This window comes from Nymphaea colorata, chromosome 2, assembly GCF_008831285.2.
Source record: "Nymphaea colorata isolate Beijing-Zhang1983 chromosome 2, ASM883128v2, whole genome shotgun sequence".
In the NCBI taxonomy this organism is placed as follows: Eukaryota; Viridiplantae; Streptophyta; class Magnoliopsida; order Nymphaeales; family Nymphaeaceae; genus Nymphaea; species Nymphaea colorata.
In genome coordinates this window covers 15,460-87,373 of record NC_045139.1, presented here as the reverse complement: position 1 = coordinate 87,373, position 71,914 = coordinate 15,460, and the positions used below count along the sequence as shown (strand labels likewise).

Genomic DNA, 71,914 nt, shown 5'->3' with positions numbered 1-71,914 from the left:
TCTACATAGAGCAGAAAAAGGAAACAATTCCAGTTGCTAAATGTAGACTAAACTGATATTTGGCTGATGTTCCACAGGTATATCCATGGTCTCAGAACCTACCTAAAGATGGAAAAAGCTTATTGGAAAATAATGCTCTTAAAAATGGATGGTGCTCTAGTACACAAGCGAGATAAAGTTTGAATCACCCTCTGCTTGCCTTCTATGTCTGTAGTTCTATCACCATAAGAAGATCAATCAAGGAAAATGACTAATTACATGTAAAAATGAAACAACATAAAGGGATGGTCTATGGATGCAAGAAAAGGCGGTTAAGTTAAATAATCCATGAGTCAAGCTTAATGGCAACTTCAAATTTACTTTACACTTACATTCTGTTCAACTTTTTACCTTTGGGCGATAAGTACGTGTATCATTATCTTCCATAGGAGAATTGCTCAGTCAACAGAGAATTGTTCTTTCACTTACACTAGAACAGAATCTAAAGATCCATAATCAGATGACCTGTCAATGGAATGGCATGCATTTGACACAAAAGTGAGTTAAAGCACTCAAACTGCACGAAGAATACTTCACAAAAACATGAATTGAAATAAAAATATCAGGAATTTACTCACAACATTATGTAAAACAGATAAATGTTTAAAGCTAAACAATTTCATCAATGATGTTGAATGTGCCATCTTGTGTCACAGACGTTATGTATACAGCTGTTAGCATGCTAATCATGGATATTTTAAGGCATCACAGGAATTTATGACTGAAACAAGGCCTCTTACCAGACCCAAGACACGAACAGAAGAGTGAACCATGAAAACAACTAGTCCGTAGGAACAGCAAATCAATGGTTAAAACTATTTGTCTTCCTTTAACTGCCGTTCGAGTACAGGATTAGGTGGAGGAAGAGATTTATCCTTCATAAATGAGGCATTAACTGCCATTTGGTCTGAAGATTCGCAAGTGTAAAGAAGACTTATCTAGACTAGTGGACAAATAAAGTGAGATCCAGTTTCTATAATCTTTCAGTAACTTGCAGTCCGTCACAAGGATGTTTATGGAAGCAGCTAGGACCGTACTAACAAAAAATGTAACATGGAATAATTGCAGTCAATTACAAGGAAGCTAGGACAGTACTAACAACAAATAGAGGATTCCTTCAACGATAATTCAGAAAAAGATTGTTTGAAGTGAAGATGAGGTCGCCACCTGTTTCACCTTAAAGGGTTGCCTGGTCATGGGAGCCCCTCATCTGGGTTGTCATTTGCTTTCACAAAAAAATGGTGATTGAAAGGAAAAAAAGAACGATCAACCATTCTTCCGTAATTCTGTTAGTTACTGTTGGAATGGAATACCGGCTAAATGTGTCATCCAAGCCTGTGCAAAATATTTTCTGTTGGGGGCCCTGTTGGCTGTTATCGAATCTTCTGGCAGAAAAAAACGAAATTCAAATGGTTTCATGCCGTGGACACGAAGCACGTGGAATTACTGTTTCAGTGAGAGGCATACAGAACAAGGAAGGAGTTCTATTTACTGTTTCGCTGTGAAGCATAGAGAACAACGAGGGAGTTAAAAGTTCAGAAATATGCTTCGTGCAAAGACATCAACTACTACTTAATGTTCTTCGCACGCCACAGAAACACAAAGAAATGCACAAAGGTAGCGTCTGAGAGGTCCAACGCAATAGGTTACGGTAATAGGGTATTTGGTTTTATTGGTCTGTTGTTGCCATGAAGACAAGCAGGCAGCACGAAGAAAAGAAGCAAAGCAGCTTTACCTTGGAGGACGACGGGTGGGGAAGACAAGCAGCTGGAATTGCCGGAGCAGAATTGTTAGTGGCCGGTATCGTAGATGCTTATCATGCATCCTCCCCGCAAGGAAGATGGAGCTCCACGAAGGCAGGGTAAAAAAGGAATTACGGCCGATGGAGGCACTTCAATTGAGCAGTCATCACCGGAGCAGAAGCAAGCCAAAACTGGCAGGGAAATGGTGCCTGCAGCGTGCATGAGAAGGGTTGTCGCATCAGGACCGCAAACAGACCAACACCCGCCCCTTTTAAGAAAGTCAACGGCTTGCGCAGAAGGGGAGGGGAGAAGCCATGGGGACTGTCTGAAAGATACGGAGACGGAAAAAAGATGGCAGAGGATCGATGCGGGGGAAGCCAAAGATAAAGGAAAAACCGAGAACTAACTTCCCCTCACCAGCCACCAACAGCAGAAAGCCGCCTTGTTATACTGTCTTTCTCCCTCCGCCTCTTTTTTACATGAAGTTTCGCGATTGTGCTTGCGGACCCTCCACCAGGACGCATGCCCATCCCTCGTCGAACGGGTTGAGCAGACGGAGTCAACCGCCACCGGCGACCATGTATATTCTCCTATTTCTTTCTTTTTTTTAATCTTTTTGACTCGGTTGTTCGGTTTGCTTGACTTGTAGGCGGTAGGCCCCGCGCCTTCCTTCTCAACAGGCACGCACATAACATAAACATAAACATAAACAGAGGCCGGGATGCCCCTGTCCACTTCAGGCTTCAGAGTCCCTGTCTTCCCTTCCCGGCGACCACAGACATTCAATGTAACAAAGAAGCAATACTTAAACAAAGACAGAGATTTCATCAATGTCGAGACGCCAGCCTCGCTCAAGCAGATGAAGGCGTCATGATAGCTCCATGGCGCCGCTGACCGTCGTCTGTCAAAAATGACCCACTTTTCCGTTGGTTGTTCGTCGCTCCTCAGCTTGGTTCCTATGCCACTGTAAACGAATCCTGCCAACGTTCCCTTCTTCTCGTATAAGTTAAGATGCTGACGTCCGGGGTGGGTGGGAAAGTGGGACGACGAATTTCTCCATCCCCCATTCCCGTTCGCTTTTTACTTTTTCCTAACTTTGTCTTTCCCCCCCTTGGAAAGAGAGCTCGGGGAGGGTTTAAAATGTGTTCCGGTGACGTCCCTAATCAAATCAAATCAAATCAAATTAGGTCTATGAGAAACCCGAGCTTTAACGAAAACGACATTTTTAAAATGAGTTCCTTTGTTCAGAAAACATAGTTTCGATCTTATCGTCAATCTTTACACAAATCCGTGTTTCCAAAACTTGGTTCTGTTTTGAGCAAAACTATTATTATATTCATTGAGGGCGTCATTCAAACACAACACTTTCTCCACTAGAACGATGGTCCCAATGTTCAATTCCCAAGCCTACGCCTGGAACTGAATCTATTTAGTCGGGTGTGGTAAAGAAGAATGAATCTGAAGCTCAATTGGACTCGAACTTGGCACACAGTTTAAGTAAACAACTTTTGAATTTGAATACGATAATAATTCAACCCCCCAAATCTAAAGTTTGGATTTTACCCTCGTTCGATTTGAAATGTGGTTTCAAAAATCCAAGTTTGAATTCGAACGTAAGTCCGAATAAGAAGAGCACACCGTGTAGGATCCAGGAAATAGTATATCCATCTTGAACTCAAACTGTTTAAATCTCTATTAATTATTTCCCGGTTGGTATTCTCCGAGTGTACTTGCACTCAAAATTTGGTGAAAAAAGTCAGACCTTTCTCATCTGCTTTCAAATATACTTGAAAATGAAATACGGTGAATGAAACCCTGAACCTTTTCATCAAGCGCTTGAAGCCTTAAGTGTGCGTGGTGAAGATCGCCTTACCATGAAGTAAAAGCTATCTATACCATCAAACATATCCTACACTTTATCGCACTATTGGAGATTACGAACAAAAAAATGGCAGGTTGAGGACTTACATCCATGATATTAGGACAAGGTTTAAATCTATAAATTTGTTTAAAAAATTTACATAGGTACAGGCGACTTACCAGAACAACAGCTTTGTCATATTATGAAAGGGAGAATGAACCCCCTTTCATGTAATTAGAGATTGTGCGATCATCACATTACATTCTTTTAATCGTACAAATCCAATCTTGCCTCTTCATCTCAATTAGCATGTTGCGACGTGAAAATAAATTCCTTTTGGGAGCATTTGACGCCCACATAAAAAAAAAATTCATAAATTTTTTTACCTAGGATAAACTTCCTGGAGTAAGATGGAAGAGAAATTTTTCCCACCTATTTGAACTTCAAGTTGTGTTTGATTGGCACAGAAAATATAGCTAAAATTTTTTCAAGCCTTTGATGGGCAAAGAAAAAAAATCCTGAATAAAATTAAATTTTACTCACCCCTAAGACAAGCTTGAAAATTTTCAATATATATATATATATATAATTGCTTATAATTTTCAACTGTAATTTTTCCTGCCACGCTAATGGTTGATTTACGACGACAACGAGATAGAGTAACGGCCGCGCGTATATACGAAGAATACTTGTTTCGTTAAGTAAGCGACAGTTGAGAGAGTCTTGTTTTGGACTTCATGCGTTGGAAAGTCCATAAATTGGCAACTACTCCGTCTGCCAGTACAAACAGTCAGTGATGAGGACAAAGCAGCTAAAACACGGCAGATAGAATCAGTCAGGCGACACATCCTCAGCCGCTGGATATCCTTTTCCTCCCCATTCATTCCTTGCAACACAGGAAAGATAAACAAGGTGCCGTCTCTCATCGCAACTATTTGATCGGTTCTTGGATTCGTGTCTTCCCCCTACATGGGTGCGTTGGATGGACAACATTTCCTACATAAACTTTCTCCAAATTTGTGGAGGTCATCTCTTCTCTTCATCAATCACGGGCGGACGCTGATCGTCTGGAGGGCATGTTTCTATTGTTCTTTTCTTTAGCTCGATTGCTTGGATTGATCGTCTATGCATTGCACGAGAGTTAAACCAACGACATTGTCACAAAATTCTTCGATAGCTACTCCAAGTTTAATGCGTGCAATACGTACTAATTCTTTTTGGGATCTTTCATTTTCCTTAAAAGCATCAATTGAAAATCCAAAACTACTTCTTATGGATCATCCAACCAGAAACAAATATTCAGGCAGTCGAACTTGCTCCGTAAGGTAAAGACGTAGTTCCCTCGAGAAGAAATGTAGTTTTTACTTCAAAATGGAGACAAGTTATTCCAATGGACTTATCCTTAAAAAGGTAGAGCTTGAATTAAATCGCCATCAGCTGGCATGGGTGGATGTGAAAAATCTGGCTTTTTCTGAAAAATCATCTCATACGGTGAGCTATTTTTCCCTTCTTTCTTGGGCCGACGGTTTACTGTGTAAACTGCTGGTCTAAAAAGCCATCTGTACGTCCGGAATTTGGACGACAATATTTTTACTGCGCTCAACATTAGACAAGCCCATTTCGACTACATGATGATGCTTTTGATAGAACTCGGATTCCTAAACCAAAAGAGAGAGTCCCAACTTGAGAAATACATCTAATGATAATGATCCCTGATTCACCTTCCTTAACTTACGATATCTTGCGATACGCATGATGACAGTTCATATCTCCACTCGACATACTACCGACTCTGTCAAGCTAAAACGTACATAATGCTAAGCCCTTAATTATCTAAAGGTATCATCAACGTTTTGATGAAAAGAGATTGCTTTAGTTGAAGAAATTTCTTATGCCACTTGAAAAGATAATTATCATCGAGCATAGCTATTGTGACAATTAATTAATAATAGTTGGACTGTTCTCCTGTGTTTGGGAGTCTGTACAGTCCTTTGCTTTGTTTTGCATTGTGCTTTCTTTGCTTATGTTGAGTCATTTGTTTATGCATGTTTACTTATAAGGGAGTACCCTCCCACCGGTCTAAGTGTCAAGTATTGAGATTTCTTGTTTTGGGTGGTCGACATGAGAATCCTGTAAGCGGCCTCGGCCATCCTACATAAGTAAAGTTGAGATCATTCTCCTTACTTATCTTTCTCGTGATGTACTAATTTTCCAAGCGAATACATTGCGAGATTTCTTTATTAACAAGCATTCTTTATACACTTGTTTTCTCAAACTACTTTTGCGTCCCGTTCGGTGGTTTGAATGCTTGCGGCAATCAGGTTCTTGCCGCGCCGCACGGGCCGAAGTTGTCAACCCGTGACAACTGGTATCAGAGCCCAGGTTCGGCAATCTGGGGAAGCGGTTGGATAGTCGGTGTAGAACTACACGCCGATGATCGTTGATCGAAAGAGACCTCCAACGATCGTTGATCGAAGAGGAAAAAGCTCTGACAACTCAATACAATCTGCGAAGTGCCAAGGGCAAGGGGGTAGCCCATTCTGACGAGATGGGTACATCCCAGGGTCAGGAAGACCAGATCGAGATGGTGAACAAGCTGGCTACCGACGTAACTACTCATGAAGAAGCGTTGGGTAATGCAGCTGAGTCCTTCGGGGAAATGAAGGACGAGATGAAGGTACTACGGGAACAAATGGCTGACCTAGTGGCCATGAATCGGGAATGACTGACACAGTGATCGCGTTACAGGCTGAAGTCAAGGAACTTCAGGTAAAGAACCGCACACTACAGCGACAAATCTCTGTAGGTGGAGGTGACGATCGACCAGCGAGGGTCGACGTTCAGAGACCAACTAAATACAATGGAACTCGGGATCGTCGAGTGATCGACAACTTTTTATTCCAAGTGGAGAATTACCTGGACTTGCAAGGCGTTATGGGGGACGACCTTCAAGTCAAGACTGCGGCTATGTTGCTAGAGGGCGATGTTGTGGCATGGTGGAGAAGGAAAAGGCTCGACATTCAAAAGGGGATCTGTACAATAGGCACTCTCGATGATTTTCAGCGAGAGTTAAGAACTTATTTCATGCCCCCGAATGCGACACGTCATGCCTATCAGATGGTTGGTGAACTGAAACATACCAGATCCTTGCGAGATTACGTGAGGGCCTATCAAAGGCTGATGTTAGATGTGCCAGATATGCAAGAACAAGATAAATTGAACTGGTTTATTTTGGGACTTTAGTCGTGGGCACAATCTGAAGTGGAAAGGAGTAATCAAGAGACCTTGGAGGATGCTTACGTGGTAGCAGAACGTTTGGCTGATACTCAGCGCAAGAGCTACACTAACGCCTTCAAGCCGTCGAGGAAGCCTGACCATGGAGGAAAGAAAGATGATCGAAGGGAACGAAAAAATGAACCTTCAACTCAGCGCCAAGTCGAAAGAAGAACTTTCTTTCGCATAAACGACAACTCTCAGAATAGAGTGTTGAAATGTTGGTTTTGTGATGGTAATCACTTAGGAAGGCAATGTCCAAAGCGTGTAAACAGGGACAATCAAACAAGCTCTTCAAGGCAATCTGCTAATGCGGTACAATGTGAAGAAGGTGAAGGACCAAAGATGGGTGCACTTCAACTTCTGAACACCATAAAAAGGGAGGAAAAAGTGAAGGTGACAGCGACACCTTCTAACGAGCTCATGTACTTGGAAATCCTGGTAAATGGAATGTCTACCCTGGCTATGGTAGACACGGGAGCCACACATAACTTTGTCTCAGTTGAGGAGGCGAGGAGACTAGGCCTAACCCTTGAGAGGGGAGAGTTACGCATGAAGGCGGTGAACTCAGAGGCCAAACCCATCCATGGAGTGGCCCGGGATGCGATTGTGAAGATTGAGAGTTGGTCAGGAAGGGCCAACTTCTCGGTGGTCCCGATGGACGATTTCCGGATGATCCTAGGCATGGAGCTCATCAGTACTGCGAAAATGGTCTCAATGTCACACCTACGCAGTATCAGTATCATGGATGAGAAGTCCCCTTGTATAGTTCCAGTAACATCGATAAAGAGGGATAAGGGCAAAGCCGCAATGATATCTGCCCTTCAGTTGAATAAATGCCTCAAGCACGGCGAAGAGACGTACTTGGTGGCAATCAGGGAAGTGACTAATGACTCCCCTGGTTTGGTCCCAGAGGCGTTTGCGCCTGTCTTAGCGAAATTCACAGGAACAATGCCTGCGGAGCTCCCTAGACGGCTGCCACCTCGACGTGAGGTGGATCATGCCATCGAACTCCTTCCTGGTGCCAAACCCCCGGCAATGACACCATATCAAATGGTCCCTGCAGAATTAAGAGAACTTCGGCGACAGTTGGACGAGATGCTAGCTGGAGGTATAATCAGACCCTCCAAAGCTCCTTTTGGTGCACCAGTGTTATTCCAAGCGAAGCATGACGGCTCCAAAAAGCTATGTGTGGATTATCGAGCATTGAACAAGGTAACGGTGAAGAACAAGTACCCCTTACCTTTGATTGCAGATCTGTTTGATCAACTAGGCAAAACTCAAGTGTTTTTCAAGTTAGACCTTAGATCAGGATATTGGCAAGTTCGGATTGTTGATGGCGACGAGCCAAAGACCACTTGCGTCACTCGTTACGGTGCCTTTGAATTCTTGGTAATGTCGTTCGGGTTGACGAATGCCTCAGCCACTTTTTCGACTCTAATAAATAAGATATTCTATCTGTACTTAGATAAGTTCGTGGTAGTCTATTTTGATGACATTGTAGTGTACAACAGCTCCATGAGGGACCATGTAGAACACTTGTGAACAGTGTTCAAGGTATTGGAGGAAAACGAACTCTATGTGAAGCGCGAGATGTGCCTATTCGGTCAATCGGAAATCAGTTTTCTCGGTCACATTGTAGGAAAAAGTCAACTGCGAATGGACACAGAAAATGTGAGGGCAATTCAAGACTGGAAACCGCCAACCAATGTACCAGAACTACGTTCTTTTCTCGGTTTGACAAATTACTATCGACGATTCATTGATGGGTATTCTTTGATAACTGCGCCTCTCACTGATCTGTTAAAGAAAAACCAAACTTGGGCTTGGGAAGAGCTCGAAGAAGATGCATTCGACAAGTTGAAGAGGGCCCTGACGTAGGAGTCTGTGCTCAGGTTGCCCGACCACACAAGGAAATTTGAAGTCCACATAGATGCATCAAATTTTGCCATTGGCGGAGTTTTGATGCAGGAAGGTCATCCAGTTGCCTATGAGAGTCGGAAGCTGAAAGACGCAGAGCGACGGTACTCCGTGCACGAAAGGGAAATGACAGCCATTATTCATTATCTTCGCACATGGAGGCATTACTTATTGGGGTCTCAATTCGTGGTAAAGACTGATAATGTAACCACAAGCTACTTCCAGACTCAAAAGAAGTTGAGTCCGAAGCAAGCTCGATGGCAGGAATTCCTTGCAGAATTCGATTTTGCCTTGGAATACAAGGCAGGGAAGACAAACATCGTAGCCGATGCACTGAGTCGGAAGGCGGAGTTGGCAGCTACCCGGACAGCATCATCCGAAGCGCAACTCGAGGGTGCTTTTCTCGGGCGGATTCGAGAAGGCATGAAGCAGGACCCAGTGGCCAAGCACTTGGTCGAAACAACGGAGGCGGGAAAGACGCGACGATTCTGGCTACAAGATGGACTTTTGATGGCAAAGGGCGGACGAGTGTTCGTGCCTAGATGGGGCAATCTCCGACGAGAGTTGCTGAAGGAGTGTCATGACTCGTTGTGGGCTGGCCATCCTGGCCAGGAGCGGACACTGGCACTGCTTGAACGTGGCTACTACTGGCCATAGATGCGCGACGACGTTGAAGCATATGTGAAAACATGCTTGATCTGTAAGCAGGACAAGGGAACAAACCAGAAGCTTGCCGATCTCCTGGAGCCTCTTCCTATTCCAGAACGTCCGTGGGAATGTCTCTCCATGGACTTTATCGTCAGCTTGCCCAAAGTTGACGGCTTCAGCTCCATCCTTGTGGTTGTGGATAGATTTTCAAAGTATGTCACCTTTATCCCAGCATCTAAAGAATGTCCCGCGGAAAAGACGGCCGAGTTGTTCGTGAAGCATATTGTTGGGGCGTGCCGAAAAGCATTGTCAGTGATCGGGACGCTCGCTTCACAGGAAAATTTTGGCGCGAAGTATTTCGTTTGTTGGGTTTGGATTTATTATTCTCAACAAGTTTCCACCCTCAAACGACGGCCAAACTGAACGAATCAACGGATTGTTGGAACAATACCTTCGACACTATGTCGGTGCGAATCAAAAGGATTGAGTGAAATTGTTGGATGTAGCTCAATTTCGCTACAATTTGCAGAAGAGCGAGTCTTCTGGACATAGTCTATTCGAAATAGCCACTGGACAACAACCGTTGATGCCGCATACTTTTGCAGCCCAAAAAAAGGAAAGACTCACTTTTGCCTACTAGTTCGTTCGCGATTGACAGGAACAGACGGATATGGTTAAGACGTTCTTACACAAGGCCGCCAAAAAAATGAAAAAGTTTACAGATCGGAATCGAAGGCCAATGGAATTCCGAGTGGGTAATGAAGTCCTCATAAAGCTCTATCCTGATCGCACGGGCATTTTTCGTAGGCGACACAGGTCATTGATCAGCAAGTATGAGGGACCCTTCACAGTGCTGAAGAGAATCAGAAAGCTAGCCTACAAGCTAGACTTGCCGCAAGACTTTAAGGTGCATTCAGTGTTCCATGTTTGTAACCTGAAGCCCTTCTATGTCGATGAGGAAGACCCCGAGCGAAGCGTTCCAGAACGAGACCCGATCCTGCAGCGAGCCCGGCCGACCAAGCGAGCGGCGGACCGTCAGATGGAAGAGATTTTTTGGCACAAGACAAACTATTTGGGGGAGCCGAAGAAGTACCAAGTGAAGTGGATAGGCGAACACAACCCCACCTGGGAGTATGCATTCCGCATGAAGCAGCGCTACCCGCTGGAAGTCAAGGCCTATCATGAAACTGCTGGCGCCAAGGATGGCGCATAACTTGAAGGGGGGAGCCTGTTCCCCTGTGTCTGGGAGTCTGTACAGTCTTTTGCTTTGTTTTGCATTGTGCTTCATTTGCTTATGTTGAGTCATTTGCTTATGCATGTTTACTTGTAAGGGAGTACCCTCCCACCGGTTTAAGTGTCAAGTATTGAGATTTCTTGTTTTGGGTGGTCAGCATGAGAATCCTGTAAGCGGCTTCGGCCATCCTACATAAGTAAAGTCGAGATCATTCTCCTTACTTATCTTTCTCGTGATGTACTAATTTTTCAAGCGAATACATTGCGAGATTTCTTTATTCACAAACATTCTTTATACACTTGTTTTTTCAAACTACTTTTGCGTCCCGTTCAGTGGTTTGAAGGCTTGCGGCAATCAGGTTCTTGCCGCGTCGCACGGGCCGAAGTTGTCAGCCCGTGACATGGACAATGTAAAAGCAAATGCATGTTACTTTCTCAGGCATTTTTTACTCTCTATGCTGCAAATTCAAAATTCTGTACAATGTCGGACCACATGGACGAGACTAACAAAGGTTGAAACCGGTTCTCCCATGCAGATGCAGTTAGTTAGATTAAAAATGGTAGCAAAATTTGTTGGTCAGAGTGATTTTTAGAGTTTTTAAATATTTAGTTAAGGAAAATCGTTTTAGACGTAAAACCTTGATCTGGGGCCTGGGTAGACTTATCATTTGTCACTGAACACATCGTCTGATTCGAACCTGTTGAAGGTGGTTACTAGAATTGCTTTTAAACAATATTTACAGAATTGTTATGCTTTTTCTATTTACGTGTTAGTGGCCCCCCGACCGAAAAATTTTGTTACTCCGCCAATGGTGTGTGCTCATTGATTCTATGCCCAGCTAACTCACGGCCTGGCGGGAACGGGGCGGCGAGGGGGTCGCGTTTTCTCGCTGCTGTTTTTCCCCTCCCCCGCGCTCAACCCCACACCGTCGTTGGCTTGAGGAAGGAAATCTGGGTGGCAGCAGCCATGTCCAAGGCGTGGGCTGCGGGCGTCTGTACTGCTCTTGCTTGTGCCTGCTCTTCCTCTTGGGTGGATCACATTGCGTATGCAGACAGCTTCTTTCGTTTTCCTACCTTCACCTCTTTACCTTCTGATGCAACTAGCGGCGACGCTTCTCAGCCTCGTGCGGACGATGGTGCCACCGCCGCTAAGCAAATTAGTACCAGCGAGCAGGCCGGCAGTGGAAGTGGAACTTCCTCTGGCTTCGATCCTGAATCACTGGAGAGAGGTGCCAAAGCGCTGCGAGAGATCAACAGCTCTCCCTGTGCCAAGCAGGTCAGGCCCCTCTCTCTGTGCGTTCGCGTGTGCGTAGCCGTGTGCGTGTGTTGTGTATTATGGGTCCTGACTCGTGCCTGTCAGGTCTTCGACATCATGAGGCGGCAGGAGGATACTCGGCTTGCCGAATTGGCGGTGGAGAAAGCTCACTTCCAGGCCATGCAATTCCTGTCCGACATTGTGGGTATCTTTTTTACTCCTGATTATGCGAACATAGGCTAACTCACAACCTAAGGGGAGCGATTAGAATAGCAAAGAAAAAAGGGGAGGTCGGAGAGCGACAGAGCATGAGCACATGCATTATGAACAAAAGAAGTTTGTTTACCTTTGCAGTAGCAATCTGTTTACTTGCTCATATCTTATCGTTGTCGCTAAAAAAAGGAAAAAAGTAGTTTATTTACCTTCTCACATCTCATCATCGACGCTGAGAAGAAGAACACCACCCCCACCAAAAAAAAAAAAAAGAAAAGAAAAGAAAGGAAATGCATTCACCGGTTTTCTCTTGTTTGGGGTTCAGGATAAAGAAAAAAGAGTTGCTGAAGAGAAACGGAACCTAGTTCAACAGCAGGCACAAGCAAAGGCACAGACAGCACGCTACGAGGATGAGTTGGCTAGAAAAAGGATGCAGGTTCTTCGTTTTACAATCTTTCTGGAATTTCTTTCATACTCATATTGCGGCGGGCAATGTTTTGGTTCCACCTTCATCTGAACAAATGTCCCAAGGTTCCTGATTATACCCTGATTTTGTGACCTTGTTGCTTGGTGCACTTACTTTGGCTGCCCCCTAAATTTTTCTTACAGGCCGATCATGAGGTTCAGAGACGGCACAATGTTGAATTAGTCAAGATGCAGGAAGAATCCTCTCTGAGAAAAGAACAAGCCAGACGTGCCACCGAAGAACAGATGCAAGCACAGCAACTGCAAACTGAAAAGGAAAAAGCAGAGATAGAACGCGAGACGATTCGAGTAAAAGCCATGGCTGAGGCAGAAGCTAGGGCACATGAAGCGAAACTGACCGAGGGTCAAAATAGGAGGCTGCTAGTGGAACGGATCAATGGTGAACGCGAGAAGTGGATTGCAGCCTTAAACACTACTTTTGGCCATATTGAAGGTTCGAGGTTTACTTAGTTTTTCATCTTTCACTTCTCCACTTTTTCAATTTTCACTTATCCATAGGCTTGTTTAGTTTTGTTCGCCTGTTCCTCTTCAAAACCAAAAGTTCACCATGAATCTTGTGTTTGAAAGTCATATGAAGTTTATAAGGGCATCCTGATGACATCCTGTCATCGTTTTTAGAAAACTTTTATTTTATTTAATATTTTGAATTAGACAACAGTAACATTGATACAAGAATTTATTTACGAATGTGAACAAATAAAGCTATTAAACAATTAACTACAAAAGACACACCTGCATCCATTTTTTTTTTCTGAACATTGCTGCATCTGACACATGCACACAGCCTGCCACATAGGTCTTGAGTTGAGTATTATTGATCTCTAATTCAATCAAACATGAGACCACATTTTCCTAACCAGTGTGAAAATCCTATTAACTGAACAAATTAAGAAAGATATAGTCCCTTGAGAAAGAAAAATGACATTATATTTGGAAGCTATAACTAAGAAGCTCTAAGTATTTTAGTAGGGCAAATAAAATTAGTTTAAACTTGTGGAATAAGTGAGGCTTTTGATTTAAAATTGAGAAGTCTCCTAGCTTGGTAATTTTTTTTCTCACCGATATTCGTGGCTTATGTGACCTCGTAAAACTTAAGTCTGGTAAACATTAAATTAAAATAGTAAATTTTGAATCCTAATCCATGTATATATGAATGCACTTTTTATATCTAAACTTTAAAGGTACATGATTAAATAATGATCTTGTTTTATTTAAGACTTGTATGTGTGTTCTCTGTGGCTGTTTCTGGTCATGTGTACATAGAAAGTCCAAGAGAATAGAGGAGGATTAGCTGTCCCTTGTCAATTGGCCTTTGACAATTGATCGATAGATTTTTCAATGAATATTTTATGAGTATATTTATGACTGCTTCTGGAGTTCACATTTATTGAGAATTTTAATTATTACCTAAGGCATTGATTGATATGTTTCTCTATGACTAAAATAGTAAAATGTAAAACTTTGTAGGATATCATGACATTTTTTTTTTGTTATTATGCATGTTTTAAGTATTTTCTCTGCTCATGTTTTCTGTCATTCCCAGGTGGCTTCAAAATGTTGCTGACAGATAGAAATAAGCTAATGCTTGCTATTGGAGGAGCCACTGCTGTCGCTGCAGGAGTTTACACAACTAGGTAAATTTTTATACTTGTTTCACATTACAGAACTAGCATGTTGAATGTTTGCAGATATTTTTTGTACTCTTTCAATCTTTACCTTAATTCTACATATCTGCAATATGTTTGTAAGTCTGCAGATTGTAAAATTTTTATGTTGCTTGAGGGAGAAAAATTAGTTTCTGAACCCCTTCTGCCCTTAGATTTTTTCTGTCTGACAACATTAGTGTTGCATAAGAACTTCAATGTGAGTTTTGATCATGTATTTCATTCAATAGCTAGGGAAATATATTTGTGCACTGAGCTCTAGGTTATGAATCTACTTGACACATAATGGTGTTAGTCTGCTTGGCCTCATTCTAGCCAATGTCAATTTGCTAATTTTAGTTTTTCAAGATTGAGCCTGTTCATGTGATCCACATGCTTAGTTTAGTAGGAAATGGTCCATTAAGCCATTTTTAGGTTCTTCAGCTAAGGCTTTAGTAACCAATGGTGTGGAGAAAGAGCATGCATTTATTGTGATCGTACAACTTTGTTTGCAAGGGTATGATTACTCAGATCATGGTTGATCAAGTGCAATGAGTGTTTCAACCATATCACTTTAGGCTCATGGAACATTCTTGTGCTAATAGGTCCACCAATGAGTGTGTCCTTCAAGCATATGACCTATGTCACACGGGTGCGGATGCGATACGGGTGCGGATACGGGGATACGGGTGCGGATACGGCAATTTTCAATTTTTTTTTGGATACGAGGACACGACTACATTAAATATTCTAAAAAATGATAAAATTAAAAACAAAAAAAAAGTTCACTAATATAGTCTCAAACAAAACATTGTCCTTGTTCATCAACAAACATTGTCCTTGACACCTTGTCCACAAAACATTGTTATATTGTTTATCATCATTCTAGTCATTATCAATGCTCAAATCGTTCTCTTCTTCTTCTTCTAGTTCTTCTTCTTCTTCTTCTTCCACAGTAGAGGATGATGTTGCTGGAATAGAAGGTTCTTCGAATCTTGAATTAACAGCTTCAAGTTCATTGTCTTCTTCTAAGTTGAAGTTCTCAACATTCACGTCCCAATTTTTAGTTTCTCCTTCCCTACAAGACAAAACAAATTGTAATTATTATGATATTAGGGAATAAGAAGAGGAACATCTAAATCAATAAATCATATACTTATTTACCTATATTCTTCTTTCCTTCGTGATAGAAGTCGAAGGTTAGAATGCACATAAACTAGATCTTTTGCACGTTTGCTTGTGAGATTATTTCGTTTTATGGTGTGGATTTGTGAATATGTACTCCAATTTCTCTCACAGCATGAAGATGTAGCAGGTTGAACTAGCAATCTCAAAGCAAAGTATTGAAGAGTAGGATAAGCATGTCCATGTTTAATCCACCAAGCTATAGGTGGATATTCATTTTTATTTGCAGTTGCAGATGCATCTTCTCCAATCCCAGTAGAAAACCTTGCAAACTCTTCATTTGCTCTTTGATTTTGATGTACATCAATAAAAATCCTATTAACACATGCCACCCTGTTTTTTGATAATTTTGGATCCATATGTGGTGGGGTTCTTCCAACACCTCCTGCAAGCCACTTCTTTCCATAATATTTAGGATTCAATGAATGTGCCATGCATTGAAGAGGATTGCTACTTTTATCCCATCTTGCAATCAAAATTTTATGCACATGATCAAAAAATACTGAATCTTCAAGTGCAATATTTTTTTTCTCGTGCCTAAAAATGACCTCTTGAATTTTTTCATTCATAGTGTCCCACATCTCATAAACACAGTGCAACGTTGAATTATCACAATCAAGAACTCTCAACATCTCCCAAATAGGCTCTGTGAATGCAAGAAAATAAAAGATTTTATCCCACCACTTGTCTTCAAGAATCAGTCTTTTGATTGCTTGAGCTTTGTCATCATCATTAGCACGATAGAAATTCCATCCATCATCAGTCACCATACTGATCAATGCACTTTTAACCCTTTTTATCCTTTTGATCATAACAATTAAAGATGCAAAACGTGTCTCTGCAACTCCTAGCAATTTTAGATCAGAATGCTTGTTATAAATGTGAAGTGCATGTTGATGATTTACTATGAAATTTCTGATGTGCGTAACATCTTTTTCCAAGTCTTCAATCGATGAACATAATTCATAAGCATGAGGATCTTGCTCTTCACTTGGTGGATTGCATATACTCTTTAAAGCCAAATTTAAGCTATGGACTGCACAAGGAGTCCAAAAGATATGAGGGTAAGCTTGTTCTACCGCAATTCCAGCTGCTCTGCATACAGGTGCATTGTCTGTAATTATTTGAACAACATTTTCTTTCCCCACTTCTTCAATTATTTCTATAAACAATCCTTTCAAATATTCAACACTTTTGTATTCACCAGATGCATCTATTGCTTTTAAGAAAATTGGTCCATTTGCTGAAGTTGCAATGAAATTAATAAGAGGGCGCCTTTGCAAATCTGTCCAGCCATCAGAAACAATAGAAACTCCATGTTGCTCCCAAGTTACCAATTGATACTCACAATTTGTTCACTCGAGTCTTTTGTTGTTCTAGTAGTACAGTGCGAAGCCTTTCAGAACTAGGAGGAACATACCCAGACAAGTTACTATTTGCAATACATGTAACTAAATCTCTCCAATATGGACTTCTAGCTACATTACATGGTATGCAGTTAGCATAAAAAAATTGTGCCACTTTTAGATCTAATTCTCGCCGTCCTTGTAAACTAAATGACTCCTTAATTGATCATTCAAAGTAACGTCAACAACTTTTCTTTTCTTCAGACCATCCTTAACATCATCATTTATAATTGAAGCAATGTCAATATAACCGGATGATGTCGTGCCTTTCTTTTTTTCAAAGGCTTCTTGTTCTTTCTTCAACTGATTCAAACTCTTCTTACTGATTTTCTTACATCCTTGAATTCCTTGCCTACTGATTTTTAACAGATGCGCTTTCACTCTTGTATATGATCCAATGAACTCTACCCCACAGAAAGAACAAATAAAATTAACATTTCCACCACCTCCAGGAGGTTTTCCTTTCATTTTCACGTATGAACATAATGGTGGTCGGTCTTCCTGTGAAAGTGAAACAGATGCAGCTGATCCAGATGCATAACTTGAACTTGTAGTTGTAGGTATAGAGACTCCTTTTCCTTTGTTCCCTCTGTAATTGTTAAAGATAAAAAAAAAGATGCAAAAAACATATAATGAACATAATTTTAAAGGAATAAAACAATACAACCATACAACAAATTACAAAGATGCAGACAAACTGAGATCGGCAAAACCGTAGATCACATACAACAGTAGATCACACGAAAACATCCTCCATTTACACAAAAAGCACACTCAAATCGGCAAAAACAGTAGCACAACAAGAAACCCCCAAATCGGCAAAAACCCCCAAATTGATAAAAACCCCCAAATCGGCAAAAACCCCCAAATCAGAAAATGTCCATAGGGCATAGAAGAAGAGATTAGGATGAAGAACGACGGAAAAAAACCCCCCAAATCGACAAATCCAAAACCGTAATAAAAACCCCAACCCTAGACCTAAGTTCTACTATCGGAAAATAAAAACCACTTACCTCTCCATCTCCGGCGGCCGCCGGACACCACCGGACGTCGCCGTGGATCGCCGGATGCAGTCGCCGTCGCCTGCCATTGTCGCCGAAGTCCTCTGCTGCAGCACGCCGGTGAAGTGAAGTGGAGAGAAGTCGAGGGCGAGGGACGAGGGTTTTCGGCGTAAAGTTAATAAGTCAGGTCAATTTAACGGGTTTGGATCGGATATGAACCAAAACCGATCCAAGCGGTGTCCAGCCGAGTCCTGTGTCGGAATCGCCGTGTCGGTGAGTCGACACGGGTACGCGGCCTATTTAGCCGCGTCCGTGTGACATAGCATATGACATGCTTGGCTTGCTGAGCACTCATTAATGTCCCTCGATTGGTTGAGAATTTGCTCTCTCCAAGCATATAACTTGGTTAAGATTTAAAAACTACCTACACCTTGAAACCTATGGTACATGTGTGTGCCCGCACCATGTCAACATGATGTGGGTACAGTGCTGCATGTGTGCGGCTGAAAAGACAAAAGGAGGAATGAGGAAGAAGGAGGAAAAGGTTACCTGGCTGCAACTAGAGAGAGGGCTGGGTAACAATCATTAGGATTTTATGGAGTTTTTTTTTTTCCAAACCTCTCTTTTATTGTCATCTACAAAAGGAGACTCATTTTGTGAAGTTTCCTTTCAACATTTTCCTTTTTACTTCTAAGATTTTCTTTCCTCTTACTTTTTAAAACACATATATACATATATATTGTTGCAACCACACCCAGTTTTTTCTACAAAAGGCTGCACCTGTCACTGCAGACCCGCACCCTGCACCTGGGTGGCATAGCCTGAAACTATAATTGATTGTCATGTATACCTAATACAGTGCATCAAAGTTTCCATGAAGAACCTAAGGGGCATGCTCCTCTCACAATTGTTACATGGCATCACTAAAAATATTTTGCTTTTCCATGTTCTATGAAGAAAGGGTATGAAATATATGGATCATGTATGAGATTGTAAAAAGAAAAGGCAAACTAATATGAATTAAGAATTATGCAAGAAAAAGAAATCTTTGATTTGATCTTTGGGAAAATAGAAATAGATTTGTGTGGCGGTATAAGGCTTTTTCAATTATGATGTTCATGTAGAGAGTATCACAATAAATTCCGAGGAGATGCATGTTATATATGGTTGCAAACTGCTCTGATTTTCAGAACTGAACATGGCTATCATAACATCTGATACTTTTCTAGAAAAAAATTGTATCCCATGTTAATCTAGAACGACATACTAAGAAATGGATTCACGTTGGTTTGGGGGTGTTTCCAGTTTCAGACTGGACTTAGACTGGAGCGCCTGAGATCTGACCTATTGATCATGCTATAATATCACACTAGTCCAATACTACTATCATGTTTTCAAAATTCAGACCAGAACATGATAATAGTTTTATTTTTTTTCTATTTTTTCCATTAATTCCTGTTAAAATCTATTGGTTTTTCTGAACAGCTCATATGAAACAAGCATATAAATTTCTCCTAGGAAACAGGCATATAAATTTCTAAGTTGTATTCTGTTTTGGTTGCAGTATTTGTAACATTAATGGCTTGGACATAAGCAGTTGGTAACGCTTATAAGACCATTGGATTTCACTGTCTTATGTCTTCTTCATCCTTTGTTGCGTAGTTTACGTTCAAAATATTGTTTTTGTTATTTTACTTAGTTTATGCATGCTATCAACTGTGATTATCTTTTTCTTATTTTGACATGGTAATGAACTGTGACAATTATATCTATTTCTTCAAATGCTTTTTTTTTTCTGCTCTTTATTCATGCAGAGAGGGAGCTAGAGTCATTTGGGGCTACATCAATAGGATACTGGGCCAGCCTTCACTTATCCGTGAATCATCAATGTCAAGATTTCCATGGGTACCTAAGTTTCTTTTCCAAGGCACAAACACAATTTCTTTAACTGGAGTGATGGCGAAGCCAGGGGGAAATGGAAGCAACTTGGACAACATTATTTTGCATCCTTCATTAAAAAGGAGAATTGAGCAACTTGCTCGAGCTACTGCAAACACCAGGTCTCATCAAGCACCATTTAGGAACATGCTTTTCTATGGACCTCCTGGGACTGGCAAAACTATGGTTGCAAGGGAGATGGCTCGAAAATCGGTATGGTTTACATAATTTTCATTATATCTTAAGAATTAGAACATTTAGCTGATATGTTAACCATTCAATCATGAAGGCTTTGGTTTTTATCTCTACTTTCATGAAACTGTTGTCTATATGTAAATCAAGTGCAAGAAATTTGGACCTGATTAGTTTGCCTTAAAGAAATCTATGTAAAAGACATGACCGAAGATTGCAACATGATGACAAGAACGGAAGAGCTTAGCCTACTGTATGATGAAACTCTCTCTTTCTACAATTTAGTAGTTGGGGATTTAAAATCTTAACGTTTACTTCTAACCAATAAGTAAATAAAATCATCATTCACCAAACTTTTGGTTTGATTCTTAAGCTTTGGTATGTTTGCAGGTAGATCTTATTGACATTTTACATTTTATAGTTAAGTTCTTTAACTTTAGAGACAATCGGATCTGTGTTAAAATTAATACCTGTGTTGAGAAACTGCAGCTTAATGATAGATTGGCAAAGGCTTTGTGACCCTTACGTGTGCGGTCTTTGTGTTGAATCTGTTGATGTTATTGTTCCTTTATGTTGCCATTTTCTCCTGGTTTTCTTTGCACCGAATCCTTGGAGCTGAAAGTATAGGCAACAGAATTTGCTTTGAGATACAAGAGTAAGCAACACATGGATCCTCTAGTTTTAGCCGTTAGTTCCTTTCTTATTTTCTTGACTTTTGGTGTTCATCAAATTTTTCTTGGACGACACGGAAGCCCTAGATCTTTGCTGGATGCCAAGCTCTTCAAACCTGTGGTCCTTTTCTGATGACAATATAAACCAGTATTGTTAAGTGCAAAATGTAATGGGTATCGATTGGGCTATTAGTTAGATATGTATAAAAAACACAATTTATTTTTAAATTTTAAACCAAAAAATGTGAGAAACATACAAAAGGTTGGGAAAAATGTTCCCTATGAAAAAAATATGAGTTGTGTAGGCACAAGTCGTATGAAGAAGTAACAACTGACAAATATGATACAATTTATAAAAATTATAGTGAACGAACATTCACATTCTCTTAAACGAAGCACATCCATTAAATCAACATCCCTAATACATAAGGGTAAAAAATTCAAAAATTCAAACCCATAATAATGAAACATAAGTTAAGGGTAAAAGATGCAAAATTTCAAATCCCTGATAATGAAACCTTAGAGGCTTGCACAGTTTGCACTTATCAAAGAAGGAATGTCTGTCCGCAATAAGAACTTGATGATTTCACTATGTGCTTTGCATCTCAAATTCAAGGAGGCCACCCTTGAGATGTTTGCCCAAAAAAATGGCATAGTTCTTTTAAATATGCCGAGTCGACCATATCCTTGTGCAGGCTCGTCATCTTCCGACAAATCCAGCCATTTTCAAAGTTAAGTCTAATATTAATAAAAGAAAAATTATTTACAGTATTCTAAGTGAAAAGCCATTGGTACTGTTGAATTAGAAGAGTTTATGTTTCTAGGTGGCTCTTTGTCATATTAAAGAGTTACAAGATCTCTTTAATATTTTCCTTATTTCTGTTTAGTGTAATATGTAAATCTACTTTCTACCCTAACCTCTTTATAATAGAGATTAGGGTTAGTGAATGAAGCACGTTCCTTTCTCCTAGCCTTACGGTTACGGCTGCTACTCTCTATATCTCTCTCTCTCTCCACATCTCACGACAGGGCTCCAAACCTCACAGCTGCAACATGGTATTAGAGCAGGCGTGACTGGCGACGTGAAGACAGCAGTGGCTGGGGCGTGAATCAGGCTGGCGACGTGAAGAAAAAACTGTCGTCGACTTCTCCTGCTCAGGCTATCTCCTCCACCGTCTCCTTCTCTTCTCCCTCTTCCGTCTTCTTCTCCTGCTACACACGTTTAGTTTGAGTTGACTGTTTTCCAGCAACTGAACCGTGTGGAGGAGTCTATTCACGCTATGTAATCTGCGTGAATAGACTCCAGCCATGAGTGTCTACACATCTATGTTTTATCGCAGTTGAGTGGGAGTCTGCGATGGTTTATGTTGAAAGTTTTTTTTCTGTCGCTATTCATGATTAGTGGAAAATAATCAGTGGTACATCAGCGTTAGATGCATAAGTAGATAAGTTGTTGGTTGCTAAAGACATTGCAAGCAGTGTGGTATTGTTTTTGGTCGTTGGATTGCTGGATTTTCTCTGTCGTGGGGTTCTTGGACAGCAGTCTTCTATTTGTATTGCTGGTGCCGTTGGTCTTCTATTTGTATTGCTGGATTTTATCTGTCGTGGGAGTGTTGGACAGCAGTCTATTGTGGGATTTTTTCACTATCATTAGGTTGCTGTTTTCTGCCGTAGGGTTGCTGTCAACAGTTGGACAACAGTCTATTATCGTGGGGTGTTCAGAAGTTGTGTGGGGAAAGTGTTTTGCATCTAACGTTGCTGTGTGGTGTTGGACATATGTTATTGCTGATCAGTCGCGGTCTTTATTGATCTATATATACATATTCTCGCTTCCTGGTGGTGGGTGATCATTTGTGGGCAGACTTGCAATGGCTGAAATTCATAAAACTGATTTTTCTCATGAGGTTAAAAGTGGAGGAAATCCATTCTCTTATGGTTCTACTGTAAAGTTAGATGGATCTAACTATGAGATTTGGTCTCGTGTGTTTATGATGTCTGTGATTGGACATCAGAAGGAACATGTTATTGAAGAAAATGAGCCTGTTGAAAAGAGTGGAAAATATGGTTCATGGAAGGGGGATAATAATATTGTCATGTCGTGGATCATGAATAGTGTGTAACCACAGATTGCATCAACTATTGCATACTATACCTCGGCCAAACAAATGTGGGATTTCTTGAAACAAACTTACTCAAATGATAAGAGTGTGAGCAAGATATTGCAGGTAGAGGAAGAATTACTTAATTTGCAACAAGGTGATCAAAGTCTTGCTTAGTATTTTGCTTCCCTCAAGTCCATCTCTGAACGACTTAAAGCATTACGTCCCCCATGTCCAACATGCCATAAGACCCATGGTGAACAGTCTATAATTGCGAAGTTTCTACAGGGTCTCTCATCTGAATATGCAGTAGCAAAGGCTCAGATGTTGACTGGAGCAGAAATTCCTGACCTAGCTGAAGCCTACAACAGACTCAGTCGTCTTGCTGTGACCCTCTCTTCACCCTCTAGTGATATCCATGCCTCTGCCTTGGTAGCCTCAGGAGGTCGTGGACGCAGTTCATTTAGGGGGAAAGGCATAGGTCGTGGGTCAGGAGGAGGTCGGGGGAGATTTTGTTAGAATGTATGTATCCCAAATGTATACATATATATATTTATATATATCACATATATTAGTCATCTAATATATGCTTTATATGTATATATATATATATATATTATATCTTTTGGGTACTTAGGACACTTATGTAATTTTTACTTTCTTCATGTATCTTTTCTTTTAGTTCATTTTCTGTTTTTCCCCTTTTATCCCTCTCCTTTTTCTGTTTTACCTAGAGGGAGACTAGTCCCAACGGCTAGATTTCTAGCCATTGGGACTGCCTCCTCCTTCTTCTCTTTGGCCCTCTCCTCTATAAATAGGGCAGCTTCTCCTTTGTTTTGGTATGGCTTTTTAGCCTACTTTATGTATCTCTTATTGTGATTAATTTAAGTGCTTCTTCACCTCTTGTTTGAGGGCTTGTGAGTTTGACTTGTTGGTGGAAGCTTCAAAGCTGATTTTCTTGAAGTATTTGTCTTTTCGGGCTTGATTTACATGGTATCAGAGTCACGTTTTGGCTATTCATCGTGCTGTCCTTCAGTTTGAAGTTTCAGCTCTTATTCCTTTGGAGCCGTGAAGCACTCCAAGTGTTCGAGGTTATTACTGGTTGATTCTTGACACAAGAAGGTACTGTTTTGCTGGCCTCTATTGGTGGTGAAGATTGTGGTTGAGGTGTTGTTTTGCTGGCCTCTATTGGTGGTGAAGATTGTGGCTGTTTTATTCATTTGTTTGTCATCTAAAAAATACAAGTTTTACACAAGAACAAGGGTGACTGGTTTCTTCTCCTTTGCCATGGACTTCTTCTCACGTGGCTGCTAGCTTCTTCATTACTTGTAAGTGGATCTACCTTGTTGATTGTGCTCTATTCTCTACCATTTCCTAAACTCTCATCAACAAATTATATACAATGGGCTAGAACTATGGAACACTTTATATGTAGTAAGAGCCTTTGGGGACTAGTTGATGGGACAAAACTTGAACCACAACTAGTCCTTACTAAAGTTGTTGATGGAAGAACTATGGAATTAGATGAAACGGAAAAAGAGAAAGTTATGGCTGAATATAATAAGAAATGGAAAGAATGGAGTGTTGGTCATCATAAGATTATTACTTGGATCTTGACTTGTGTTGACAATGCTACTAGTGGGCAAATCTCTAAATTAAATTCTGCCTTAGAGGCTTGGGAGTATCTAAAGAAAACTCATACCATGAGAGATGTTGCCTATATGCATAATGTTCAACTCAAAATTCATAATCTCCAACAAGGAGATAGATCCATTAAAGAGTATGTGGCTGAAATGGATCAATTGTATGATGAATTAAGCATTTTTGAACCACATTGGACGCAAGATCTTTTTCTTAGAGAAAAGCAAATACAACGTGACAAGTTCTATAAGTTTATCATAGGTCTTAGACCCGAATTTGATGGTGTTAAAACCGCTTTACTTCATCGTTCTAAAACACCATCTATGAATGAAGCTATTGCGGAGCTTCAAATGGAAGAAAATTGACTTTGTCTTGATAAAGAAAAAGTCAACAATGTTCTTGCCACATCTAGGCTGGGGGCTCATTTGAGACCTTATAGACCTCCTCACTTTAATCGTACAAATGAAGGAGCAAGAAGAAAGATTATTTGCTATCATTGTCAAGAAGAAGGACATACCAAGCCTAGATGTCCAAAACTTAGATTTTTTGACAAAAGAAGCAATGTTGCGGCTCCAATTCAAGAAGAAAGGAAAGATGCAAGCTCATTCCAACTAGATCAACTCATGAGTGCTCTTCAACCCAAGATCATTGAAGTTATTCAACCTTTACTAAAGGGAGGAGGCACACCTTCAACATTGGGTGCCACCATGGCATCTACTTCTTCAAGTAAGTACTCTTGGATTATTGATTCGGGAGCATCTTTTTATGTGACTCCTTGTGGATCCATTCTCTCCGAATGCACAAAAAATGATTCTTATTCTTTTGTGAAAACGACTGATGGTACTTCTCTTGAAATCGATTTTATTGGAAATCTTGACCAAACTCTTGGATCCAAAACTCTAAAAGTACCTCATGTTAGATATATTCCTAAATTAAACTTAAATTTATTATTCGTTTCTTAAATAGCTGACCTTGGTTTTGATATAATCTTCTCATAATACAAATGTTTGATACAGGACCGTGTATCCAAGAAGACGATTGGGGAAGGTTTTAGAACAAATGATCTCTACTACATAGAGTTTTTGGATCTTTCAAGACCATCTTGCAATATCTCCAAAGGACGTGACATTCAAACTTGGCATCAAAGACTTGGACACTCAAATCTAGAAAAAATGTCTCATCTTCCCTTTATGGAGAATTTTTGTCAAAAGAATTTTCATTGTAATGATTGTATTAAGGCAAAAATGAAAGCCTTACCTTTTGATAATAGAAATTTCATTGCCCAAAAATCATTTGATTTGGTGCATTCGGATGTGTGGGGACCCACTCCTATTATGTCAAAAGGAGGATTATTGTACTATGTGATCTTTATTGATGATTATTCTAGACATACTTGGGTTTACTTTCTCAAACACAAATCGGAGGTTTTACAAACTTTAAGAATTTTTACAACATGATCTATACCCAATTTGGCTCAAATATCAAAGTCTTTAGAAGTGATTCGGGAGGAGAATTTATGTCAAATGAGTTTCAACAATTTCTAAAAGAGAAAGGTATTGTTCATCAAAGATCTTGTCCTAACACTCCACAACAAAATGGAGGGCCAAGCGTAAGCATAGGTACATTATTGAAACAACAAGAACTCTTCTTTTATCAAAAAATGTTCCCAAAAACTTTTGGGCTGAGGCTGTTTTAATTTCAACCTATTTAATTAATAGAATGCCTTCCAAACTTTTGAAACATATTTCTCCTTTTGAAAAACTTCACCATGTTAAACCTAATTACAATAGACTTAAAGTCTTTGGTTGCAAATGTTTTGTGTTAAGTGACAAAGACGATAAGCTTTCCTCCAAAGCTATTTCTTGTGTTTTTATTGAGTATTCTGAAACTCAAAAGGGTTATAGATGTTATGATATTGTAAGAGATAAAGTGTATGTTTCTAGAAATGTGATTTTCTTAGAAAATGAAGATGGTTTTAAAGATGAACCCAAGAAACTAGAAGATTATACTTTTCTTTGGACTAATGATATTGATGATGATGAATCCGATAAAGTTGAAGAAGTACAAATTGAAGAAGTCAACAATGATAATCCTACTCATGAGATTTTAGTTTATAGAAGAAGAGATCCCCAAAGTCAAGAAACTAATCAATCTCTTCCTATGAGATCCCAACGGCACATTAGGCCTCCTCAAAGATTTGTTTCTTATGAGTCTTTTTCTCCAAAATTTCGAGCTTGTCTTATGACACACCATTCTTTTTATGAGTCTTCTTCTTACCTTGAAGCTAAGGAAGATCCCAATTGGATTGAGGCCATGAATCTTGAGCTTAAGGCTCTTGAAAGCAATGAGACTTGGGATATTGTGCCTCTACCAACAGGAAAGAAGACTATTGGTTGTAGATGGATTTATAAGGTCAAAACTAGAAGTGATGAAACTTTAGAAAGACATAAGGCCAGACTTGTTGCCAAGAGATATGCCCAAGAATATGGGATTGATTATGAAGAAACCTTTGCTCCTGTTGCTCGCATGATTTCTGTTAGAACCCTTATTGCCATTGCTTTTATTAAACATTGGACTATTTTTCAAATGGATGTTAAAAATGCCTTCTTAAATGGTCACCTACAGGAAGAAGTTTTCATGAGTGTTCCTCCTGGTTTTGATCTACCTAAAAACAAAGTTTTACGACTTAAGAAAGCCCTTTATAGTTTAAAACAAGCTCCCAAGGCCTGGTTCGACAAGTTTAGTAGTATCATGTTTAATCAAAGTTTTCAATCTTGCTACTCTGATACTGCTATGTTTGTAAAAACCACTTCCATAGGTGTAATTGTTTTATTATTGTATGTTGATGATATGGTTATTACTGAGAGTGATGATGAAGGGATTATTGAGGTAAAACATTTTCTTAAGAAATGTTTTCAAATGATTGATTTGGGAAGACTAACATATTTTCTTGGAATTGAAGTTGCTTGTAGCAAGCAGGGTTATCTTCTTTCTCAAATGAAGTTTGCCAGTGAGTTAGTTGATAGAACATGTATCTCAGATGATAAGTTGTGGATACTCCAGAAGCACTGGGAGTTAAAATGAAAATTGATGATGGAGAGATATTAGAGAATCCCACTCCTTTTCGGCAAATAGTTGGTGCTCTCTCTTACCTCTCCATCACCAGACCTAACATTGCTCATGCCGTGCATGTGATAAGCCAATTTCAACAAAGACCCACCTCAGTACACATGGGAGCGGCAATGCGGATCGTTCGTTATGTGAAAAACACGATCAACAAAGGACTATTTCTGTCTGCCTCTTCTATATTAGAATTAGTTGCTTATACAGATGCTGATTGGGGTGGAGATCCCAATAATAGGCACTCCACCACTGGTTTTTGTGTGTTTTTAGGTGATTCCTTAATTTCCTGGCGATGCAAGAAATAGAATAAGGTGTCGCTATCATCAACAGAAGCTGAGTATCGTGCAATGACAACTACAACAATAGAGATAGTGTGGTTCAAAAGCTTACTGAAAGATATGGGAATTCGTATCACAAATCCTGTCAAGCTTTGTTGTGACAACAAAAGTGCAATATATATTGCTAGCAATCACACATTTCACAAAAGAACAAAGCATATAGAGATGGATTGTCATTATGTTCGTGAAAAATTCTTACAAAAAAACATTGATCTCTCCTATGTTCCATCAGAGTATCAGCTTGGCGACTTCTTCACTAAAGCTCTTGCTGCTGCCAGATTCAAATTTCTCCTTGGCAAACTTTCGGTTATCACCGTAAGTTTGAGGGGGGTGTTAGAATGTATGTATCCCAAATGTATACATATATATATTTATATATATCACATATATTAGTCATCTAATATATGCTTTATATGTATATATATATATATTTTATATCTTTTGGGTACTTAGGACACTTATGTAATTTTTACTTTCTTCATGTATCTTTTCTTTTAGTTCATTTTCCGTTTTCCCCCTTTTATCCCTCTCCTTTTTCTGTTTTACCTAGAGGGAGACTAGTCCCAACGGCTAGATTTCTAGCCGTTGGGACTGCCTCCTCCTTCTTCTCTTTGGCCCTCTCCTCTATAAATAGGGCAGCTTCTCCTTTGTTTTGGTATGGCTTTTTAGCCTACTTTATGTATCTCTTATTGTGATTAATTTAAGTGCTTCTTCACCTCTTGTTTGAGGGCTTGTGAGTTTGACTTGTTGGTGGAAGCTTCAAGGCTGATTTGCTTAAAGTATTTGTCTTTTCGGGCCTGATTTACAGATTTCAGTACACCTATTGTGGGAAAATAGGGCATTTGGAAGACAGATGTTGGGATAAACATGGTTGTCCTATCGCGGCGCCGCCCTTAGGAAGAAATGTTAAATCTATGTTGGGAAAGAACTCTTTACAGTCTTCTATTGGATCTGCCCAAGCAGCGTCATCAGTGGTAGATGGGTCTTCATCTTCTTCTCAGCCTGAGACAGTGACTGTGAGCATCAACAAGTCAGAGTATGAGGACTTCTTGGCACACAGATCTATCCAGCCATCGGCTTCTACAGTCATGATAGACAGTGCTATGTCCGTTGATACTGTCTCACATGATACAAGTACTACTTGGATTATTGATTCAGGAGCATCGAGACACTTTTGTAATAGACCTTCTATGTACTCATTACCTCAGACACGTCATGTAAGACTTGCAAATGGTCGATGGTCACCTATTATGGGTTATGGAGATATCAAGATCTCTCAGTCTATGACTAATCCTAATGTGTTATATGCTCCTAAGTTTCCCACAAATCTGTTATCGGTTGGACAATTGATTAATGATTTATATTGTCGTGTTACATTTGACTCTGGTGTATGTTCATTTCAGGACTTGCAAACTGGGAAGATGATTGGTGGAGGCTATGAGAAAGGGGGCATCTACTTTCTGTCGGATCCAGTGGGTATTGCAACATCATCGATCACCTCATTGTCCTCCTCCTTCCAGTGGCATCTCAGACTTGGTCATCCATCTGTCTCCAAGCTCCGTTACCTTCTTCCTCATCTTTCAATACCAGAGTCATTTCAGTGTGAAGCTTGTCAACTAGGCAAACACACCCATAGCAGTTACTCATCGAGTCTGAGTCAGTCAAGTTGTGGACTATTTGATCTTCTTCATGTTGATGTGTGGGGTCCTAGCAAAGTTGCTAGTAGGTCAAGATTTCGTTATTTGCTTGTCATTGTTGATGATTATTCTCGAGTCACTTGGATCTTCCTTTTGAAAGAAAGGACTGAAGTCGTATGTATTCTCAAAAACCTTATTATTGAAATAAAGACCCAATTTGGTATTCTTGTTAAAAGCATTCGCACTGATAACGCTCTTGAGTTCAAGGCATCTACCTTAATGAAGTTTTACTCTGATAATAGCATTTCTCCGCAGTTTACCTGTCGTCATACCTCCCAACAAAATGGAGTAGCTGAGCGAAAACATCGCCAACTTTTAAATGTGGCTCGTTCCCTAATGCTTCATAATAATTTACCTGCATACTTTTGGGGAGATGCCATCCTCACTGCCTGTTACTTGACCAATCGTTTACCATCCTCCTCCATTGACAACAAGGTTCCCATTAAACTTGTGCATCCATAACGACCCTTGTTTCCCGTGGCTCCCAAAGTATTTGGTTGCACATGCTTTGTTCACATACTTGGACCCACACGTGATAAATTGGGTGCTCAAGTCATTAAGTGTATTTTTATAGGCTACTCCAAAAACCATAAAGGCTACAAATGCTTTGACCCCTTGACTTAAAAGGAGTATATCAGTGCGGATGTCACATTCTTTGAGTCTAAACCTTATTATAGCACCTCTCCTATCTCCACTGAGATGCCACCGTCGCCACACCCACTACCTATTCCTCCTATTCCTTTGGAGTCATTTCCTTTTGAATCTCCTTCTAAAGAATCTTCGATTGTAGTGCCCAAGTTCCGTGATCCTCCGCTGATGTACATACGTCGATAGGACCCCTCTCATGATCCTTCACCAAGCGCTTCTCAGGAGGTAAGTTCATCTGAAGTGAGTAGCCTTAGTTCGTCTGATCCCTGTTAAGACTTACCTATTGCTGTTCGCAAAGGCAAACGACAATGTACTCTGCATCCTATATCTCATTTTGTGTCTACTCACGGTGTTGGTAAAAGTATGCAACAGTTTATTCAAGCTCTTACTGCTCATACAGTTCCTACATGTCACCAGCAGACTTTATTAGATACCCAATGGAGACAGGCTATGCAAGATGAGATGGATGCATTAGTTCAACGAGGCACCTGAGAACTTGTTGATCCTCCTCCTGATTGTGACATTGTTGGCTCTAAGTGGGTATTCACAGTGAAATATAATTCTGATGGGTCTGTCGAACGATACAAAGCTCGGTTGGTTGCTAAGGGCTACACGCAGACCTACGGAGTGGATTTCTTTGAGACATTCTCTCCGGTTGCTCGGTTGGGAACCATTCGTCTTATTATTTCTGTGGCTGTACACCATGACTGTCACATGTATCAGCTTGATGTCAAAAACGCCTTTTTGTACGGTGATCTCGATGAGACTGTCTATATGCAACAACCACCAGGGTTTGAACGATTGGGGGAGTGTGGAAAAGTGTGCAAACTGAAGAAAGCTATTTATGGACTCAAGCAGAGTCCTCGTGCGTGGTTTCATAAGTTCTCCGAGGTAGACTCAGAGTGTGGCTTTGCGAGATCTCCTCTTGATCATTCTCTGTTTATCAAAAAGACTTCTCGGGGTATCATCGTTCTAGTGGTCTATGTTGATGATATTATCCTGACAGGTGACTCCGATCAAGAAATTTTTGATACAAAGTTTTTTCTTCAAAAACACTTTGTGACAAAAGATCTTGGTCCACTACGGTATTTCTTGGGAATAGAGGTTGCTCGAAATAGAGATGGTGTCATTCTCTCTCAACAGAAGTATGTTCTTGATTTATTGCAGGACACTGGGATGCTGGGAGCTAAACCGGCTAATCTACCTATGAATCCACACATACATCTTCGTGATGTCCAAGGAGAATTACTGGATTCTCGATCATATAGATCCCTTATTGGAAAACTTCTCTATGTTACTGTGACAAGGCCAGACATTAGCTTTGTAGTGGGGAAGCTAAGTCAATTTATGGAAAAACCCAGGAAAGTTCACTGGGATGCTGCCTTGATGGTGGTTAAATATATGAAATCGTCTCCTGGCAAAGGCCTTTTGTTCACAAAAGGCAAGACCTTGGAAGTGGAAGCCTATAGTGATGCTGACTATGCTGGCTCAGTCGAAGACATGAAATCTACCACAGGATTCTGTGTATTTGTGGGAGGCAACCTTATATCGTGGAGAAACAAAAAACAAGGTGTGGTGTCAAGATCTAGTGCAGAATCAGAATACAGAGCTATGGCTCAAACTCAGAATACAGAGCTATGGCTCAAACTGCTGCAGAACTGACTTGGGCAAGATCCATGCTATCTAGCCTAAGTGTGTTGATTCCGCTTCCCATGAAAATGTATTGTGACAATCGAGCAGCCACATACATTGCAAACAATTCGGTTTTCCATGAGAGAACGAAACATATTGAAGTGGACTGCCATTACATTCGGGATCTCGTTCAAGATGGAACCATTGTCACTATTCATATTCCTTCACAAGATCAAGTTGCAGATATCTTCACCAAAGCTCTCCCTATTGGTGATTTTTCTAGATGTTGTGACAAACTGAGCATGTTTAATATGTATCCTTCAGCTTGAGGGGGAGTGTTGAATTAGAAGAGTTTATGTTTCTAGGTGGCTCTTTGTAATATTAAAGAGTTACAAGATCTCTTTAATATTTTCCTTATTTCTGTTTAGTGTGATATGTAAATCTCCTTTCTACCCTAATCTCTTTATAATAGAGATTAGGGTTAGTGAATGAAGCATGTTCCTTTCTCCTAGCCTTACGGCTGCTACTCTCTCTATCTCTCTCTCTCTCCACATCTCACGACAGGGCTCCAAACCTCACAGCTGCAACAGGTACGAATCAAAATATTTTTGGAAAACAATAAAAGTGCTTTTACCTTTCATTGTGCAAATAAGCTCCCACAGACAAGTTCAGAAAATCTCTTTCTTCCATTCAAAATCAAACTCTCATGCATAATTCTGGCCTTGTATCAACATTTTCCACCACAAAGCAGCAGAAGCTCATTCCTGTACCGCCTAAAAATGTCTAGGAGCGATGCCAAAGAGTTTTACCCAAAACAGAAAAGGAGCTTGGGTCCCTTTAAATTTTGCACGCACTGTATCATACGGTGCAAGTTATGTTGCATCATATCTTATAACTCTGTGATACAGATGTATTGCACTTCTATAATTAGTTATAAGGGTGTGCACTAATCCATTTTCCAAAAGTTTTGCTACATATAGTAACACATCATACAGTACAGTACAATCTCTATGGCACCCATACAAACTAACCACCTAGCTCTCATTTGACCCCCTTTTGCTGCATTGCAATTAACAACAAAGTGATATGTAATCATGATTTTTCTTTTTTACTACTACCATGTGGGGATTCAACCTTTCCAAAAGGACATTTCTTATAAATTAATTAGAGGGCATTTATGCAGATTTGACTGTTAAAAAGTGTTTACAGTACTCAAGCTGACAAGGGAAAGAACTATAGTATGAGCAATTGTAGCCTACAGTCAAGTATCATTCCAATCCCTTTCAGATACTTACTTACATTAGCATTTTGTTAGATGAAGAGGCTTTACAAGGATCCAAATCTATAGACCTGATTGGCTCTCATTTCATGCAGGGTTTGGATTATGCCATGATGACTGGTGGAGATGTTGTACCATTGGGTTCTCAAGCTGTCACAAAAATCCACCAGTTGTTTGACTGGGCAAAGAAATCAAAAAAAGGTCTACTGTTGTTTATTGATGAGGCAGATGCATTTTTATGCGAGTGAGCATCTTCCTTTTCTATGCAAATGGATGCTAATCATTTTCTTTTCCAAAAAAAAAATCTTTTGGTTAATCAGTATGTTGTGTGACAAGAAAAAAATCATGAATAGCAGGATTTTTCTCTTGAAACAAGAAAAAAATGATTTAGAGCCTTCTGAACAGGACTGATGCAATTGAAAAACTATAGAGCAAGACTGATTTGCAGATAATTTATTGCAGGCGTAATAGCACACACATGAGTGAAGCACAGCGAAGTGCGCTGAACGCTTTGCTATTCAGAACTGGAGATCAATCAAAGGATATTGTGCTTGTTCTTGCAACCAATAGGCCAGGAGACCTGGATGCTGCAATCTCGGACAGAATTGATGAAGTTATAGAATTTCCTCTTCCTGGTGAACAGGAGCGTTTCAAGTTGCTGAAACTGTATTTGGATAAGTACATTGTGAGTGGCGGCAGGACCGTATCCAGATGGTCTTCGTTCTTTGGGTCTAATCAGCAACAGATATTATTGAAGGATATCTCTGAAGATGTGATTCGTGAAGCATCAAATAAGACGGGAGGTTTTTCTGGTCGTGAAATCGCAAAGCTCATGGCGAGCATCCAAGCATCTGTATATGGGCGAAGAGACTGTACGCTTGACACTGATCTATTCCTTCAGGTCGTGGACTACAAAGCGAAGGAACATGAACAGCGGATAAAGCTTTCGCATGATGGAACTCACGAGTGTCCTACCTAGAGATACCTGAGTGTGTAAAAGCAGGAACACTAAAACTGTCACTTCAGAATTTTCCACCATGGTGAATGGTCAATTGAGTCTTCCAAATGGAGTTTCTAGGGGCTAGTTAGTCTTCACATGGACAATTGAAGTCTTGTCACCGAGGTTGGAAAACCAAGTTAAGGTAATGCGTACGGGTGCATCATCCTTGTATGTATACATACAACAGCTTGATCCTGATCTTCAGATTGTTAATGTTATTTTTGGAAAACAATTTAGGAACACATACCGTTGAACTTTTGCGAGTTTAGGGTGCCAAAGCAATATATCGAGGTGCTTTTTAAGATTAATTGGAAGTGATTTGCAGCGTAAGCCGTTCATGAGTTCCAACTCACAGAAGTGGGCCTTACCATGGGAAATGCACAGGGAATTCTCCAAACAATACTAGCGGTCCAATTTGGAAGCACGCTCTCCAACTTAAACTGCATATCACGGCTGCTGGCATGTTGTAAATAGCTGCACTGATGCTGTATCGGGTTGCTGACTGATACATTGCATCAGCCAGTAGGTACTGACTTTTATTATCTCTTTTCTCAATTTTTGATCTTAAAATAAAACTAAAGAATAAAAAAATTGCCACGCGATGGGTATCGACAGATGCTGAAATTAGATACAACACCAGAAGTCCATTGGTAGAAAAACGTTTCTGGGAAATGATTAGCAATTAGATACAATTCTTATAATAATAAGAAACAGAAAGATAGTGTTACATGGTGAAGCAGCCAAGTTTTTAAACTGGGTCAGAAAACCCACACGTAGAGTTCGTGTCGAGTAGAGACAAGGTCATTTCCCCAGCGCATTATACATTTGAATATCACGGGCTCCACCCACGAACATGATTAAAGAAAACGGAAAAGAGAAGCCCAAGATCAAAATGGTTTCTTCTGTCCCTTCAGTAGAAAGATGGGCAATTGGACGTCAAAGCTTGAAGACACTAGCAGTAGCATCAAAGATTGCCTCAAAAGGGTCACATAAAAATTTCAGAGCCGTCAGGTTCCCACATGAGAAAGGAAGACACTGATCAAGCATTTCTGAAATACTGACAAGGAATAACATTGATGGCCACGTAAATACTAGATGTTCACACCCATCTTAGCTCCTTGTCAACATACTGGTTTACATTAGATTTCTTTAGGCAAAAAGGTTTATACTTTCACTGTAATGAGGGCATAGCAAAACATAAGCAGGTTTTTTCTGCATGTAAGCATATGTCCACACGGGCGAACAAACACCCGTCGCACCAGAAAGAAAAAGAGGATGAAAAGGTATGTAAAAAGGTTGCAAGCACTTGAGCATGTACAGATACATGCTCAGAAAAGGACGAACCAATTGGGGAAAAGCCAAAATCCATCTCAACAGTATCATACATTACCACAAGGGCAGCGTGTAATAATTTCAGACCCTTAGATGACGGATGAGCAAAGAAAGTCACTGATCTAGCACTTCTGAACACACAATAAGGAACAATGTTGATGGTTACATAAAATAGATACCCTTCCATCTCAGCTCCTTTTTCATACATACTGGTTTACATGCAATTCTTTAAGCTGACAGAGTTGAAGCATATCAAGCAGAAACCAATGCCTTTAGTTGAAATTTCTGTACATTGAAAAAAAAAAAAGATTAGAGACAAAATGCTTACATGAAGTGGCAAGTAAGAACATTCAAATTGGCATTGGTTGCATGATGCAACACATCGACAGCATGAGACCAGCATAGGACTGAAGTGGAACTGCAAATGTGACATGGCTGCTTAACCTTTGCAAGCATGTGTAGGCAGGTGAACTCACAAACAGATATAATGCTTTAATTCAAAAATTATCCTTGATGGGCATGCATGCCGCTATGCTAGAGTGGAGCTAGCTATGTTATATGGACACTTGCAAAAACTTGAAGGCACTCATGTGACAAAGCAAAAACACACCATTTTTAAAGCATAACGTGTCTAGGAAACAAAGCTGGACACACATGTTTACCTTCACAGCCCACAGGCACATCCCAAAGACACGCACCATGGTGTCTAAATGACATGACACAATACACCTCCATCCAAATGCAGGTTTATTAAACAACTTTTAAAGAGGCAGAGCTACACTTGAAGATGCTCCACGGCTTGAAGAGGCAGACAAATGCCCTGTGTAGATTTGCCGATGATGGTGCACAAAGGGCCCTATGTTTTAAAAGTTCGATCTTTTTAAGATTAGCTTTTGACAGAAAAAATAAGGGTTTTCAAAAGAACGCTTATCTGTTCTTTTGCTTCTGTTGCTGTTTCGTTTGATTTTGGTGCCACTATGTCATCTTTTTCTTTCTTTTTTGCATAGCGACTCTCTCTCTATATATCTCCTAACATGGCCATAAGGAGTTCACTGCCATGATGTTACCTTTAGAATATATGTAAATATGTTATATATTTATCAATATATATACATATTTCAATTATATGGATTTGCATTATTGAGTACACACAGACACACATATATGACTCTGTATTTTTATTTTCTTTGTTCTTGTAATGTTTATTTTCTTGTAAGATTTGTTTTTTGCTGCTGCATTGCACCAATTTAATAGCCATTGGCTAGCTCCAACAGCCAGACTAGCTCATTCCTGCCCTCTTTATATAATGAGGGCAGCTTCTCTTTGTGAATACATGTTTTTGTATTTGAATGTTTTTTTGTCTATTCACCGAATCTATATTTCTGTTTGTACCTTGGTTTGCAGTTTGCACCAACCATATGAGCTTTTGGTTCCTTGAACCTTTTTGGGCCTTGAGCCTTGGTGCTCATTATTTATTATTTTCAGCTCTTGATGATCTTCCTACCAGCAGTCTTGTTTATTTACATCATATTAGAACCAGGCTGACTTGATCACCTCTCTTGATGTTCTGGTTTTTGCACATTGAAGCTTGTGCTTGTTTTTTAAAGTGTGGCATCTTGGTAGTTGCTTTTTCAAGAAATTTTTGAAGCTACTTTCTCCTTCGATAGAGTCTTTGTTCCCACCCAAACTTTTAAAACTCACTGAGTCAACTTGGTTGAGTCAGCCTCCTACTGGGTCAACTTAGTACAGGGACTTGTTTATGATTGAAACTCGGCTTGGCTCAGCTGCATCTTGGTTTGGCTCAGCCAAAACTCGTTCCATGCAATCCGACAATACACTTTGTATTTCGTAATCGATGAGGTGATTGGTTGTTAACTACTTAATTATTTTAATTTTTGATGTGAATCTTCTAACTTAATGGAAGATAATAATTTATAATTATTGTTCATTTATTATTTTTTGGTATTGCAAAGGAAGAGTTGAAGCTGATTAGGCTTAGCTTCAGGTATGATTATTTATTTCAACTTTTAGAGCGTTGCGCTCTTTACTTTTGGAACTTTAGTTTTACAGAATATATACATATGTTTTGAGTTTGTAAACAATTTGGTAGTTGTAAATGTCGAATATATAGATGTTAATACTTATTTTTGTTGACTTGTTTTTCATTGATATATTGATTCTTGATACTCAGTTTTGTTGAAATATGCAACTATAGGATAATACCAGCAGCTTAATTGTCTGATTTCTTGTTATCACATAAGTAAATATAACTTTTTACTTGATGTTTGGTTGACTTATTTTTTAGTAATACATGTAATCAAGTCATTTTACAATATTCTTATGTTTAAATGACAAATTATAATATTGTTTTTCTTTCAAAAATAATAGTTAACAAAACCTAGTCGAAGTCATCGAGTTGACCCGCCAAGCCACGAGCTAACAACGGACGAGTCAAGTAAAAAATCACTGGGATTTAAAACATTGTCCTCACTTTCAAACTTCATGGTAACAATTATATTGTTTGCGTGGGACACTTGGAGACTCACACTAAAGGTCAAGGATTGTAGGGATACAAGGAACGTACTAGTACACAACCCACTCCTAAACTTGTCAAGTATGATGATGGTGTTGAGAAGACTCTTAAAAGGAATGAGAGACCAAAGGCTATACCTGAATTATAACAAGTTAGATGAAAGGAGATGAAAAATTCCAAGATATTACCTTTACTAGTACACAACCCACTCCTAAACTTGTTAAGTATGATGATGGTGTTGAGAAGACTCTTAAAAGGAATGAGAGACCAAAGGCTATACCTGAATTATAATAAGTTAGATGAAAGGAGATGAAAAATTCCAAGATATTACCTTTAGAGATGCTTAGTTTAGTGGTGTAGAAACAAAAATTATCTCAAATCTACTTAAATGTAAAAAGGGTAGTAATAATTGGATATTTCTCAAGGGAATGTTGACCTCACAAATATATGGCCTATAAATATTATCTCTTAAGGAAAGGCTAGACAAAATAAGGAGTAAGTGTTAGAGATTACTATATAGATTTGTAATCTGTTTGGAATGACCGTCTTAAGCAAGAAAATGGTCAATGAAATGAAATAAAAAGGAGTCCAAAATTTTTGCTTACAAGGATTAACGGCTAATTTGAATAAGTAGGGCCTCCCTTCTATCCCTTCCTTTTTTTCCACCAATCCATGAAATTTTTACTAGACTTAAGGAGAGTGAACAAGACTCAGCTTGAACAGGAATGCTAGATTTCTCACTATAAAGTAAAACAAAACAAAGCACAGGGCAGGAGCATCCACAGAGCCGGGGTTCACTATGCACAAGCGCATATAGAGTGTTTAGCAACTGAAATGTGAATGAGGGGATAACTAGACCAAACTGGCATTCATTCGTGTCACCTGTTTTGCTGGTAAAAAACAAAGGGCAAAAGTTAGTGCTTTTGTGTTACGACTGCCGTAGAAGAGCTCCAAGATGAGCTACACAAAGCTGCTTATTATTCAAAATTGGATCTACAGTTGGGCTACCATCAAATATGGATGCCCAAGGGAGACATGCATAAACAACTATCCAAATCCATGAAGGGCATTACAAGTTCCTCGTAACGTTGTGGGGTTAACCAACAACATTTTAAGATCTTATGAATCAGGTTTCAAACCATACTTGAGAAAGATTATTTTAGTTTTCTTTGACGACATTCTTGTTACAACCAGACTAAGAAGACACACTTACTGGAGCTAAGAACAATGCTGGAGGTGCTGCATCGGCACAAGCTTTATGAAAATATGTCAAAATGCAAATTCGGTAGAAGTATCACTTATTTGGACACGTAATATCCCAAGGCAAGGTAGCAATGGATCCTGACAAGACACTTGCAGTGAAGAAATGGCCTCACCTTGACAACCCCAAGGCATTAAGGGGGTTTCTAGGACTAACAAGGTATTATCGAAGGTTTATTTGGCATTATGGTCAAATTGCAGCACCCCTAACAATGCTGCTGAAAACAGATATTTCGATAGGGACCAGTGGCAGATGAGGCACTTGAGAGATTGAAGGAAGCAATCACCAACATGCCAATTATGAGACTGCCTGACCTTTCGCAGACCTTTGAAGTAGCATAGACACATTCAACAACACAGTAGGAGTTCTCTCACAGCAAGGACACCCACAGTCTTATTTTAGTAAAGCCATGCCTGGTTATTTCAGCTCTCCATCGATTCATGAACAAGAGCTTACATTGGTTTTAGCCATTCAAAAGTCGCAACCTTATTTGTTGGGCCACCAGTTTATAGTCCTGACCAATCTGTACAGTTTACAATATTAGTGAATCAGAAGATGTCGACATCAATGCAATAAAGGTAGGTAACTAAGCTCCTCGGGTATGATTTTGAAGGAGTATCACAGCGTGAGAGGGCTCGCACTTGACAGTGGTATGCATTGAGTATGCTGAAGGAGATCTGAGAATGATTAGCCAAGGAGTATGAAGAATCTATTCCACTTCAGAGAACGAGACAGCAGGTCAAAGAACAACCGTTTGCACGGCCTTGTTGGCAAGAGAAAGACCAGCAATTATAGTATGACAGTTGTGTCTACCTTCCACCCGACTCATCGTTGATCCCACTATTATTGGAGCACTTCCATAGTTCACCTGAAGCTCGACATGCAAAGTAGAATGACCTGTTTGCCGCCTAGGTTCTAACTTTCACCAGCAGTTGCTGCGGCGTAGTATGGGCAGTCTATAGAAACAGGCCCTACATGCCAAGTCAACAAATATGAAGCTATTAGATCACCAGGACTGCAGTAACCTTGCTTGTTATGCTTCTTGGAAGCACTTTTCAAGGGTTGTTTGTACTTTATTTGTGTCTTAGTGCACAGTTTTTCTCCTTGAATTCTAAAAGTGCTCTTTTCTGTAGTTTGGTATGAGAAATATAGATTCTTATCCATGTCTTTACAATAAGTGCTACAATATAAAAAAAAAAATAGAACCAAAGTGGACTTCATGATCCTAAAATAAATAGTGATGTTTATTACTTCTTTCTAGTTAAGAAAATAATAGTAGCTCTATCTTAGATGAAATCAATGAACACAAAACAAATAAAAATCAATCTCAACCTGAAGCTTCTAACAATCCTCAAAGTCAAACAAATGTCCCTAGAGAATTTCAAATATCACATGTGAAACACATGAACAAAGGAATGAAACTATTGAAACTAAAAAGACACATCCACTTCTTGGAAGATTAGAAAGAACATCTAAGGTTCCAAATAGATTTATCCCAGGAATTACCTAATTTGAAAACACCATTGGTTGTGCATGAGTTTATAAAGTAAACACTAAAAGTGATGGGTCTCTAGAAAGATACACAGCTAGATTGTCCTAAAAGATATAACCAAGGATATGGAATAGATTCCGAAAAAGTATTTTTTCATATTGCAAGAATGACAATTATAGGATTCCTGACTAATATTGCATTGTTTAAAAAATTTATTGAATGGAGAACTAGATAAGGAAGTATATAAGAAATGTCCCCCTTATATGAATGTCTCAAGGAAAAGTTTTATTATTAAGGTATGAGCAAAGACAAGCTCCAAAGGCTTAGTTTGATAGATTTCGCGATATAGTGTTAGAATGTGACTTCAAATCATATTCTACTGACATTGATCTACTTGTTAAAAAAAATCTGATGCAGGGACTGTGATACTTTTATTACATGTGAATGACATGTTAATAACAAGTGGTGATAAAAAGTGAACTGAGGAAATTAAATGTCTTCCAAAAACGTTTGAAATGATAAACCTTGGGTTTTTAGCTTATTTTCCTGTATGACGTTCCTTATTCCATAAAAGGATATACACGATCTCAAACTAAACTTGCTTCAAAATTACTGTCGGGTGTACATTATCATATTACAAAAGTGTAAAAGCTCTTGAGAGTGTTGGAACAAAAATGAAAGTTGAAGATAGTGTTTCTAAGGAAAATCCACCTTCATACAAACAACTTATTTGATCTATTATGCATCTCAAGTCTCAATATTATAAGACCTGACATGGTCATGTGATTCATTAACAAGCCAATTCCAAAATCCTCCTTAATTCAAATGATTGTGGTGTATTTCTTTACTCAGCTTCTTCACTTGGATTAATTGCTTTATAATGGTGTAAAATAGGAGGAAGAACTTAATAATAGATATTCAACTATTGGCTTTTGTGTTTTTTTTTAGGAGAATCTCTCACATCTTGGAAATGCAAGATATAGCAAAATGTTTCTTATGCAACATTGACACACCAAAACAGGCAATGCACGCGTGTCATGACAAAGATGCGGATTAGAGCCTGGGTGCACCACCCAACATAGTCAACATGAGTAAGGTAGGAACTGATTGCACTGCTCTTCTTTATAGTTAGAGAAAAAAACGTGTCGATTGTGAACCAGCATTTTCTCCCTCTTCCTACCATCAGTGTGGTGGCAATGACAAAGATGAGTACTCTTTGATGACCGGCAATCTATGTCAAATGATTCATATACACCCTCACCGCCACCCGCACCTAAAGTTTTTTCAAAAATTGCCGCATCCGCACCCGGCACTTAGGTGACATATCCGGCAATTGACGAACAAAGACTAGCAATAGAGAGTCAGTAACACCTCTACAAGACTTGCATCTCTTTCTCTCTCTCAGTCTTTTGTCTCATTTTTAAAAAGGTTTATGCATTGTTGTCATTTACGCTTTTCATTTAGCATAAAATTTTGAACTAGAATACCCTAAAATAAAAGTTTATCTACAACAATGATAATGATTAATGACTAAGAAGTCAACCAAAAAAACGAAAAATATGGACAAGGCTATGAAAATTTTAACAAGACTACACACACACATTATATATATATATATATATATATGAAATTTTAATCCGACGCTAAAAGCACCATAAATCATTGTTAATGCCCTTATAGCTAAAGACTTTTAGCGACAGTTGCAAAATTTTTAGTCATCTAGCAGCCAGCTGATTTTAATGCTTATACATACATACATACCTACATATATATATATATATATATATACATATATATATATATATACACACACACACCCAAATTCCTTTTCAAATTTGTCACACCTGCTCCGCATTTGTGTGACATAAGTTTCCTTATCTTCTACTAAAGCAAAATATAGAGCAATGTCTGCTGCAAAAGTGGAAATTGTATGGCTTAGGCAACTAATAGAAGAGATGGGGGTTATTCTGGCCAACCTACAAAACTAGGTTTTTGATAATAAGAGTCTAATCTACATTGCTCAAGACAATACGTTTCATAAGCGAACAAAGCATATAAAGATTGACTATCATTTTGTCATAGAGGAATATAAGGAAGACAATTGATTTCCCTATGCGGCCAAATTTCAGATTGCAAACTGCTCTACCAAAGCATTATGTCCTCCTCAATTTAATTTTCTCCTTAACAAACTTTCCGATATAGCTGGTAGCACTATAAGTGTGAGGGGGTGTTAGAACATTTGTAAAGATATTATACGTTTATCAATACATGCATATTTCAAATATATCTGTGTGTATATCATTGATTGTTGTTCATGCTGTTGGACAGAGTTTTCTAGCCATTGGAACAAACCCAACGGCCAGCTCATTGCTGTGCTCTCTATATAACAAGGGAGTTTCTCATTATCCCTCATCTACTAAGTAAATCTATATTTTTCTGTTTGTGCTTTGGTGCACGCCAGCTCTTTGAGCTTTTGGTTCTTTTAACCATTTTGTGCTTGGAAAGCCTTGGTGCTCATTATTGATTATTTTAGAGTTTAGACCTAGGAGATATTTTAACAGCAGGTTTGTTCAATATATATATATATATATATATATATATATCTATATATATATATATATATATATATATATATATAGGAGAAAAAGAGATGAGACAATAAAAGAAACCAGTAAAATTCAAATGGCCACAGTGATCCAGTAAGGTGGGCCAGGCCATGAATAGTTATTGGGCAGCTAGCAGACAAGGAAGTGCTCCTTGTGGTCTGCTCCCACTTAGCCCAGCATTTAATAAAGGAGAAAGAATAAAGTGAGAAGGGGCAATAAAAGAATCAAATCCACAACCAATGTTGTCCAAGTTGCCTATTTTTGCGGCTCCTCAGTCCTCAATTCTTTGTGTCCATGTCCAAGCAGCACAGGATGCTAGCAACAGTCATCATATAAATGTCCACTGAAATTTTGTTAGGTATTCTCATTGAAGATTTATCAAGATTACAAACTCAACAAAGCCAAAATCTGTCAGATTCTTTCAGCAATGATCCTTCTGAGGACTTCCAGCAAACTGTTTCATGTGGCTTGGCAAGGAAATTTTGAGTCGGGTACAGGACCTCTTACATGTAAAACTTATTGCTCATACTATTTGGGATCTTCATTTTGGTCAACCGGATGTAGAAGCTTTTACTTGAGTGGGTGCTCTTGGCCCCAGTGAATATTGCATATTTTACTGTTTATCAATGATAGTATACATATCGGCTTGCACATGAACATAGATCTTTATACAGGAGCTCTTTTTCTGTATTTATTTCTGCCATATCTTTAGTAGCGGGTTGGTTACATATACAACCCAAATGGAAGCCAAGCGTTTTATGGTTCAGAAATGCTGAATCTCGTCTCAATCTTAGTTGTCAAGCCTCTGGGCACGGCTAGCCAACAGGGGCAACCAAATCGAAAAATCAAATTTCTTTAGTTATTTTAATTGTAACATGTTGGTGTGGTGTTTTATGTGTTAAGTTAGCATGTTAGCAAGTTAGTGTCAGTCAAAATCAACTTATACAGCCAATTTTAACTCCAACCAGCCAGCGATGGATACAAACAAGCGGCTCCCCTAAGCTACCAGTTTTATATGAACATTTGATTGTGGAAACTTCCTTTTCGGTTTCCATAATCAGAATTTTATCCTTTCAACAGTTTCCTTAACTGTATTATTAGTAATTATCTGTTAAATTTAGTAATTATCTGTTAAATAAATCAATTTTACCACAAAAGGTAAATGCCTTTCTGGTTTCCATGGGTGGGCACCTAGGCCTAGGCACCAGCCCATATTCCATTGCCTAAGTGATGGACTTAGGCGATGGAGGTCGCCTGGCACCTAGGCATTCAACGAAGGTCTCAATCATCATTTGTCAAAGCTCTTCGGCATAAGCTCCTTGGCTTGGGCATGACATTTAGTTCATGTTGCTATTCCCAAATCAAGGGGTGAATATGTCAGATGGAATAATTTCTTAGATGTATTATCATATCCCAAGGATTGGGGCCACTTTTTACAGGTCAATGGAATCTTTACACCCAAAACCCTGATTCCGGTAGTCATTTATTTGATACCTTTGAAAGAGGGGGAACTGCCATTCTAACCCCTCACAAGGGATTCCATCTACAAATTCAAAGTTTTTGGCTGACCAACAATGTCACATTGGTACGTCTGCAAAGCCCACGTACCCGTTGCAGTATGGCAGTGGTACGGTTCTTCCTCCTTCTTCCTTACCTTCATGCAAGTGGTTTACGGCAAAAATGGCATCTGTTTCTTATATTTATGTTACTTTTTTTTGCTGATTTCATGTATACAATTAATTAAAAATATACAACTATCGCCGTACTGCCGTACCAAGATTGGCAAAAACGTTGTACCCGTACCTGTACCAGCACCCCGTACCTGTACCTATGTGACATAGCTGACCGATATTAATTTGAATGGCCTGCCCACAATGTACCACACCACTCCTTCAGCAGTTCCTAATTGAGATTACCCTACCATGGCATGAAAATGCACCCTGTTTTGGTGAGTCTTCTTTGCTTCGGCCAGTGAAGCATTGTTTTTCAGTCTTGCTTCATTCCCTCATAAATGTGATTAAGGAGTGCACCTCTGAATGACCGTGTGCACTGAAGCTAGACCTGCATGCCATCTCAAGGCATTAATGTTAACATTAGCCTTCCCCACCTTATATACTCCAAGGTGAAGTCGGACTTCACAAAAAAAATTTAACAATGAATTCTCTTGAGAGCAAGGTTATTTTGAGTTAAGAAGTAACTTGTGATAATATTTTGTCTTGACAACGAATGAGTGCTAAACAAATAGCACATCCATATGCAAAGATTCAAAGACATTGCAAGATGGCTTCCATCTCCTGCTTGTGTGACAAGATGCTCCTCTTGCATAAGCACTCTATTGATCGTGACATGTAATACAAAGTGGCATTACAATTTTCTTATGTTGTTAGATTAAATCAGTTCTTCACTCATGCAATGAATGATAAACAGCAATGAGTGAAGGAGCGCACAGTTTAGAACTTTAAACAATGCAAGATCTAATATTTCAAAATTTGTATTGGAAATAATTTGGAAGGTAGACTAGGCATAATTTTTCACTCTAAACAAATTTAAAACCATTATGCAATGAAACAATCATTAGTTGTCAAACATGGCAAATGCGATCCAATACACAAAGCGGTTAGTAAAAGCATGGAAAAAAAAATATTGTGTTGCTTCAGTTATAGAGGAACTCTTCAATTCAAGAACTTAGATTGGGCAATCACAACACTGGCTGCATCAACAAGGCCTTCTTCAAATGGTCAAAGGCATCTTAAGAACCCTCTATCTATAACCACAGGCAATGAGTAAGTAGCCTTCTACAAATTGCAGAGGAGTCTAATTTCACATTTATCCAATATTATAAGTTTATATTTCATAACTGTACAAACATACAACATACATTATATATAATATGTACAAGAGTAATCAATAGAATTCGTAACCCATATGTAGAACTTATAAACAGCATAACAGGTGGCTAACAGACCCTAATATACCAGGCCTGATGGGATTCATCTAGGCCGTCGAATTCAATGAGATCAGAGAGTGGAGATTAAGTTGTGAATATAGAAGTCAAATTATTTCTTCAATAGTCTGAAATAGCCTTCAAAAGAGACAAAGGATTTCATTTAAGGAAACTCATTCATTTCCTTCTTTCCCTCTCTTTTCCCTCCTTTGAAGGGCATTTCAGACTCTTACAAAAGCAGTTTGGTTTTTATATGTGCATCTTGATCTCCACCATTTGATTTTCTTAAAACCGATGGTCCAGATGATTTTCCATCAAACTATATATATATACACATATATATAGATCTTGGACTCTTCAAAAAACAGTTTGACTTTCAATTATACATTTCAATCTCCACTATTTGATGCCTTAAAAGTCAACGGCCTGAATGATTCACATGAAAATCTGGTATACGAGGGTCTAGTAGCAGATGTCTAGTATAAGAGCTACCAAACCCTCATATACTGAACTTTGATGGGAACCATCTGGGACATGTCCATGGACCATAATAGTCTTCCTGTTCAATGTGATGAGTAAGTATATCAACTTATTGTTAATTGTTGTGCCTTTTTGCCGAACTTTGATGGGAACCATCCGAGACATGTCCATGGACCATAATAGGCTTCCCGTTCAATGTGATGAGTAAGTGTATCAACTTATTGTTAATTGATGTGCCTTTTGGCATCTGCAATGCATCTTCTCCACACTATGTTGGACACTTGCATGACACTCATTCTCGATTGCACACCTTGTGTTCACCCATTGTCGCAGATATCGTTCTTGGAAAAATATCGGCATGGTTATTCTCATTTATTTTCAAAATTGTTTTTCTCATTAAACTTTTGGGAAAAATGTCGACAATTTTTTAAAAATTAAAAATACAAAAAACCAAAAAAATAAAATAAAACGAGAAAATAATAAAAGAGTGAAAAAATAATTAAAAATTGCAAAAAAAATCACGAGAAAATCATGATATATTCATTTTTGTGAAGAGTTTTAAAATCTCACGAGATTTTTTTGACATTTTCATTTTACTTGTACTTCTCATAAATATCATGAATTTTAAAAAATCTCACGATATTTGTGACAATGCTTTCACCATCTTCTATCTAATGCAGGGCATAGCAATGCCAAATGTCTTCATACAGCCAACAAGAAGCCAGATGAGTTGCCTCTTTGGTTGGTCCTTTTGAAGAATGCCACTTGTTCGAGCACAACTAGGTCGATGACTTACCATTACTATCTCAAGGATCTCCCTTTTTGCCTATGTGGTCCAGCCTATTCAGAGTCTCGAATGAAAGACTTGCATTGAGTATTTATTAAAGTGCTTGGATGTCACATATGCATCATTCTAAGTTGTCAGCGTAGCTCCATTTCATTTTGAATAGCAGAAGCAGTTAAGGTCCCACAAGGAACCAGTTGAAATTGTCTTTATCTGGCCTACTGGCTTCCTCTAACATAAGCTTTCGAAAAGACCCAGATAATCTTGAAGAGCCCCAGCATGCTTGAGTTTCACCACTATCAGATAGTCGTGTATTGGAAACAAAGTAGTTCTTCTTTGATTCTAAATTTCTTTTTTCCAGGTTGCAATGTTCCCTTCACAACCATGCTACCATATAACCTAGAGTAATACGGCTGCAACTTTCATATTGATAATGTTAGCCAAAACATTTTGAATTCCAAAACAGTCCCCCACCTAGAAGAAGAAGGTCTAGGTTGCCCTATTGTCCTGATTGTTGACAGGTATAGGCGTGTTCATCCTTGATGTTTGATCTTTCATCCAACAAATATTGCTTGTGAAAGGGTGGTATTCTTCAACGAAGCTTTCATTTTCTAGGGTGATCGGGTTGTCAAATGAAATAACCTGTCCCATGAGTTCTTTCACTTGCTCCTACAAGTGACAGGCCAGGCCACATAATCTAGCACCTTGAAGTACTCCTTAGTCCTCTATTTCTTCAAACACTTCTTTTTCTTTCCTCTGAAAGCTCCTTAAATGATAGTCAATGTGGTATGTTTGGTACTCCTTCAGCCATAGCACATCATTGGGTGCCTCTATCCCCACTTAAGAGTCCCTTCCCCAGCTTTGAATACGGCTTTAATGTCAATTGCCATGGGTCAACCTCTTAAAAGCCTACAAACCCCTCAAAATGTCACAATAGTATGCTCTCTCATCTTGAGTGTTTGCAACAAAAAAACAACAAAAAAAAAAGAAAAAGAAAACAAAAGAGTATAGAAGACTAAGAAGAGAGCACGAGCAAAGAAGAGACCCAAACAAAAACTACATGTAGCTTGTCTTGAAAGCAACAAAAAAATACAAGAAGGGTGCCTGAAGCTCTCGACACTGGGTTAAGGCATGACCAAAAAAATACATCAACTTGACCCCTATTAGGAATCTTACATCAATCTTACAGAATGCATAAAACTACATTAGGACTCAATGAGAGCAAACAAATAGTACAAAAATACAAGAGGATCACATAGGCACAAGGGAAAACCAAAATGAGAAGAAATAAGAAATTAGAATTGTGAAGCAGTCATTTTGTCACTTTGGACAGTGATGAAGCACACAAGTAGGAAGTGGTATGGAAGTATTTAAGGAGTCATATGTTCGACATGCAATAAGTTGGCATAAATATCCAAGACTTAAGAAAAAAAGGAATACAATGTCAAAGCCAATGGAAAGTAAAATGAGATGGAAATATGGTTGCGCATGACTGGGAGTCACTTTCATGTTGGGGGAATCAGGATTGGGTTCCAGTTCTTATTCCAAGTGATTCTAGTAACTAAGGATTAACCAAAGTGTTAGAAAAGTACCTTACACTAGCCTTGGAAGTTGGTCTGCTGGCACTGTTGGTCCTTTAGCTTCTACCAGTCTCCACATATACCAAGAGCCAACGGACCTATATGGTCTCCATCTGTCGCAGAACTTATCCATCTGTGAAGGTTGCGGTAGCTGGTTGAGGCCATAAAGAAGTTGTACACCTTTGCGTACACCAACATCACCCACAGGCAATACATCAGGACGGTGTAGAGCAAAGATCATGAACATATGAACGGACCACACACCAATTCCCTTAACCATGGTGAGCATAGACACAAGGGACTGGTCATCCATTTCAAGAATTGCTGCATCTGACAGAAGTCCGTCAGAGAACTTCGCAGCAAGGTCATGAAGGTAACCAGCTTTCCTGGCAGACACACCAATCTGCCGAAGTTGCAGCGGACTCAACCTCAACACTGTCTCAGGGACCACACCACTCTCACCCTGCAAGCAAAAGGTAAACATTCAAAATCTTTTTGCCCAATACTATTTTCCTCAATGCATGCAAGAAGTAAGGAAACATAAATAAAACAGAAAATGACAAGCAAACGGACATTGACTTTTAGGATGCCAAGACTTTAATCTGGATTTGAACAAGGAACCAGCAAATCAGCCAGATATATGACATTCACACGTATACAACAGCTTCTGTATGAGTTGAGATGTGCAGAACGCTAATCCACCAAAAGAAAACATCCACATCCAAATACAAATTGGTTAGGAATCCTGGATCTGGGACAGTAAAAAGCACAGCACCCACGAAGTGATGAGAGAAACCTCCATTCTTCCGAGCAAGGATCAAGGAACGCAATGATAAATCATAACAGCAATGAAAGTAAAGATACCCCAATCAGAAAGATTTGAGGAAAAAACATAAGCACAGACAAGCACCAAAGTCGGGTAAATGCACCGACACGCAACTAGAGTTTTGTCAAGAAAAGGTTTTCACGTCCCCCCAGATGGACGCATCTGAGAAGTGGCAGACGTATATATGTTATTAACGAATAAAAGGTAGCAGGAGGTGGGAAAAAGGACTGGGAGGGATATACTCACACCGCACAGAGCGATGAACCGTGAGTAAATAGAAGCAGCGGCTTTAATGGCGAGTTGCTGATAAAGGATGCTCCGAGCAAGGGAGTGAAAGGGCGTATGCTGCTTGTGGAAAATGGGCGGGTGGTGGATGTCGATCAGCCGCCCCAGGAGAGGATCGCATGCCTTGAGATGCTGTATGGCGAGGGCGATTGCACCTTCTTCTGAGAGAGTCCTCAACGGAGGAACAATAATAGCGTCGGCCTTAGCCTTCCTGTTCTCCCTCTTCTCCCCAGAGTTCAGCACTTTCCTCGTTTTACGCTCCCGGAAGGCGATGGTCGACGAGGAGGGCGACGGCAATGCTTCATCAACCCCGCTGCTGACACATCCGCCTCCACTTCCACCTTCAACTCCAACTAAAACTCCGGCCTCTGCGTCCCTTCCCACAACGGTCCCTTCAGTTACACCGTCGCTCCTTTGCTTCTGCTTCCCCATAGATCCCCGTGGGTGCTTGGCATCTTTCTTAGCGGCCGACTCCGCTTATGATATATATATATATATATATATATACACAGACGAGACCATCTATTTATCCACCCATATTATGGGTCTCTGAACTGATAATCCGAGACAGCAAATGCTTCATAAAAGCCAGTATAACAGTTCTATTATTAGTCGATCCAATGGAATAAGTGGCAAACCGATTTGACTGGGTGGCTGATTCAAAATGTGACATGAACTAATATGGTAAATTTTTATCTTTTAATTTACTATCCGTTTTTAATTTGAAAACATCAAAACCACTGCCCCTTCATCCCTTCCCTCCTTTGTTACCCTTTCCTCCAAGTGGTGGCTTATAAGGACCTCTGCCCATTACCCAACAAATGATTTAGTTCAGCCGGGTGCCTACTAGATTTGGGTTAATGCCCATCAAACTTTACCAACACCTTAGTTGCCCCTTTTTCAAGTTTGCATTTATAAATGTTAACGTGTTAACGGATCGGATTTAGATTGAATATACCCTTAATTATATTAATATTCACATATTATGATTTGAATACGGATAAAGAAAATTTGAATACGGATAATATTTGAATCCAAAATATAATTTTATAGTTTAAATCTGATTTTTATATTTATATCTGAATTTAAATCCAAATTTTGAACCAGATTTTGCCAATTTTCAAAATGTAATAGCATTATATGCATGATGTCTGTCTAAAAATGAGTCTGATATGAATATCTGATTGGATATGTATGTATATTCGAATCTGAATTCAAATCCAATCGAGTGTCATTTATTAAATCCGAATCCAATATGATTTCTTAATTAAATATCAAAGTTTTTTTCATATCCAATTTTTTTAAATCCGTTCGTTTGGATATCTGATTTATTAACATTCCTACCTGCATCAAAACAGGGCAAAAGACCTATATATGTTATGTTCTCAGCGAATAAAAGGTCGCAGCAGGTGGGAAAAAGGACTGGGAGGGAAATACATACACCGCACGGAGGTCTCGCTGACGGTCGAAGGCCATCCTACCTACAGCTTATTTGAACATTCATATGTGCTTCTTGCCCCTGGTCGTCGACAAGGTAAAACAGGAACTGTCGCTCAGTGGCCCATCATCATGCAAAGAAGTAGCAACACCAATAGGCTTGATATAAAGAAAGTGCAAGAATTAAGAAAAGAGAGAAAAACAATGATAAAGTTTTTGGAGTTGTTCCCATAAAAAATGCACTTTTGCTTAGGCAACATAGGTTTGTGCCTGCATAGGAATGGCAATCTCTAGCTTAATTATTATAACGAAGAGCAAGTGAACAAGAAGGAACAAAGGGGGGAATAAGGAAGGAAATTGGCAAGGCATGCATAATAGACCACATTGCGTGCACAATCATCGTGAATAGACTCATGTGCACCAATATAATGTGACGTTTTGGGGATCCTTACCTTTTCCCACTTTTCATTTTTTCTTTCGTCTTTCGTCTTCACAGAGGCTTTTCCTCTGATAGACTAGGAGCATTCTAGTCATTTTGCACCCTTGTACACAAAAAGATCATGTAGAGGGGAAAGGCATATAAATAACTTGGTATCCACTCGGTCTTCTTAACATGCTCTCACCTAATATTGCAAGGGAGACATGGTGAAATTAAAAGTCGGATTGTCCAATGTGGACTACAGGAAAACAAATAACTATAGCAGTGATTTAACTAACAGCCACATGCATGGCATAGATGATGGATCTATACCGATGGTTTTCTTTGCCGCTGTCGGTAGAACCTTCTTTGTAAAATCGGGATGGTTGATACAATTATTTATACTAGTGAAATACATCATTAGTGGAAACCTGTCTCCAACGAACACCAGCGTCGGCAGGTGAAACCCCAGGTTAGAGATCCCACCAACGGAACTTTTGTGGGAAAGAGAGATGGAGAAGTAAGTTGCATGAGGCATCTGCAGTTTTGAACTTTTGAGGAGCCTTTAATACAAGCCCTCAATATCAAATTCACTTCGACAGAGCAAATAAGAAAGTTATCAAATCAGACTAGACACGGAACGGATAAAGCCCCGACCCGTTCGACAGCATTCTGTAACCACGGAACAACGCCAGACGAACACACTTGAAGCGCTCACCCTCTCTCTCTTCTAGTCTCTCCCTCTCCCTCTGACCCCTGCAGCTGCAACTCTCCCACTCCCTCTGATCCCCGTAAGCTCTTTCCTTGAATGGTTAAGGGTTGCATCTACCTTGGCTGATGTAGCTCTCACCATGCACAGACATCAATCAATTTTCTACAATCTCAATATCTGCATGTTGGTCTCTCTTGCCATAGCCCAGCACCTATCTTCGTTTTCCTCTGGTCAATTTTCTCTTCTACAGGTATGCTCGATGTCCATGCTCTCTCTCTCTCTCTCTCTCTCTATTACTCTCCCTATTTGTCTCACTGATTATCGAACTGCAACAGGAACTGGCGGAAGAGCGTACAGATGAAATGGTTGATGTTCCCTCTTATATTATCTTTTTCTTTTAGTATCTCTCTCTCTCTCTCTCTCTCTCTCTCATTCTTTATTTCCTTTCCCGATTTGCATCCCTAGTATGCAGAACAGATCATTTGCAGCCCTAATATCTGGTTTTATTTATGCAAAACTGATAATCCCTTTTGCTCCTACCCTCTTTTCTCCTCCGACTTGGATGCTTCTTCCTTTGAAATCTTTGAAATGAACTATATTTCTCTTCCGATTTGGATATATCTAATATATTGTCTTCATCTTTTAAGGGCATGCACAAGCATATAATGTAGCTCTAACTATTCAAATTGCATTACACTGCATTCGAAAATAATGCTTAATACCAACGAAACTTTCCCTTGAAGCAAATTAAACTCACAATAAAACCAACCCCAAATTTTAAGCTTGATTTTTATATATTGCTGCCTAGGAAATTATTACTTCTTAAATGATTGACGTACCATGTGTGTGACTGTCATGTGATGCATGTTATGAGTAAGGTGCATGATATATTATATCAGGGAGTTTTTATATTTATTAAGGTTCAGATTTATTAAGGTTACCGTGTTTTTTCACCATTTGTCTGTTTTTTCATGACATTTTGTGACTATATAATTGAACGACTGATTTCTATATCTATTTGAATGGTTTATTTCCCCACTATCTTCAATCTATTTAGATTATCCAAATCCAATCTATTTAACTCTCTAGCTAAGAACTTGTTTTTAAGCGTCTAGGTAGTCTTTCTTTCCCCTATAACGTGATTAGTCAGCATTTTTCTTTCCTATAACTAATGTCTAGTCAACAAGATGAACTACACTGCGATGACAGTCAAGTGCAGTATCTGATTGTTTGTTCGACTTTTTAAATTTTACCAGTAACTAGACGATGATATCTCATCTCAAGTATTTTGTGGTTTATGAAGGGATGACTAGAGGCATTTACAGCATGAAAGTCAATTACATCTTAGCTATCATAGTGGGGTATAAGGCAAGTTATTCACGGGTTGTCTTAGTAGTCACCATTTGTAGTAGGTCTAGACTTGATGTCATAGGTTTATGAACCTTTCTATCTATTTTTATGTTCATGCACGCCAACATGTGGCCAGAGACAATTTGTACTTGGTTTTCTATGGTTTTATTTGTTATTATTGACTATTTGAACGAGTGATGTTTTTTATTAGATCTGTCTATCTGAATGAGTTGATTTTGTTACATTGATATTCTATGTATTATCTTGATTTAACATGTTATGAGTTGTTATGGATTTTATGGTATGGGCATTGTGTGAAGTTTCTAAAACAAAAGACAAAACCATAAAACTATTAACAGAGAGTTTTTGTTATCAAACAATGGCAAAACAGATCGCACAGAATGTAAACACTGAACGGAACACACAAAATAGACAAAATAAAATTCGAGCATCGTACAAAACATATAGAACAGAAAACAAATGTTGGAGAAAGGGGATATGATGTTTTGTTTTTAAAAAAGGGGATATGATGTTTTGTTTTTAAAATCATCAAACAATTGACCAAAAACACCACTGACATGACAAGCATGACAATGGTGTGATGGGTATGACGTCCAGTCCGTTGTCCAGAGGACTGCAGTCAAATGACCTCTGAAGAGACCATGACATTTGTGTCCCATTTTTAAGCATGCAATATATTTAGCATGAACACAAACACTGAGCGTAGCTTGGCTAGGCCTGGTTCAAGTACTAGATCGCCCGATGGCTACTCCGAGCATGCACACCCTTATCAATCAGTTTGGAGTTTGAAAGGATTTTATTTACGTTCCTAATTGATTTCCAATTCTTTGAGTTGAAATATAAACATTAATAGATTAATGTTTACATGAGGCTAGCTGGGATAGGGCAAGTGCTCAATCCAAATTATAAATTAAATACCAAATCTAGAGGTTCATGGATCTTGCGAGATGCAGATGAAACAGAGAGAAGATGGCTTTTTTCCCAATATCTGACAGGCCACACGAACCGATGATCTCATCCTTTCGTGCAACAAAACCATCCAGGCTAAAATTTTCACCTATAAGAGTAGCAGTGCTAGCTAGCGCTTCTTGATTATTTGCGCATGCAACTTTGCAAGATGTTAGAGGCGACTTGAGAAGTAATTGGTGCACGAAGAAGAAGAAATATTACATTGGTGCGTCCTCAAAAAATTAAGGTAAACACATACCGAATAGTAGCGAGTAAGGATGAAAAGACACTAATGAATAGATTCTGCGACTCACCAAGAACCACCTAGTATGTCATGTGTCCTCTGATATATGGAATTGGGCGTTATCTCTGGTATGGACAAAAAGGGCGGCGAATGCCGGCTGATAACTTTACCTTTGCCGGCAGTATATACTTTAATAGAGGTCGAAGTTGAAGATACTGGCGCTGATCTATCGGCTCCCTTCACAAAGTATCCTGGTAAGCATTGGGATCGTGAATTAATGAAGAAAATGTGTTCAAAACATGCTTGTGGCAATTGGATTCGTCACGGCTTCTGGCATGGACACCAGGGAGTGCAGTGCACTCTTTAAATAAATGCGCTTTTGAAGGTTATGACCGTGCAAGCATATAGCCTTTAACGCACAATTTTTGAGGGGAGTGCATGCCTTGATCAAATGGACATTGACAATTCAATGATCAATTTCAAGGATCCTAAAGACGAATGCACCACAACTACAATATGGAGTTAATTAAAAGGATCAAGCTAATCCACTTTTGACAGAATGCGTTAATGTACAGTTTGTTGCAAAAGGAGAGTAGATGTAGCACGGGTGCAAACAAGGCTAGCTTTTTACTATCAGTTTGGAATAACGGATTGATAGAAGGTTGAAGCGGTTGCAACTTGCGTCAATGCAAAGTGGTCCTATCCGCTAGGGGTCATAGCGTAGTCGATGTGATCTATACATGACGTTGCCGAAAAGGTGCACCCTCCCATCATAACCGAACGCCAAATGACGCTGGATTGTTTGGCTTTGATTTCCAGGACGGCAATACAGGATTGTAAGTTGAAAATTCAGAATCTTATAATAACATGCAGTCGAATAGGAAATTAAACCAAAATGGTTCTAATTCCCATGGTTCCTGATAACCCAAGTTATTGAATTGGCGCTCGAGCACCTTTTCATAGAACGTAGCGGCGCCAAAGTGGTGTTGGCCAGTTTGATATAGAAGGGCAAAAATTGAGAAATTAGAAGAAACAGTAGATCCGTATTACATGATGGAGAAAGCAAATGATTGGAACGCGCTTGGTCTTGGTAGGTAGCAGCCCCGCTAGCTATACCTCTCGCATCCATCATTTTACGTCATGTCTTGAACGAGGCTAGTCATGTCACCGACCGGAAAATCTGGGGAGAGATTGAGGCGCCAAGACAGGCATGGACCGCTGATCATCTCGTGCCCGTGTTCATTGTCGAGAAGGCGATAGTCGCCGGCGATAGAGGCTGAGTTTGGTTGGTTCGGGATCTGGGATGCGTATCTCCAGCCATGGTTAGCATAGTTGTTCTGATCGTTTCGTTCCGTGAGAATTGCACGCCTTTCTTCCTTTTTGTACCGAATGCCACAGGCATTGCACAGCGACTGCACAACCGGAACAGTTATTATCACGGGCATACACACATGGAGAGAGAGAGAGAGAAACATACACACCTTGGGACCTCTAGGTCCATTCCTCCACAGGGGAGTTGAGGTGGTATCGCAGTTAGCACACCTACGAGCCAGGAGAGGATCAGGGCGTACGTTGACTTTGCTGGTGCTCCCGCGACCGCCTACGTTTCTCGGCGACCCACCTCCCAGGGCGGCGGCTTGTTGCTGCTGTTTGCCTTGGAGGACATGATTCCAATAAAATTTGGAAGTGGCAGGCGGGCACGAAGAAGAGGAAGAAGAAACATTCACTGTGGACGGGGCCATTGTTTGGCGTGTTGATGGGGTCCTCAAGGAAAGCGTACAATCGACGGAAGGATAGCCGTCATACGATTTGTCATCATCCCTACTTTTGCTATGCGCGGGGGACGACAATGGTGGAGGAACTGCAAATAAGAGAGAGAATGAAGCGCTGGGACACGCTACCGAGTGGGCGCTGTCGTAGTGGAAGCCGCACGAGCAAGCCTCTGCTTCCTTCTCGCTCACGTTCATACTGACACTAACCGATACTCTACCATCAAGATCCATGACCATGAGGTCTGAAGATCACAGTCCGATATAGCCACGACTGGCTGGTGGAGCTGGAGGAGTTTCTGCTCATGTATATAGAGACGTTAGGAGCAGCGTTTTTCCTTTTCCACCTCCTCCCGCTTTTTTTTTTTTTTTTTGGGAGAGAGACAGAGAGAGGATGGAAACCCGAAGCCTTTGGCCCCCCTTTTTTTTCTAAATGAAATCGATTCGGGTGCAACCAGGAAAAGCCTAAATATGTCTTGTCTCGTAATCTGGTTGGACCGGCGACGGACGACAAGGATGGGTGCTGAACGGCAATTTATTACAAGGCCTTTGTTTCTAACGCATCTGCTATATGCCCACATGTAGAAAAAGCATAGGCGAGAACAGAAAGCACAAGTGACGTGCTATATATATTAAACGCTAGATTTTCTTCTCTGCCGCCTGAGGATGACCAGGTGAAGATAATTTCATCGGATGATATGCGGCAATATAACGGCGGTGATGGCAATTTATTTGACTATCAAGAGTGAATAAATAAATAAATAAATGCGTACAAAGGCAAGAGAAACTGATATCACAAAAATTAAGACGATGGACCACTCAGCGGAGAGCCGACGGCCAAAGGCAGGGCAGATTAGCCTCGGGATGGACGGGTACAAAGACTGTCAGCAGAACCAATCTGAGGGGAACAACGAGACGATGGAGAAGCTCTCCCTCTCTTTCTCTCTCTTCACAGATTTGAAAAAAAGAAATAAAAAACTATTTTTATTGTGTTTAAAAAAAAACTCGTTCGTAGTGTCTTTTACATTGACACGCTGAAAGACCTGAGAGCAGTAGAGGACGGTCCGTCATCGATAATCAATCGCCATTTTTTTTTCCTCTTTCCTTGGCTCGTTAAACAATGTGGGTCAAGGGAGATCCCCCGGTCACTGGACAGTCAAAAGAACCCACGTGACTCCAGGAACAGTCTTCCATGATCTGCCTCTCGTCGATCACGAGGCGAAAGCAAAAGAGAAAATTAAGTGCATCGAACTGCGATGGTAGTCCCCCTAGAGTGACCCACCTGTGTAAGGACCAACGGAGGGCATATCTCAGCGACAGCTGACTACAGACGATGACAAAGAAAGGAAGAGAAAGGAAGATAAGCAAACTGGGAGTGGCCTTGGTTTTTGTTTTTGCCTCCCAGAACTCTCCCCTGTCTCTTCGTACTCTTTTTGCTGCTCTTTCGTCACGTGAGTGGTGCCTCATCCCGATACCATAATATATTTGTTTATGGTTTGCTGCTGTTTGTCGATGGGGGTAGAGGGGAGAGCGAATTTCCCTTTTTGCTTTGTTTCTCTTTCTATTCTTATGTTGTCCCTCCGAATAAATAAGAGGAGTCGCAGTTTTCACTTTGGCTGTGGCTCCTCGTTGTCGCGCTACTCTCTCCCTCTCTCCTCTCGCTGTGAATCATGACTGCCCTCCATAATGATGATCTTCATCATCAACATCATCATGATCGTGAACGGAAACCCTCAATCGAAGATCCCTTCTTTTGACTGGTCTTGCTCCCATGGATAAAGGGTGGATCGCAATCATGTCCCACATCCCAGCAAAAGAGCAACCCCTGAATCTTCAAGGTCAAAAAGTCCGTCAGACCCAAATCATGATCCTCATGCTGGGCCGGACCAAGAGACAGAGAGAGAGAGAGAATCGGTTCCCCAGTTCCTGTCTAGAAAAGTACGCCTGATGGCTGGCATCCGTTTGAAAATTGTCACCGGATTGGTTTTGGCGACTTTCGAGTTCCAAAAGATGCTCTTCCCTTGTGAACAACGATGACTACGACGTTAATTAGGCAAGCCAAAGGATATGGATTCACGACGATCGTGCCACCAAGGCAGTAGTGCTCCCACAGCACTCATCGATGAGCGAATTTCTTTTTTATTTTTTCTAGGGGAAAAAAAAGTATCATTAACAACGATTACCGATGGAGCCAAACTGAATCACCCTTGTTCCTTTTTCTTTCCCTCTCCCCCCCTTTCCCTTGACTTCTGAAGTGGTTCCGCAATTACCAACCCCTCTTGCATATTAGAAGGAAGCAACATCGTCCAGCATTGGGCCGCCAAGACCAAGAGCCAAGCAACCATTCAAAATGATCGTAAATTCCAAAGATCAGATCACTCTTGGCCTTATAGGATTTAGTTCTTTGAGTTAAGAGTACTTACGTACCAAGGTTGGTTGCTACGCAAACGACAGAACCTTCATGCGACATTACATAGATGAGATGATACTGCCAAGTGCAAGTTACAAATGAGAACACCATTTTACAAACGGCAAGGTTGGTGAATCCAACGGCCAAACATGTGTAATACAAAAACCCATTTCACCAAGAAAAATACAGTTGAAACAGGGCAAGACCAATCTTGATGAATTTCGCAAGGCAGCTAACTTCAACTGAAACGGAGCGTTCCTCTGTCGAATAACAGCGTACGCCTGCATCCATTCCAATGCAATCAAGTTACTGTTTTTCGGTTGAACAGATTTTCGACTTCTTTTGGCTTAATCTGGATTCTGAACATTTTGGGAGGATGGGGCTTCACGGCCCCGTGTGTTTGAAGTTCTGCCGTTTCGATTTGGTAATTATATATTTTGCAGAAGTGATTAAGCCAGCAGTGAACGGGATGCCGAACATCATGAGTTCGTGCCTCGAGGCGAAGACGATGAGGCGCGTAGTTTTCACTTCATCGGCTGGCACGCTTAACATCCACGAACTGGCATGAGGAGTGCTGGAGCGATGTTGAATTCTGCAGGACCAAGAAGAGAGGGCATGTCGCCCTCCCCCTCAACTTTTCAGCAAACATTGAACAAATACACAATAAAACCTCACAAAATGTTTACGCAGAACAAACTACAGAGGCACTTACGAACACATATTGTTCAATATTGTTGCTAAAATGTCAGAACATTTTACCTACTAATTAAAGACACATGCCGTTCATTTTTCATGCTAAACAATAGTTTCTTATGCTTGTTGTTTCACTGTCATACTTATTCTTTTTTTTTTTTTATATTCCAAAAGTTGTATCTGCATATTGGAAAATCGTACAGAAATGTTAGCAAAAGACATTGACAGAAAGAGCAAAAATATTTCTCAAACTTATCTGGAATGCATTTCTGAAGTGGATACACCTTCAAAATTGATTGGATGAAGTATATGGACATTGGCCATGAAGAATGTCTCCTACCTTCTCAATAAAACCAATTTCACATTCTCTATCAGACTATCCAGTAATAGATTGTTGCTTCCATACAGTCGTCCTCCCCTCTCCTCCTCCCCCCCCCCCAATATTTCCATCTAACAGAGGATGAGCTCATGTTGTCGAGCCAGTACGTGCAACAAAATTATGATTTGTTACCCCGCAAGTCAACATAGAAAATGCCGTACCGTAGCCAATATTATTGGCAACGATAGCTGCCCTAGCAGGTATAACAAGTTCATAGTTGCAGCGTTCGGTAGTTGCCAATAACATCATTGGAAACGGCTCTCCAGTTGTAGGCAAAGCTATGAGTTGTTGGCAGACAACTATGTATTCACGGTATGGATCTAAAGCGGTGAAGCAATTCACCTTAAAATATAGCTTTCATATCTAAACACACACCTTAGCACACAAACAACCTTTGACTCAACACTTTAGGTCATGCAATAAAGTAGCCACACATTGAAAGCCTAAGAAAGCAAAGATAATTGCATTATATAGATTTTTTGCAATACCACATATTGAAACACACATTAGGCACATCAATAAGCACATAAATGATAGTTAAAAATATGTCAAACTAAATGAAGACCTAGGTGCATAGGATTAGTTTGTGTTTTTCATCTGTGTCCGTGCAATATGATCTGGTAGATAATTAGAAAATAAAAGCAAATGATGTGCTAATCAAAGGAATACAAATATGTAAAATCATAATACCATATCTCAACTCCACTGCCAAGACTTTTTATGCATATAGAAATAGCATTTACATGAAAAACCAAAAAGAAAAAAAATTAAAATCTAGAGACAAAATGTTAGTTGTTCCCATATACTATAAAGAGAAGAGCCAATAGTCAGTGTGACATGCCTAATATTGAGATATTTGACAGCCAACAAATTTCACAAGTGTGCTTTTGTTTAGGACTTATGGTGCTTTCAATGTGCCTGTCTGTACTACTTATCTTCCAAAGGAAAGAGGCACTCAACATAGAGAAAGCGAGAGAGATCAATGAGGTACCAACTTGATTAAACTCAGCAGATCAGCAACTTCAAGTGCTAATCTTTGGTGAGTCTCATACACATAACAAAATGATGTCACTGTTACTTGTAGGCAGAAGAGAACAAACAACCCAAAGAAAAGAAGGCTACGCAATTTCAGAAATCAACTCAATCCAAAATCCATTACTACGAAAAAAATTAAATCCAAAATTGAACAAAAGTACTACATGAATAACATGATAATTTAAAAACGTGATAAACTGGAAACAAAAATAGAACCCAAGAAAGAACTCTGATACAAATCTAAGAAGAAGATCTATGGCACCAACAATTCATTTCACACCTTTACAAGTAACTCATTTCCTATTCTCTACATAGCAAGATTGTGATGGATAGATTTCAATTAATCGCACTTGTATTTGGGAGTTTGAACCATTTCAAGAGCTTCCACTAGCACCTTTTCAGGCCATACCTTCAAAGACAAAAAAAAAAAAAGTTAATTTAATGCAAATCAGGAATTGCCTACAGAACTGCCATTATCATGTGCATGGGGTAAAAAAAGCACATCTTAAAGGCATCAACAGAAAGAGTGAATATTGAGCTTCTGGCAACTACACTCGCAGGATCAGGCGCAAAGCAAGACATGAGTAGTGCATCTCAATCTCATGCCAGGTCCCTTTCACAGTGACTGATTGTCTGTCAAAATCTATGACTAGGTTGCCTCATGTTAAAAACTACAAAATCAAAGTGATTACAGTTAATCAAGAGAATTGAACTTTGACATTTCTTAACAATAATGGAAAGATTTCTATCATATGCTATCCGTTTAATGGTTAAAGTGATTATAATTAATTAATAAAATTCAACTTCTTCACATAAGTGGGGCTTTTCTTAGATCAGCAATAACACTGTGATCTTTGCCCCCTCTTCTATTGTAGAGAGAATAAGAGTTTGGCTTTCAGACGGTGTCTCTACAAGAAATAAAGTCATCAGCTTATACATTGTCTATGATTCCATATTCAACTGCCTCACCTGGGCTGAAATACTTTGGGCACCTTATATCCTCCTCGATCTGCTCTCAAGATTTACCTATGTCTTGCATAAAGAGTGACCTTGCAACCCAATTTCAAATTGTTTTGGTGAGTATTTCTCAGAAGCCTCCCCACTACATCCTTTTGAGAGTTACTGGCGAGTTACCGTGGAAGCAGCTGTACAGGTGAATCTCTCCACCGCAAAAGATCACTTCCGATCGCTATTGTTAACGGTGCAGGTGATCCTATATATCGGTGATTAGAATCACCGCTATAACCATGGACGATTCATTACAAACCGTATCGAACAAAGAATACAGCTGATTGCTAATGCTATGCAGTTCACTGTAGCGCCCTTCTATTTTTTTTTTCATTTTTTTAACATCCTTATTCAACAAAACTTTAGCTATTTCTTTGTGATCAAATACCACTTTGTTAACGATTTTTTAAACTCTCCTTCAGGTTTATATGCAAATGAATTGTTTGCATGTAAAACTATTGCTTAAGCACGTCTTCATGTGCAATTCCAAAAATCCAAAGGTTGTCAATCTTAGCTTGGTACAACCTCCTTTTGTTTTCTTGCTACTTTCATCTATGACTATTGTCCACGTGAAAAGCTTCAAAGAGCAAAGAACGTCCCATTTTTCTTAGGTCAATAAATTTTAACTAGCCGTCAGCACTTGTAATACTTGTGGCCACTTCAGCATGTCTTGGCATCAACATAACATATAATCTCTGCTCGGTCTCATGTTCTATCTACTCGTCTACTTGGACATTCGTACCAACAGAGAAGCAACGCAACGTATATTTTACAAGCAAGTTCCGTTGGAAGACCAGTCGCAGGTGCTTTGCAAAAGGATTGACGCATGTGACTCATCCAAGGGGTGATGACGTCCAATGCAAACTGTTTAGGCATGGGTCCCCTCCCATTTTATTAAATTAACAATGAATGAAACAATTACAAAGAGCAAACAATCAAGAACAAGAAGCAGCCTTAACAATAGCCCGCCCCAGGCCTAGCGAACTAGCTGCCAACACCCTGCAAGGTGTTTTTATGAAACAGGCAACAATCCACATTTGTTATCCATACTTAAACCTCAATGGGCAATGGGCTTTCATATGATCCCCACTTATTATATTGCTTGTGAACTCCTTATATCTCTATTGTACCTCTCTTCTCTGATGCCAATTTCACCTTGATCTAGAGCTACCATTGATGGTCAATGAGCTGCTCCAATCACGATGATTGTGAATGAGCTCCATGTTCTGGCTCATCGTGAGGCCTTGGTCATTTGCTTCATCCGCCAGTGAAGGGTAACATCCACAGCCATCAAAGGGGCATCAAAGGAAATGGAATGCTTGCAACTGGGCATTCAAAAAATAAATGGCTCACCTCCACTACATGAGAATGACACAGGTGTATTAGGAAACCATGTGGAACTCAAGTTTCTACGTCAGTTAAAAGACGTTTTGGGCGATGTAGAGTGTGAAGAATGCTGGTGGGTAGCTGTTGCTCATCCAAGGAGCAAGTACACCTTTGACTCTTAACATTGTTAACATATTATGCCAAATTTTATTTCTCGTAACAATGCACTAGGACTTGCTTAGAACAAAAGCCAAGCTCTACCAAATAACTTGGATTTGCCAGAGATCTCAAGAAATAGAGGATCTCCAACCCATCAATCCAGTCCAAAGTCAGGCTGCTTCCATCTAATTTTTTTCTTTTAGCACCTACCATGCTTGAAGAATTGCTGCCCAGAAGTTCTCTTACCACCTTTGGCCGTGCAATGGAATGCATTAGCTCTTCAAAGGACCTCTGCAAAATAAGCATGTACTTAAAGGAAATAGACCTCATTTGCCAACCAAGCAAACGATCGAGGTTCTAGTCTCTTGTGTGGACTGAATAAATAACCTTAGTGGCTTATGATTACGCAACCAATGGAACACCACACCAATCGTGCAGTCCCATCTTCAATTCCAGCTTTAATCGAGCACGTATAGCACAAGTGATTGTTACTTTGGCATGTCGTAAGCCAGCACACATAAAAGTACTTCTGGTGTATCACCAACAATATAAGAATAAGACCATCTCCATTCACTCAAGGGAATTTCACAATATGAAAATAAGGGTCGGGTCCTACGTCTTCCAGCACATGCATTACATTGAAGCCCTTTTTATGCAAAATAACCAATCCATCCATCTCTTCTAGTAGAATGTATGCAGTATTGGTCATGGCTACATGCAGATAATACCCTTGACCTCTTCAATTCTAACAACTTTGAAATGAGGGAATGGAAATACCTCGTTTGCTATTGTCGCTAACTCTCCCATCTACAGCAGTTTGCATTTTCTCCCACAAAGGCAACAAGGGTCCCTCTTTGATCACCACTAACAAACAGCTCCTGCTCAATTCGAGTAAGAACACCAATAAACAATGCGCCTTCCAAATAAATTTTGCAGTGAAACATGTCATGCAACATTTCTGGCAAAGAATTAAACTTTGAAATGGCTTGTTATTTTTGAATTTTTGCCTATAGGTTTTTAGTGCATGTTGTGTGCAAAAGACAACCTTTTTTACCTGAAATATTTGATGAAGTAGTAGGATTTGGAATTGCATCGATGCTATCAAATCTCACGAAGGGATTTATTTCCATTTTCAATGTATGAGCATAAAGAAATTGTCCTCAACTTCGTAGGAAACCAAAGAAAAGGAGCAGATATGAACCTCAAATCATACCCACAAAGGATCGTAAAGAAATTGTCCTCAGCTTCGTAGGAAACCAGAGAAAAGGAGCAAAAATGAACCTCAAATCATACCCACAAAGGATCTGCAATCAATGCTAGAGACTTCAGCCTTCATGTCCTTCATCCCTTGGCATGCATTTTTTTTTCTTACTTTCTTTTGTCATTGATTTTCTTCGGCTTTTTCTTGCTTTTTTTTTGCTTGTCTTCTACGTCGTTTTGATTTTCTTTTTTTATGTCGACCTTCACCTTTGAGGGAAATATCTCACCACCCCAAAGGCTACTATAGAACACCATTTCTTTGATGGTTTTATGTAGCTTTGCCACGTGTCAGACCCACTTCAACTTGTGAGTTTCAATGAAACAAAATGTTCATAAGTTGTTATCTTCGTGGAATACATATAAATCACCTTTATGCATACCTAGTACTCTCAATTACTAACCTAGAGGAACAACTACACTCGCACTGAGCCCATCTCTCAACACTCATTTTGCTACCTACCAAGGTCTCAAAGAACAGTCGGGCTTCCACCTCATCACACTTTCATGTTTGATTTTTGCAGATGTTTGATTGCAAAGGCTTATAGCATTTCCTAATCCTTGAACTCCTCGACATCACTAAACCCATCTTCATAGCTCACACAAAGAATCTTTCTACTTTTCTCCACAAATTGACTGATAGCAAGGGTTTGAAACTTCCTCCTTTACCTTCAAAGGAATACCTAAGACAAAGCAAAGGTACATCGTAGTGTAAAAAAATTCATTTTCAAAATAGTTGATTTATTAAAAATTCTTGACATCAAGTGATATATTACTTACATTGTTTTTCCTTTTCCTTTTCCTTTAAAAACAGTACGTTTATAAAACAAGTGACCTATGGTTGGAAGTAAAGAAATGACTAGGATGGTTTTTGCAAACTAAACATCACAAGAAAATTAGAAATCATTCCCTTTGAACCCCCCTGTAAATATAGACATTTGTGATGGAAGGATTCATAACAAGATGAATTCCTCAGACTTCTATTATAAGGGTTCCTCGAGAAAAAGGGAAAAAAATGACTAGGCGAAAAGGTAAAATTCCAGCTATCCTACCCAACTAAAACACCACTTTAAAAGCTGAGACGAAAGTTGAAGGTTGATAAGATGAAAGGATGGATTCCATAGCCCATGACACATAATTTGTAAGTGTAACTTTGAGCAATGGTCGGAGGGAAAGGTACACTTTGCCTTCCATTTCATATAGAATAAATTAACTCACATTATTGAAGAGATATAATACACTAGAAATGAAAAACATGACACCTCAATCCTCTCAACCTAATTAGCAGCGGCAAGATTCAACCTACTTGTTGCAAAAAACTGTAACATATACAACCGGTCTTCTAATTGCCACAACAATTGGTATTTGATGCAGATCTTCAAATAAGTCAACAACTAAGTCAACAACTAGTTTAGAATCAATCGAAAAAATTTATAGCAGCAGACCGTCTCATTTTTCCTTTGGGAGAGAAGCCCCCAGACATAGCCAAGCTATGATACCATGTGAACAAACTGAATATCTCGCAAACAGGCAAATCTATGACACTCCTAAATTGCAAATTAATTTATTAAGATCTTTAAGAGCTTGATCGGCCAACAAACAGAAAACAACATGAGCTGTTGGGATCTCCAACAACTTCAAACATAGCCTTACAAAGTCCTCGGCTTTCTACATCTAAGATATTCAACTGGGGAAGCAGTAAATATAAAAAAATAAAAGATTACAAAGATAAGAAAATAAAAAATAAGAGATTACACAAAGCAAAAAAATACATATTGCTGACTTCCTAACATAGCAGATGCCATCTACGGTGAAAGATATTCAGTGTTTCATAGCAATATTTGAAAATAGTGTCCACCACAGTAAGCATTTTCATTTACTTATGCCACAGATCACATGATAATTACATACACATATGTTCACTCACTTTAACAACTACAAGAAAAAAATCAATATTGATTTAAATAATTCTGCTTCTCCTCAAACGCCTCAAAGAATAACATGAAAAGAGGGAAGTTAAAAGAATTAAATTGCCTGAGAATACACTTATGAAAGCTAATGAAACACTTAACGTACTCAATTGTGAATGAAATACAAAAAAGTGTTGTTGAAGCATTAAAAAAACAAGGTATACATACACACAAAAATTTCATGAAACAATTTGAGGACTAGCACATTGAAGGCAACAAATGAGTAAGAGAGACAGGATACAAGAACTACATCGGCCATGGCAGACACAGAGCGTTAGCCAGAGAGAGAGAGAGAGAGAGCAGGTTAACATAGATGTTCCAGAAATGACCTCATATGAGAACACCCACCAGCTATTAGGGCTGGACCACCTTCATTCCGCATGTCAGGGCTGTAAATCAGAGACAAAGAATGAGTATCTAAGCAGATAGAGGTGTTTTGTGTCGGCCATGGCCTACTCAGAACCTGGATTGAGTGACAGAAAAGGAGAGAGAGTGGAGAAAGAAGGTTTAGTGCATACCTTGAAGAAGATAAGGAGCTCAGAGGGAGACCGGGTTGCATGGCAGTTGAAGAAGAAGAGGGCAGACGCAGGGGACGAGCCTGCGACTGAGAGGTTTAATCGAGAGGAAAGGGTGAGAACGTGTGGGCATGAATTTGGAAGTTTATCTAGATTTACATGTTGAGAAAAGCAAATAATTCTAAATACATTGACCGCTGCGATAACTTTTTGGTTTTTTAAATTAATTTTCTTGCTTTCCAATAATGAATAACGGATAGTCTAACTGCATATTAAGAAGGATGTTCATATTAGAATATTCAAGTGCCTTTAATTGTACATACAGGAACTGGTAAATTGGTGGATCCGGTGCCTAACAATTAATATCTAAATACTTAAATAAATGCATTTACAGACCTAATAATCATCAATAAGTGGCACACGTGCACATGCTTTGCAAAGCCTTTATCCAATAAATTTTGTCCAGGAACATAGATTTTCTTGCTTCCCCCTTCTAAAGATTGATCAGAGAATCAGATGTAGGCCTAGTGCTCCTTCATTATAATCAGATCTCAGCCTGGATCACCATCTTCTGTAATATCCTGACACATCTACACATTTACTTTTATTTATCTGTTGGCAGCCTTTTTTTTCTTGCTCTAATAAGTCCCGCATGGGAATTTTAATGCATGTAATGATATGGTAGCAGCAGATTCAAAACCTCAACAAAATTTAGATCTTTGAGGGCCATTTCTGGCTTGATTTTGGTTTATAACTGTTTAATTTACGTAATTCAAGGTTTACTGGAGCAAATGAAACACTTCTGTAAGAATTCTTGTGACTCACTACTCTAGTACAGCCCTCATTGCCTGCATGAATAAGTGACCACATTCAACTTTAGAAATTACGAAATTGCTATATATATTTATAAATTCTGTGGTTTCAAAAAGATTTTCATGGTTCTAAAATAATGAAAATTTTATGCATAAGATTTTATTTTCTTACTTTGGAACATTTTGGACTTATCTTGGTGCTTACGGTTTACCATAGAAGTCCAAGAAGTTCGATATTATATTTGAAAATGACATTATTGAACTCTCTCTCTCCCTCTCTCTCTCTCTCTCTCTCTCCCTCTCTCTCGTCTAAAAGTCATCTAGGCAAAAGAACCATAAAAATCAGTCAAAATCTGGTTTCCTAAGCAAGTTGGATATAGAAGAGTGTTAGTAATGGGGATCTAGATCGATCCAAGTATAACTATGTGGCAGAGCCAGAAATTTTTCATGAGGGGTTCAAATTAAAGTTTATAAATTTTGACACAGGCCGAAATATCATTTTTCAAAATTTTTATATAAGACAAGCAAAATTTTCTAAAATTTACACGATTTTTTTTTAAAATTTTTTTTGGAGGTAGAGCGAGGACCCATGTGCCCCTCCACCCCCCCCCCCCCCCCGATGCAACCAGGTATCTCTACAAAAGTACAATATCAATACGCTTGTCACCTAAAAGATCGACATTTCGAAACTAGAAAAATGAGCTATATTACCTTATTTTATTTGATCAGATTACCAAAATTTGGATCTTGACCTGATCAGGATAAACCATTGTCTAGATGGATTGGATCTCAGCGTGGAATATAGAAAATAGACACGGTTCTTAACTAGAATGAACTGTGTTACAGGTCGACTAAAATTCAGATCCCACATGACTAGAATTGTTTATGCATTAGCTTTATTGCATCATCTCAGTTTGAAATCTAATTGGAGATTCTGAATGCAAAACCCCAAACTCAGACGATAGAGGCTGAATTCTTATGACCTGGATCCGGTAGAACAAGAGTTAGATCCTTAACAGGTCTGGATGAAGTCCTCACATGCATTTCAAAGGAGTACGATCATAAAACGGGAGGCCAAGAAATTATAGGAAACAATTAGCAATTTAATTGTAGATGCTCTAAAATGCGAATAGAAACATCTGAACGACAAAAGGTAACAAGGTTCCATTTCCAAACAGATCTCACTTGAATTACCAGAGAAATGGCAACAAAGAAGCACATTCCAATCAACAGGTGAGTGTACACGATGGTAGTATCCAGGCTTTAAATATATGACAGTAAAATATCCCCTTCACCGGACTGTCAAAGACAGAAAGAATATTACATCAATAATGTCCACTTCAATGCAACAGGGGTCAAAACAACATACAGAGAACCATATAGAACTCAGTCTCGTAACACCTAAATCAACCAACTAGAAGACCAACAAAATTACCAATGTATTCAGCACAAAAGAATTAATGAAGTAACAAAAATGATGGGAAAACATAGACCAGCTTAAAGCCTAAAATGGACATAAACCATAGCACAGTGTTGTTTACTCTATACAAAAAAATTAACACTGAGGTAGTGTTTGGATAAGGAAGCAAAACTGGGTTTCCTTGAAAATAGGTGAAAAGAGCGAAGTTCATTCAAGTCTCTGGTCAACTACATCTACAACACAAAAACGTTTGATAGTGACAAAAAAAAAATCCAAACTAATGAAGACTCAAGTACAGAAGCACCTAGCAGCTACCATATAGAAGCACGAGAATTGAATAAATGGAAATAGATGCTAACCAACAGCTCATTAGGTCAGAAACTACAAATGTATTCTTTTCCAGGAGCTGTACAACAAGAAATCAAGTATACCAAAAAATACTGCAGTCACGAACAAGAGAATTCAGGTATAAGGTTTTATAATGACAGCTACTGAACAATACTTTCTTTTACATGCATGCTTTGAAGAGAACTGCTTCTTTTACTGGTGAAAAAAAAAGGAGTTCAATGAGACATAAATGATTGGAGAAAAAACCATGGGTCACTAACCATGAACACTTCTCATCTAAGAAGATATCTATAGTACTGATATGTACACGCATGCCTATGCGTGTTTCATATAAAATCATCATCACCCTATACAGAGCGCTATAAACAAGTATATAAATGTATGACTTCAATGGACGTAGTGCAATCAGGCACAAGGCGGCTCACACTTACAAGATACGATGTTTAAATTTTGTAGTCGTTGTCACTCTCCGGTATGTTACTCCTTTAGGTTGCAAATGGTGGTAAGCACAAAGACTCAATGGGGGCATAGTTCATTTTTTACTTTTTACGATTCAGAAGCATTTTCGTCTAGTTAGAACCTGCAGTAACCATGGAGGATTCAATATGCTTTGGTGGGGTTGGACAGCTCGAGCCTTGTCCACTATACCTTGATATGGATGGGCTAGTTTCACTGCATTCCGATCTTGACTCTGTACCCAAGTGGCCCACAACCCAATCCATCTTCTTGTCCTCTTTCTCGGATGGTGTGGGACTAAAAAGGAAGAATTTGGGTAAAATTTTCACCGTCGTTTCTTTGATGGGAAACAGTTTTCATTCGTGAACTGGGAGGGAGATCATGTGATGAAGACATCTACTCTTGTATTTAAAAACTTATCTTGATGTTGACATGCCATCTCTTTGAATTCTCCAAATTAATCCAACAATCCAAGGTGTTGTGCAGCTTGTGCTTCTTGAGCAATTCCCATATGGTACCTCAAGATATTGGGCACTCTTGTTTGAATATGCATCTTATTTCCGTTCTCATTTGTTCTCAAACGACACATAGTCGACCCCGATTTTGTCAGCATCTTCTTAGACTCCCCCCATATAAACATGGGGGTTGGGCAGACCTGCAAATCTAAAATTACAAAAAACGCCCTTACGCAAATACATGGAGGAATCTTCAGATGAAAGCCATTTTGGTTGACATTAATTTGGATCCATAACCTAACCCGAGTCTCTCTCTTAGATCCAATAAAGTGTTATGGGTCAGATTGTGGTCTATATCCATATATTCAAACTCGTACCCTCTTCCATCTAAACTGGATTTGTTGTTCTCGATCCAAGCAAGTGTATCTTTCTAGATCCAAATAAAGAATTTAGGGTCAAATGTGAGTTGGAATACAATTTTTTTGC

The 71,914-nt window shown here is 39.4% G+C and overlaps 4 protein-coding genes across 8 annotated transcripts in view; 1 reads left to right on the top strand and 3 right to left on the bottom strand.

Annotated features, from left to right (window-relative positions):
* LOC116248094 (U-box domain-containing protein 7-like) overlaps nt 1–2,739 on the bottom strand; it is an 8,024-nt gene extending 5,285 nt beyond the window's left edge. For 2 of the 3 annotated variants that reach the window (XM_031620694.2, XM_031620696.2), the window contains exons 1-2: nt 1,775–2,739; nt 391–504 (exon numbers count right to left, since the gene is read on the bottom strand). In XM_031620694.2, coding sequence (XP_031476554.1) covers nt 391–426 — 36 coding nt within the window. In that variant the 5' untranslated portion in view covers nt 427–504; nt 1,775–2,739. The remainder of the gene's footprint in view (nt 1–390; nt 505–1,774) is intronic. The other variant, XM_031620695.2, reaches the window with a different exon arrangement.
* Nucleotides 2,740–11,526: 8,787 nt separating this feature from the next.
* LOC116247286 (uncharacterized) lies at nt 11,527–34,405 on the top strand. Its single transcript, XM_031619365.2, has 8 exons — nt 11,527–11,992; nt 12,077–12,172; nt 12,510–12,620; nt 12,794–13,103; nt 14,214–14,304; nt 19,720–20,056; nt 33,259–33,407; nt 33,626–34,405. The coding sequence occupies exons 1-8, from the start codon at nt 11,684–11,686 to the stop codon at nt 34,140–34,142; spliced, it is 1,920 nt and encodes a 639-aa protein (XP_031475225.1). The 5' UTR covers nt 11,527–11,683; the 3' UTR covers nt 34,143–34,405.
* Nucleotides 34,406–35,510: 1,105 nt separating this feature from the next.
* LOC116247287 (DNA-3-methyladenine glycosylase 1-like) lies at nt 35,511–50,771 on the bottom strand. Of its 3 annotated transcripts, none has more exons than XM_031619368.2 (3): nt 50,248–50,771; nt 49,188–49,638; nt 35,511–35,780 (listed from the first exon to the last, which is right to left on the bottom strand). In XM_031619368.2, the coding sequence occupies exons 1-2, from the start codon at nt 50,716–50,718 to the stop codon at nt 49,189–49,191; spliced, it is 921 nt and encodes a 306-aa protein (XP_031475228.1). In that variant the 5' UTR covers nt 50,719–50,771; the 3' UTR covers nt 35,511–35,780; nt 49,188. The 3 variants fall into 3 exon arrangements, with proteins under 3 accessions (XP_031475228.1, XP_031475226.1, XP_031475229.1); XM_031619366.2 differs by having other exon boundaries at nt 49,193–49,638; XM_031619369.2 differs by lacking the exon at nt 35,511–35,780 and adding an exon at nt 39,655–40,260.
* Nucleotides 50,772–56,260: 5,489 nt separating this feature from the next.
* LOC116248652 (GATA transcription factor 19-like) lies at nt 56,261–57,466 on the bottom strand. The gene is made up of 2 exons (XM_031621561.2): nt 56,898–57,466; nt 56,261–56,828 (listed from the first exon to the last, which is right to left on the bottom strand). Exons 1-2 carry the CDS (start codon nt 57,423–57,425, stop codon nt 56,550–56,552), a joined length of 807 nt encoding a protein of 268 aa, XP_031477421.1. The 5' UTR covers nt 57,426–57,466; the 3' UTR covers nt 56,261–56,549.
* Nucleotides 57,467–71,914: the final 14,448 nt, after the last annotated feature.

Coding starts and splice junctions, on each gene's coding strand:
- LOC116247286 (XM_031619365.2), top strand. CDS start 11,684: ATGTCCAAGGCGTGGGCTGCGGGCGTCTGTACTGCTCTTGCTTGTGCC. Junction 12,173..12,509: donor TGCAATTCCTGTCCGACATT/GTGGGTATCTTT, acceptor TTTGGGGTTCAG/GATAAAGAAAAAAGAGTTGC. Junction 12,621..12,793: donor TGGCTAGAAAAAGGATGCAG/GTTCTTCGTTTT, acceptor TTTTTCTTACAG/GCCGATCATGAGGTTCAGAG.
- LOC116247287 (XM_031619366.2), bottom strand. CDS start 50,718: ATGGGGAAGCAGAAGCAAAGGAGCGACGGTGTAACTGAAGGGACCGTT. Junction 49,639..50,247: donor GGTTCATCGCTCTGTGCGGT/GTGAGTATATCC, acceptor TTTTGCTTGCAG/GGTGAGAGTGGTGTGGTCCC.
- LOC116248652 (XM_031621561.2), bottom strand. CDS start 57,425: ATGGTCATGGATCTTGATGGTAGAGTATCGGTTAGTGTCAGTATGAAC. Junction 56,829..56,897: donor ATGGACCTAGAGGTCCCAAG/GTGTGTATGTTT, acceptor CCGGTTGTGCAG/TCGCTGTGCAATGCCTGTGG.